Here is a 51449-nt window from a genome sequence, read left to right on the forward strand (position 1 = left end):
ACACAGGTCACCTGTTCAGTCTTCTCTCCTATGTTGTGATGTATTGTATTTCTATTTAAATGATGGTTATTATTTCCAAATTTGCATGTATACACATATATTTGCATATGCAAATGTTATGCAAATTGGTATCTTCATTTATCCTCTTTTTTGGTGATGCAGTTCCTCTTTTTTGGCAATATGTAAGTGACCACCCTACCAAAAGGCCTACAAGGTCCCCTCCAACTCTGTAATTCTCTATGGAACATAAGAAGCTGCCTATACCTGATCAGGTTATGTGTCCATCTAGCCTGGTATTGTCTGTTCTAGGGGTAAGCAACCTGGTGCCTTCCAGATGTTTTCAACTACAACTTTGATCAGGCCCAGCCAGTATGTCCAATAGTAAGGATTCCTCTCTGTTGTCCTTCCACCATTTTTATTCAGGCAGGGCTTTGACATGTAAAGCTTTGATTGGTCTGGTGTTGAAAGGGGGTTAACTGGTTTATTTATATTCTCTGTTTATTTTATCTGTTACATTTATATCCCACCTTTCCCCCAAGGAGCCCAAGCCCATAATCTTCCCCTTCCTCTCTATTTTATCCTCACAACAACCCTGTGAGGTAGGTTAGGCTAACAATCAGTGACAGTGAGCTTCATGGCCGAGTGGGGACTAAAATCTAGGTCTCCTGAATCCAAATCCAACACCCTAACCACTACACCACACTGGCTGGTTGCTGCCTATTTCTTTCATTGTTGTGTTTTTAATTATGTTCTTATTTAATTTAATTTGTTTTTAAGTGCAGTCTTAACCAAGATATTGTTCTTATCTGTATTTTCTTGTTATAAGAAAATTGGTGAAGCGGCAGGTATAAATGAATTAAATAAGGAATTATGGGGGATGTAGTCCAAAACATCTGGAGGGCAAAACAGTGCCCCTGTTGTGATTGGCAGTGGTACTCTGGGGCCTCACGCAGGGATCTTTCCCATTACTAGCTACCCAAGCATTTAAACTGGAGGCGCCAGGGACTGAACCTGGTTTTTCTGCATGCTCTACCCCTGAGCTATCGTCCCACCCCAAAGTGGGACTTTATCAGACAAGTGTACACAGTATCAAGGGCAAGGTTGGGCACCTGCCAAAGGCCCACACCCCAGCTGGAGCCCCCTGACAAGATTCCCCTGGAGTTGCTCCTCCTCTTCATCCTTGTAACTTGCTTTTTCATTTACCTCATTCACCTTTTGCTCTAGACCAGGCAATGGTGGTGGTAGCACAAAGGAGGAGCAGTAGATATCACTGCCTACTTGCTCACTGGCTCTCTGTCTTGCAAGCAAGGAAGTAGCAGCAGTGATGAGAAAGAGAATGGATGTCTTGCCCTCCTTGGAGGAGTCCTCTTTAGAGGACGATCTAGAGCCTCTGGAGCCAGATGTCCCCAAGGACCAATCCACTGCAGGGGATGCTGGGGCTGACCAAGAAGGTCTTGGACCCTCAGGAGACAGAGCTTCAGATCTTCCCTTGAAAGGTGGAAAGCTCTGCTACTAAGCCAGAGGGGGATGTCAAGCCACCAGTCCCCAACAGCACTAGGGCCTGAAGGTACAGGCTAAGACCATGGCCAGGATGTTCATGCTTGCAGGAAAAGACTCCTCAAGAGTAAAGATATCCTCACGAGCAAGGCCCCTCCTTTTGCCAGAAGGCCTGTGGTGAACCACAGTTGAGCCCTGGGTGGGGCTCTGGGAGCTAAGCTACATAAGCCCTCCGTTCCAGTCTAGCCACTGATGGAATAACATTTTACTTCAGCTTTTGGTGCCCTGAGCCTTTTTTTCCTCTGACCTTGCTCCTTGACTGAAACATTGGGTTACTGAACTTTGGACCCCTGCTTGACTCTGTTTCATGGACTGCATTTGTATCTGACTACTTACCTGTGTTTGGACCTTGCCTACGCCTCAAACCTGTCTCTTGGAACTCTCCCTCCTGCCTGGTAATACTGTGCCTTTGACCATTGCCTATTTATTGATTACTCCTGCCTTGATCTGCTCTCTTGCTGGACTGGCACCTCTGTGCATAACTATTTGCCTGTTTATTGCCTTGTCACTGGATTTGCCTCTCAATGCCTTAACCTTGAGACTGACCCAGCAACTGCAGGACGATTTTTTTCCAGCATCACTGCATAGCCAGAGGGCCTCACACAGAAGTCTCCTCCTGAGGAATCAAGTGGCTCAGCTCCTCCTACCAATACCAGATGTCTGGAGGGGGCTATACTACTTCTTAACAAAATGCCATGTTAAGCAGTACTCTGGGCCTTTGAGTTTGGGCAATCTTCTTTATTACTAGAGGACCACCATGTTTGGATGGGGAAGGAAGGGAGTCTTCCAGTCCCTTCCCAAACCCACCACACAACACATATGTTCCAAGCAGAGAAGCTGGCCTCATTCTGCTGCTACGATGGCAAAGTCTGTTGGCGGTAGCTGAACCATAAGGTGTCAGGGGCAACAAGCAGGTATTGTTTCTTACTGGCTACATTTTAACTGCCAAATGGATTCATTCAGGCCCCCGCAAGCACTGGGGTATGTTCAGTAACTAGTAACCACCATCCTTCCAAGGTAATTAAGTAAGCAATGAGCTATGCAAAATCCCAGAGAGAAAGTCATCCAGTCCACTTGCCACAATACTGTGCCCATAACACTAGCCATCTGGCTTGCATGTGCTTGACATACTGAGTCAGACGGCCCAGTGCTTGGGAAAAACCCTCTGTCTGAGAGGGCTCCCAAGAGAGGTCCCTTTGTTGTTGCTGTGCCACTTCTTTGTTATTAACAACAGCAATGTTCCGGAATTATCCAAATACTTTGGAACCACAGGAATTGCTAGAGCAGCAAACTCCCTTTTGATTTTCCCCACAACGACTTATGTGTTTCTCTGTACAGAGGCCAATGTTGCAGAGTGACTCTGTTCTGCTCCTCATTTTGCTGCATAATTTTCTAAGCTGACTTAAGGCCATGGTCCTTTTTCTCACTCACTTGAAATAGCTATTCAGCCCTCCCACATACGTCGCTTAGGTTGTGCATAGATCAGCATTCCCCAACCTGTTGCTCTCTAGATGTGTTGGAATGCAACTCCCATCTTTCCCAGCCAGCATTGCTGGGGATGATGGGAGTTGCAGTTAGACACAGCTGGAGAGCAACAGGTCGGGGAAGACTGGTACAGATACGATTTCAGAGGGCTGTGTTCCAGTGGTGGGTGGGGCTGAAGGCAAGAGGGCATGGCCAAAAAGGGGTGGGCCAAAAATACCCACATAATATCGGGTTCATCATATGGAGGCAGAAATCTGCATCAGTACTGGGGCTTTCTCCGTCTAGTTTCATTTTAGGATTAGATCAGGCTCCTTTATACAGTTGTTTCTATCTCGTTATATTCTGTTCGTTACCTTTTCACGGGGTGGCTACTTTTCTGTGAAAAGCCATTACACTCACTGGGGCCATCGCAACATTTCCTCCCTGGTTCCTTCCCCTTTCCCTCCCCTCGCAGATTACTGGTGGTTTGGTTGTGATTGACACGCAATGCGGGTGGACAGCAACCTCCACCGAACTGCCCAAACCCCGCCCGCGCAGACACTGGTTTCCCGACAAACTGCTGGAATGCTGGCATGCCAGCATGCTGGCCATTCTGTGTTGTGGAGTCAGCGCAGTAGTGTAGTGGCAAATTCAGAAGTGCAGGGTCCCTTCGTGACCGTCACTGCCACGCCCCTTCTAAGATTGTACAAGCTTGTAAGATATACAGCCTTCAACTGGGATCCAAAAACAATGCAGCTGAGAGTAAGGCAGTGGTATTTCAATTGGATGTCTGAGGGGAAAAAAAGCAGGGGTGTAAACCTTTTTCACCCACCCACCCACTGACTCACTCAAACACAAACATTTTTCAACAGCAGGGTTGTATACTCTCACCCTACCTATTCAACCTGTACGCAGAACACATCATGAGATGTGCTGGGCTTGATGAAGCCAAGGCTGGAGTTAAAATCGCTGGAAGAAACATTAACCATCTCAGATATGCAGATGATACCACTTTGATGGCTGAAAGCGAGGAGGAGCTGAGGAACCTCATGACGAAGGTGAAAGAAGAAAGTGCAAAAGCTGGGTTGCAGTTAAACCTCAAAAAAACCAAGATTATGGCAACCAGCTTGATTGAGAACTGGCAAATAGAGGGAGAAAACGTGGAGGCAGTGACAGACTTTGTCTTTCTAGGCGCAAAGATTACTGCAGATGCTGACTGCAGCCAGGAAATCAGAAGACGTTTATTTCTTGGGAGGACAGCAATGACAAATCTTGATAAAATAGTGAAGAGCAGAGACATCACACTGACAACCAAGGTCCGCATAGTTAAAGCAATGGTATTCCCCGTAGTAACCTATGGCTGCGAGAGCTGGACCATAAGGAAGGCTGAGCGAAGGAAGATAGATGCTTTTGAACTGTGGTGTTGGAGGAAAATTCTGAGAGTGCCTTGGACTGCAAGAAGATCCAACCAGTCCATACTCCAGGAAATAAAGCCAGACTGCTCACTTGAGGGAATGATCTTAAAGGCAAAACTGAAGTACTTTGGCCACATAATGAGAAGGCAGGATACCCTGGAGAAGATGCTGATGCTAGGGAAAGTGGAAGGCAAAAGGAAGAGGGGCCGACCAAGGGCAAGATGAATGGATGATATTCTGGAGGTGACGGACTCGACTTTGGGGGAGCTGGAGGTGGTGACGGCCGACAGGAAGCTCTGGCGTGGGCTGGTCCATGAAGTCACGAAGAGTCGGAAGCGACTGAATGAAGAAACAACAACAACACAATGCAAGTTCAACCTCTCAAGTCAGCCTTCGTGGACAGATCCCTTCTAATTTAAACAGCCCCCTTGCACACTCCCTTAGCACCCCAACATTACCCATTAACCTTTCCTAAGCTCCTTCATTATATCTCTCCCATCCTGCAACAGAAATGTCCACACACCCAGCTGGATTGAACCACACATACATATATACACACCTCCTTTCTCCTCTCCCCCCAACTGATTTTTTTCTGTTTCCCTTCCCTCCACCAGGGTTTGTTTGCCCAGAAGCATGCCAACCTTGTACCAAAAAGTGTAACTGACAGAGCAGTTTGCATTTGGCAATTCTGCTCACTGTAGAAATTAATGTTCAAGAATTAACAGTGCAATCCAATGGGTCTTTACTGCGAATTAAATTTACAGATTCAGCAGTATGCGAACCGAGAACTACCAGAAGTACAAGCTGGGTTTAGAAGAGGCAGAGGAACTAGAGATCAAATCGCCAACATTCGCTGCATCATGGAGAAAGCAAGAGAATTCCAGAAAAATGTCTATTTCTGCTTCGTTGACTACGCTAAAGCCTTTGATTGTGTGGATCACAACAAACTGTGGCAAATTCTTAAAGTGATGGGAGTACCAGACCACCTTACCTGTCTCCGGAGAAACCTGTACGAGGGTCAAGAAGCAACAGTAAGAACCAGACATGGAACAACTGATTGGTTCAAAATTGGGAAAGGAGTATGACAAGGCTGCATATTGTCACCCTGCTTATTTAACTTATATGCAGAGTACATCATGAGAAATGCCGGGTTGGATGAATCAGAGGTCGGAATTAAGATTGCCGGGAGAATTATCAACAACCTCCGATATGCAGACGATACCACCCTAATGGCAGAAAGCGAAGAGGATCTCAAGATCCTCTTGTTGAGGGTGAAAGAGGAGAGTGCAAAAGCTGGTTTGAAACGCAACATTAAAAAAACGAAGATCATGGCATCTGGCCCCATCACTTCCTGGCATATAGAAGGGGAAGAAATGGAAGCAGTGACAGATTTTACTTTCTTGGGCTCCAAGATCACCGCAGACGGTGACTGTAGCCATGAAATTAAAAGACGCTTGCTCCTTGGGAGGAAAGCTATGGCAAACCTAGACAGCATAGTAAGAAGCAGAGACATCACCTTGCCGACAAAGGTCCGTCTAATCAAAGCTATGGTTTTCCCAGTAGTAATGTATGGCTGTGAGAGCTGGACTATAAGGAAGGCTGAGCGCCGAAGAATTGATGCTTTCGAACTGTGGTGCTGGAGAAGACTCTTACGAGTCCCCTGGACTGCAAGGAGGTCAAATCAGTCCATCCTAAAGGAAATCAACCCTGACTGCTCATTGGAAGGACAGATACTGAAGCTGAAGCTCAAATATTTTGGCCACCTAATGCGAAGAGAAAACTCTCTGGAAAAGACCCTGATGCTGGGAAAGACTGAAGGCAAAAGGAGAAGGGGACGGCAGAGGATGAGATGGCTAGATAGCATCACGGATGCAATGAATATGAACTTGAGCACGCTCCGGGAGAGAGCGCAGGACAGGAAGGCCTGGCGTACTATGGTCCATGGGGTCACGAAGAGTTGGACACGACTGAACGACTGAACAACAACAACAACAAATTTACAGAGATCTTGGGAAGGCAGCTAAGGCTGCAGTCCTATGCACACTTACCTGGGAGAAAGCCCAATTGGCAACTGAACATAGTGGGACTGACTTCTGAGTAAACATGCATAGGATTATGTGATAAATCCTAAAAACTGGCACAAACCAGCCAACTGCCCCACCCCATAAGTAAATAATGGTGGCAGCACCCTCCCCCCTCCTGCTGCCGTGGCCAGCAGCAGCAGCCCTGAATGGGTGGCCAGTGTTGCAGGAGACAAGGGCAGGGCCGGGTGCACAGGCACGCAGCAGAGCTGAGGAGAAGCGGGGGGAGAGGAGGCTGCAGAGCTCCCTCAGGCTCCCTCTCTCACTTGCTCGCTCCCTTTGTCTGGCCAGCAGCCAAGGGACAGGTGCCCACACTCCCTCTGCTCCCTCCTCCTTCCCTAGCAGACTGCGACCCCGGCTGGGGGCTGGCTTCAAAAAAAGTGCCAGAGCGACACCCCGGCGCGACCCGCCACCACTACACTGCTGAGTAAGCAGCTGAAGTCGGGAGCAAACGTTGATGTTTTGCATTTAGTCATGGCATTGCAGCAAGCCAGCATGGCAGCAAGCCGGCAGGTCGGTATACCGACACGCCCACCACTCCAACATCACTGCCGTTGTCATCATGATTGCACCCCCAACAATCCCAAACAAAGTGGGTTTTTCACCCTATGGGAGAAGTACACGGGCAGGCCATGGCGCTCCTGTTGCGTAGACTGAAAAAAATACTGCATTTTTTCTGTTTTGGGATAACATGGGAAGGGCAGGGGGAAATGGCAGGAAAATCACTGGAGGATTATGACGTCATGTAATGGACCTGCAAATTTCCGTGAGTAGGCAATCATGAATGTGCAATAAATTGCAGGTGTAGAGTTGCCCTATAGCTTAGAGCTTTTGCTGCGAGTAATGAAGCCTTGGGAGAGGCATTCAGCCTTTTAGAATGGGGGGAAAATGCAGAAAAGTAGGGGAAACCACCAAATGATCAAAGGTTGGGAGAAAGGAGGGTGGCCATCTGGGGAACCCTGGAGAGCCGGAAAGGGGCCCCAGGAAGGCTGGATTTGGCCTCTGGGGCTGAGGTTCCCCACCCTTGCACTAGTCTCTAATTTCACCCAACAAAGGTTGTTGTGGCTTGGCCTGTATTAATCATAATGACACTATGATGGGTGGTGTCTGTGTGTGTGTCTGTGTGGAGAGAGAGCTTGTATGTCACAAGGAGCCCTGGGAAGTGATTCCGGTCAGTGAGGGCCAGGCTACTCAAGGGACGGAGTAGAAGGCAGGCTCTCCTCTCACTGCAACAAGAATGCCACGCAGAACAGAGGAGCAAATGGCAGCCATTCATTCATTTACAGCCACCCACTTATATGGGAGAAAGATAAAGGACGTGTGGGCAGGGACATGAATGGGATGGGGTCTACACCTTCCCGCTACCCTTCATAGGCTCACTGACCCCAGGCATAGAGAATCAAGCCTGCTCCACTCTGCATAGCCTCATCCTGTCATGCTTTAGTCATGCTGCAATATTTTGGAATTGTTTTACATACTCGGAGTTGTGTCTCGCTCTTCTTCCAAGTCATCAAGGGCCCCAAAAGACATTTCTTTAAATGTGTGTCTAGCCGCTAGATCTCCCTTTGGCTTTACTCTAGAGTAGGTATGGAGGCCCCAATCTGGATCAGGACCCTAGAGTGAGAAGTTGGGTGGCTTGAAGATCTGGAATGGGCCTCTGCATCTACTCTAGAGTAAAAATGAAAAAAGAGAGACATAGCTGCTAGACACATATGTAAAGTAATGTCTGTTCGGGCTCTCAGGGTGGCAACCTGGGGAAGCTGCCAGCACCCTAGAGTTGCAGGAGAGGCCATTGTGAATGCTTTCCTGGCCCCTCTTTATTTCCTCTACCGTTTAACTCTGGCTTTCTGAACAGCACTAGGTGGCCATTTGAATTTCCCACAGTGCCTCAGAGTGACACTACATCAGGGGTATTGAGAAAAATAAAAATGGCGGCTGGACGCAGCCACCTGGCACTACTCTAGCATTGCTGCTCCAGCCCACCCACCTCCCATTGCTGCCACCAGATAAGCCCTGCCAAAAGAAAAGGAGGGCTCTTTGCCCACTGGTGCCCTTCAAACCTGGAACAAGCCCTGATCAATGGCTATTCATTTTTTTAAAATGTTTTTAAAATGTTTTTAAAATGTTTTAAAAATATTATTTTTAAAGTGTTATAATAAACAATAAACAGGTAAATACATTAGACCAGGGGTCCCCAACCCCTGGGCTGCAGACCGGTCCTGGTCTATGGCCTGTTAGGAACCAGGCCGTAGGGATGTGCGAAACCCCCTTCCCTTGGGTCCGTGGGGGGGGAGGCGATCCATCCCTCTCCCCCGGAATCCTCGCCAGCCCTGGCCGGCTCCGCTCCGTGGCAAGTCCGCAGAGCTGCCGGCCAGCTCCAGCTGCTGGGATGCAAATGGTGTCCACATAGCGGACGTCATTTGTGTCCCTGTTCTTCAAGTAATAGGCTACGTAAATCTTTACATTGCCTATTACTGCAAAGAACAGGGACGCAAATGGCATCCGCATTTGCATCCCAGTGGCTGGAAGTCCGCCAGCAAAACCATCCCGCCCCCCCGGTCCGTGGAAAAATGGTCTTCCATGAAACCAGTCCCTGGTGCCAAAAAGGTTGGGGACCGCTGCATTAGACACCAATAATTTTAACATAATGCATTTGATTATGGGTCTTATATTGAATGATCCAACAGGGAGGAACATTTTGTCCAGTTCAAGTTGTGTATTGCGTTCCAAGCTATTTCAGCCTAAAAGGATTTCTCCAACTTAACCATGGGAAGCTGGTGGGTGCAGTGAAGCTATATTCATATTTGCTGATTCAATAAACAGCTGCCAAATCTTATAAAAATTATCTGACATTGCTTGACCACTTTGGAACTTGAGGTGTTTTGTGATTTTTTTTTTCATAAGAGCGAGGTCCCATATCTTTTGCTTCCATCCGATAATAGACGGATCAATGTTGGACTCACTTTTTCACTATTTCTAGCCTGGCCACAGTCCAAATAAGGCTAACAGTTCTTTATGTTTAGATTTTGCAGTTGCCCCAAGGTGTAATGGTAGCTACAGAGAGCTCTAGGCTTTGCTGAGTCACATCAGTAGCACAATTGAATATTTGTTCCCCAAACCTCTGTATGGGTGGGGAGGCAATCCCCTCACATGTGTTTATGAGCATTTCTACACCAGGCTAAAATCCTGCACCCTTACCAGGGCTTTTGCTTCCAGATTCCTTGCGGGATTAAGATAGGCCCCTTTTCACATGCTTTCATCCGTTTTGTTTTGTTTTTTCTTTCTGGGCAAGTTCTATATGTTTCATCTTATAGCCACTAGATGGCACTGCAATATAGGACACCTCCAGAAGACTCAGATACGGGGAGAGGGGGAGCAAAGGGGAGGGGGGAAAGGAAGTGGGCAAAAGTGGGAGTTGTGATCCTGCATTTAAAACGTAAGCAGAAAGCCCCATTTTAAATGCAGGATTTTAGACTGGTGTAGAGATGCCTTGAGCCTTCCATTATCTTTCATTGATCTCGTTCCTCTTCTCGCTGCTTTTCCTCTTTTCACAGCATGAACTCAAGTGGAACACAACTGGTAATTTGATAGCTCATTATCTGCGACCTATTTAAAAACGGAACAAAGGGCATTTAGTGCAGGTGACGCCCTGGAGGGTCATGGCGTCATGTAAAGAGCCCGCAAACTTCCATGAAGGAGCCATCACAGGATAAAAGCTCCGTGTGAGCTGCTTATAAGGCAGCTCATTATATCCAAGTATACCAAGAAGTCACATGATCCTGTTGCTGTTGGAATTCTTTGCAAGATTGCTTCTCAACAGCAAAAGCTCTATGACTAATTCACCAGCTTCTACCAGCAGCATTTATATATTCCATAATGATAGTGTGTAGGTGTAACATTGTGCATGGGGTAGGGGGAGGAAACATAAAGTATGATTTGCTTTAAAAAATAAATAAATCTCCAGATGTTTCCAAAATTACTAATTTGAGATGCGGGGGGGGGGGATCCTATTTAAGGCATATATTTCTGCTCTTCTTTTTCAGCCTAAAAGTCTCCTTCCTGCCAAGCTTAGATTGCCTCTAAATAAAACATGGGAATTTAACTTGAGCCTTAATTCCAAATAGGGCTTTCAGATTAGAATCTGAATGAAGATTTCCGTCCCCATCCCCCCCCCCCTTGTACTCTTAGCACCACTCCACCCACTTCTGGCTGCAGGCCTAAGTCTTATTTTGTGGGCGGCTTCTCTGTATTTCCTGGTTGGATTTAGGCCACCCAGGTCCTAACCCAGAGATCCTGCCTTCCGTTTAAATTCCTTGATATGGGGGGAGCATTTGAAGTTGCTGTGTTCTTCACCCTATTCCTCCATCCCAGGTTTTTAGGAGTCACCCTAAAAAAATTAAATAAATCAGTGTGTTCGTGTGCACACTCACATTGTCATTTTTGTTTAAACACCAAACAGTGAAAAAAATTAAAATTACCATTCTAGAACACTGAAGTTTGTGTCTGTCCTACACACGAGTTTTAAGACATTTGGAATTTGTATTACTGCAAACACTGAGGATGGAGAAATGACAGCAACGTTTGGTCCATGCCAAGCCGTAAAAAGGGCATGCCCAATTCTTCTCACAGTCAACAGCAAGAACAAATGTTTTCCTCGCTACTCCAAGCTGAGACAGGGAGCAGTTGCACCTGCTACTCTACCTAGCTATAGCTCCAGACTAGTCTTCGAATAAGGGACAATGGCGTCGAAAATCCCCACATTTATACCATGCTTCAGATCACCGAGGCTGCAATCTTATGCACATTTACCGAACAGTAAACTCCACTGAATTCAGTCGCATTTAATTACTATATTTTGGTTGGCCTAATAAATAGATCTCAGCAAAAAAAGGTTCCCAGAGCAGTTTACACGCAAGCAGTAAAACAAGACAGTCCCTGCTTGCCGGCTTACAGTCTATAAAGATTTCCAGAGGGGTAGCTGTGTTAGTCTGCTGCAGCAAATTTAAAAAGATACGAGATGCAAGGAAAAAGGGATGGGGCGCAAAGAGGCTGATGGAATGGCCCTGCTACTCCTCTTGTCTCCAGCTTGACAGAACGCCTTCTGGTGGTGAGAGTTGAGGGAGGAGGAGCCTTTATGGAGCTTTACTTCTAACTAAATAAAATAGCTTAAAAATTCCATTACAAATACCCAGGCATAATGAGGGTGCAATCCTATTCATGTTCAGGCAGAAAAAACTCTTACAACTCCCAGCGTTCCCCAGTCAGCTATGTTGGGGAATGCTGGCTGGCTGGCTGGCTGAGGTATGTTGGGAGCTGGAGGTCTTCTTTCTGTCTAAACGTGCATAGGACTGTGCCCTAAAACAACTAAAACAACAATACAGGCCGTAACCGAAACAACTGGTGCATAAAAAGCCCATCGTATGCCTTAAATTTCTGGGAGTAAAGTCGTGGCGTGGTGCCAAAAAAATGACAATGGAAAAATAACACAGGAAAATAAACATAAAAATAAGATGTAGCAATCAGCTTCAGTTTCCAAAGGCTTAATTATTTTCCAAAATACTTATTTTTACCTGACTGCAGAAAGCTAGCAAAGAGGAGGCAGTACAAGCCTCCCTTGTACGGGAGTTCCATAGCATCTGGAATGTGCAGAGAAGCCCTGTTCCAGCTGGAGGCCAACCTAGCCTCCCTGTAAGATGGAATTTGGATTGCATGTATATTGCATGCACCAAATAAGTGGGATTGATCCGTAAGAAAAACTCTGTGCTGGTGTTCTAGGGTTGCCATTTTTTATGGTGACAACTTCCAGGGAGATAGTGGTGTTAGTGTGCTGGAGCAAAAACCACAGAGAATCTTGTAGTACCGTAAAGACTAATAAATTTATTATGGCATAAGCCTTCATGGATAACAACCCACTTCATCAGATACATTAATCCTGGGTTGGTAGGTAGATATATACCTCAGGGTGTAGAAGAAGATATAAACAGTAATGTTTCTGTGACAATTCAGTTAAATGGCTGTTCACAACAGCAGTAATTGGTCATAACTGTCAACATTGTCATTCTAGCACTGTTAAATTCATTGACACCTGCAATGAGACAAGAAACCATTGTCCTTATTCATGTCCATTGTTTATTGAGAATGATCACTTAATTGGATTGTCACAGACTATTTTTTGCATCTTTTTATGGAAGGACTCTTTGGTGTCTTTTAGAGCTATGTGACAGGCTGGAATTAGCAAGTGAAGCTTCTCTCCTTACTGCATTTCCATGCAAGAAAAAGCTTCACTGGTTGATTTCGGTTTTATAGCCCAATCCTACACAGATGTAAGTTCCACTGAGTTCAATGGAACTTAATAAGAGTATATTGAAACTAATGGAACATGAGTTCTGAGTAAACATGATTAGGATCAGTCTGCATAGAATCCCACTTTGTGTGTTCAGAGCACATAGATTGGCCCTGCAGTCCTCACAACAGCCCTGTAAAGGAGGACATCATCATCCCCATAGTACAGCAAGGGGGCTGGCAAATATGTATTTTTTTATACTGCTGCCTAGTGAGTTCAAGAACTGTGGTGCTGGAGAAGACTCTGACGAGTCCCCTGGACTGCAAGGAGGTCAGATCAGTCAATCCTAAAGGAAATCAACCCTGAGTGCTCATTGGAAGGACAGATACTGAAGCTGAAGCTCAAATATTTTGGCCACCTACTGTGAAGAGAAAACTCTCTGGAAAAGACCCGGATGCTGGGAAAGACTGAAGGCAAAAGGAGAAGGGGACGGAAGAGGATGAGATGGCTAGATAGCATCACCGATGCAATGAATATGAACTTGAGCACGCTCCGGGAGGGAGCGCAGGACAGGAAGGCCTGGCATGCTATGGTCCATGGGGTCACGAAGAGTCGGACACGACTGAACAACAACAACAAAAGTGAGATCAAGGCTAAAGGCACAATCCTATGCATGTTTAGACAGAAAGGAGGCCTACAAATCCCAGCATGCCCCAGCCAGCCTGGGCATCCATTATTTGGCTGGGGCGTGCTGGGAGTTGTAGGACTTTTTTTCTGTCTAGACGAGCATAGGATTGCACCCTTAATTGTTTTTATTACACAGAGGTGAATCAAATTCCAAATAAGTAATAAATAAATGGCTCAGATGAAAGTAATAAATAAATGATTCAGATGAAAGTCCAACTACATTCAATGGGATGTACTCCCTGGTATGTACTTTTCAGGCTCCTGCCTTTCATACCCTAATAATGTCTAGATGGGTAGCCGTGTTAGTCTATTGCAGAAAAAACAACAGGAGTCTTGCATGTGATGAAGTGAACTATAATCCACAAAAATTTATGCCAGAATAAAAGTGTTAGCCCTTAAGGTGCCACAAGACTCTGTTGTTTATCCCAGTTATGGTTACTCAGAAGTAATCCCATGAAGTTCAATAGGCCAGATCCCCAAGATAGGGCTGCAGTCCTCAACATCCCATTTAACTCACTGGGTCTGCTTACTTGGAAGTAAACCCGATTATGATAATTCTAACTGGAAGTGTGTTACAACTGCAGCCATACATCTCAAGCCTCAGCATGCTTCGTTGGAATGATTATCCTAACAAGATGCATAACTAATTCCCAAGCAAGCTTGGGAACATGGGTGGGAGGGTGCTGTTGCACTTATGCCCTGCTTGTGGGTTCCTGGTCAGCAGCTGCTTGGCCACTGTGTGAACAGAATGCTGGACTAGACAGACCCTTGGTCTGATCCAGCAGGGCTCTTCTGATGTTCTTATGGAGTTTAACAGGTCAAAGAAAGAGACATTTTAAGGAAGGACTTTTTCACACAGTGCATAAACTATGGAATTCACTTCCATAGATGTAGTGATGGCCACCAATTTGGATGGCTTTAAAATGGGGTTGGACAAATTCCTGGAGGAAAAGGCTATCAATGGCCACTGGTCTTGATGGCTATATGCTACCTCCAGTATCAGAGGCAGTATGCCTTTGTACACTAGTTGCTGGGGAACATGGGTGGGAAGGTGCTGTTGCGCTCATGCCCTGCTTGTGGGTAGGTTCCTGGTCGACAGCTGGTTGGCCACTGTGTGAACAGAATGCTGGACTAGATGGAGCCTTGGTCTAATCCAGCAGGGCTCTTCTTACGTGCCTATGTTTTAAACAGCGGAGGCTAGTGGCTCTGATTCTGGTGGGGCTGTAATCCATTCTGGGTTTCAGTCAGAACCAGCCAGAACTCTAAAGGAGCTATCCAAGGTGTGGATCCCAATTTGAAGATTGTTGTTGTTGTTCAGTCGTTCAGTCGTGTCCGACTCTTCGTGACCCCATGGACCATAGCACGCCAGGCCTTCCTGTCCTGCGCTCTCTCCCGGAGCGTGCTCAAGTCCATATTCATTGCATCGGTGATGCTATCTAGCCATCTCATCCTCTGTTGTCCCCTTCTCCTTTTGCCTTCAGTCTTTCCCAGCATCAGGGTCTTTTCCAGAGTTTTTTCTTTGTATTAGGTGGCCAAAATATTTCAGCTTCAGTATCTGTCCTTCCAATGAGCACTCAGGGTTGATTTCCTTTAGGATTGACTGATTTGACCTCCTTGCAGTCCAGGGGAGTTTCAAACCAGCTTTTGCACTCTCCTCTTTCACCCTCAGCAAGAGGCTCTTTAGATCCTCTTCACTTTCTGCCATTAGGGTGGTATCGTCTGCATATCGGAGGTTGTTGATAATTCTCCCGGCAATCTTAATTCCGACCTGTGATTCATCCAACCCGGCGTTTCTCATGATGTACTCTGCATATAAGTTAAATAAGCAGGGTGACAATATGCAGCCTTGTCGTAGTCTTTTCCCAATTTTGAACCACTCAGTTGTTCCATGTCTGGTTCTTACTGTTGCTTCTTGACCCTCGTACAGGTTTCTCAGGAGACAGGTAAGGTGGTCTGGTACTCCCATCACTTTAAGAATTTGCCACAGTTTGTTGTGATCTACACAATCAAAGGCTTTAGCGTAGTCAGTGAAGCAGAAATAGACGTTTTTCTGGAATTCTCTTGCTTTCTCCATGATGCAGCGAATGTTGGCGATTTGATCTCTAGTTCCTCTGCCTCTTCGAAACCCAGCTTGTACTTCCGGTAGTTCTCGGTTCACATACTGCTGAAGCCTAGCTTGTAGGATTTTGAGCATAACCTTGCTGGCATGTGAAATGAGCGCAATTGTACGGTAGTTTGAACACTCTTTGGCATTGCCCTTCTTTGGAACTGGAATGTAAACTGACCTTTTCCAGTCTTGTGGCCACTGTTGAGTGTTCCAAATTTGTTGGCATATGGAGTGCAGCACTTTCACAGCATCATCTTTTAGGATTTTAAATAGCTCAGCTGGAATACTGTCATCTCTGCTAGCTTTGTTGTTAGTAATGCTTCCTAAGGCCCACTTGATTTCACTGCCTAGGATGTCCGGCTCAAGTTCAGTGACCACACTATCATGGCTATCAGAGACATTCAGATCTTTCCTGTATAGTTCTTGTGTGTATTCTTTCCACCTCTTCTTAATCTCATCTGCTTCTGTTAGGTCCCTGCCTTCTTTGTCCTTTATCATGCCCGTCCTTGCACAAAACGTTCCCTTGAGATCTCCGATTTTCTTGAAGAGATCTCTAGTCTTTCCCATTCTGTTGTCTTCCTCGATTTCTTTGCATTGTTCATTTCCACGGGGTTTTCTTGGCAAGAATTTGAGGATAGCATTCAGCATCTTGGATAACTCCTTTAGAGTTCTGGGTGGTTCTGACTGAAACCCAGAATGGAACATCAGGGCTTGCTCCAGTTGGACTCCCCCCGCCCTCACAGGGCTGACATCCATGGCCCTGTGGGGAAGAAGAAGGAGCGAGGAAGCAGGCAAAGGGAACATCATCTCTTTTGGGAGATGAGAGGGGGGGACAGGGCCATCCCACCAGCCCCGCTGACAGTCTACTTCATTCTTTTTTCTCCCCTCCCCATCGCCTTTTCCTTGTGTGCCGTGTCTTTTTTAGTTTGTAAGCCTGCAGGCAGGGACTATCTTCTTTGTTCATTGATTGTAAGCCGCTCCGGGTCCCTTTTTAGGCTGAGGAGCGGGATAAAAATACAACAAACAAACAAACAAACTCATGTACTACCCCACCGAAAGTGGAGCCACCAGCCTCCACTGGTTCTAAGCCTGCACAGGCCCGCAGCAGGAGATTGGTGCCAGGCAGAGGCAGGCACAGGAGCCCCAATTCCCGGAAACGCTCGCCCCCTAACGTCCGCCCTAGCGAGGCTCTACCATCGCTCTTAATCTATGCCACTGGCCCTGCGCACGCGCGCGTGCGCGTCCGCTTCGCTTTTGCAGCGGTGCGGCGCTCGTCGCCCGCTTTGCGACAGCGCGGGGAGCGTGCGCTTCACGGCGGCGTGGCTAAGCGTCGCCGGGGCTGCCCGCGGCCGGCGATTCCCCTTGGGCGCCGCGCTTTACGGCCGCGGCATGAGGGGCGGGGAAAGATGTCTGAGCGGCGGCGAGGGGGAGGCGGAGGAAGAGGCGACGCGGCGGCGGGAGCGGAGATGCCGGCGAAGAAGCAGAAGCTGAGCAGCGACGAGAACAGCAACCCCGGGGACCTGTCTGGGGACGAGAACGTGAGAGGCCCGCCGCGAAGGAGGAGGCGCGGCGCCCCCGCGCCCCCTCCCCGGCTGATACTGGGACGGGACGGGACGGGGGTCTCAGGCCCGGGGCCTAGCGCGTCGCCTAGCAACCGGGGCGGGGCGGCGCTGCGCTGCGCGGCCTCCCCCCGCCCTCCCCCTGGGGACATCCTGGGGGGCGCGGGGAGGCGCCTGCGCGGCACCAGGGTTGCAGCACCTTGCCTTGACAGTGGGCCTAGTCCTCACTGAGGAGGGGGCCGATCTGTGTCCGAGCTGTGCTGCTTCAGCCCACAGGTGTGTGTGTGTGGGGGGGGGGGATGCCCACCTTTTGGAATGCATGTCCTTAAAAAGGGAGGGGGGAGGTAAGCCCCTGCATGTAGAAAGCCAGCACGTCAGGGGGAAGGTTATATAGGAAACTGCCTCCTACGGAGTGAAACCCGTGGCCCGCTTAGCCCAGCGTTGTCAGCGCCGACGAGCAGAGGCTCTCCGGGATTTCAGGCAGGAGTTTTTCCAGCCCTGCCGGGAGATGCTGGGAATTGGGCTTGGGATCTTCTGCATGCAAAGCAAGTGCTCTTTCGCTGACCTATGGCCCCTCTTAGGTTAGATTAGGACCCTTCTTCCTGGGATCCAGGTTTCTAGGTTAGCCATCTGCACACATCACACCCTTGCGCATAGAAAGCGAGCATGTTTGGGGAAGGGTTAGGCTAGAACCTTCTTCCCCAGTACGTTCGAGGTACCAAGTCTGGTTTCTGTATGTAGAGAGCCAGCACGTTAGGGAGTAGGCTAGGGTAGAAGCCTTCTCATCACCATGCCAGCTTTCTGTGTGCTTGAATGTTGACTTGGTGTGGGGAAGATGGCTAGGCTAAAAACGCCATCCTTGGCATCCTAGGTTTCTATCCTAGCCACCTTCTCCATACCAAAAAGTAAGTGAATTTCTGCAGAAAGAAAACAAGCAATTCTGAAAGAAGACCGGAGATTTTCTGCTAGCTATCTTCTGTATACCTAAAGAAATGAAAATTATCCACAGAGAAAACTAGCAGGGAGAACCTTCCTGAGCTGCTTGTTTTCAGTGTGCAAATAAATTTTTGTATGGCGGAGCTTTCAATTATGGGAATCCCCACCTGCACTCTGAAATGGTCATCCCCGCGGTCTTGCCATCCCAGTGAGCTAAGCCATGGGGACAGCAATCCTATGGCCCCTAGACAGCGTCTGGAGGGCCATAGGATAATTTGGATTACTGGATCCGAGGTCAGAGACAATGCTCCAACCTCGGACCCTGGAGTCCAAGCTCCCCCTTGCAGCCGGCACAGAGAGAACCATGCTCTCTTCCTCTCCGAGGTCGCAAAGGTGACCTCGGAGGGAAGATAATGGGGGTGTCCCCATGGGTGGGGACGGGAGGGGACTGGGGAGGCCGGCTTACAAGGAATCCTCCAGCTTCCCCAGCCTCCTTTCCTCCCCCTCCCCAATGTCTCAGCTAGATGGGCAAAAAAGCCCATCTAGCAAAAATGTAGGGTGGGAGGAGCACATAGGCGAAGATCACTCTGTGCTTCTCCTGCTCTGCATAGGATGCCTGTCAGCCTCCAAGTTCAGAGGCTGATGGGGATCCTGATAGGATTGCGCCCTAAGTCAAGCCATTGATCCATAGCTGTGTACTCCCACTAGCAGTAGCTCTCCAAAGGGTTCAGGCTAGAGGTTTGTCCCCAGTAGTGCTATCTGAGACTGCTAAACTGGAGATGCCAGGGGTTGAAACTGAGTTCTTCCGTATACAAAGTTAGTGTTCTACCACTGAGGTACCCTCCCTGACGCAGGGGTCCCCAGCCTTTTTGGACCTGTGGGCACATTTGGGAATTTGAGAAATGGGGATGGGGAAGGGAGAGAAAAAGCAAAGGAAGGGATTGGAGAGAAATATCAAGGTTATATGTAATTGCTAATAAGTTCTATTTCCATGTATTGGCATTTCATATGTATTCATTGCTAATGATACATCCATGTACATATATTTAAAAATGTTTTTTTTTTTAAATAAAAAAAGCTTTGTGGGTGCCTGCAGGTGCCATTGGAGGGTGCTGTATTAGGGAAGCCTGCTCTCACTTTCTAAGACTCGTAGAAGGAATTCTTTCTTAATGGGGGGAAGGTTGAGCTAATAATAACTACTACTCCTAGGAAAATGCTTGTTCTTGGGGTGGATGATGGGTGTACAGGAGGATGGCACTTGTTGTACACCCCACCCCACACCCCACAATGTTTGGGTCAGGCCACCCAGTGTAGGGGGTGGTAAGCAGGTTTTGGCTCCACTACAACAATGTGCCCAAGTGCAGTGGTTTACTTTTTCCTGATAGGAGTGGATAACAGCCATTCGCATAAATGGGAGAAAGTATAGTGGTACACCAAGGACACCACAGCCCCCAGCCAGCATGGCCAAGGGTCAGGAATGCTGGCAGCTGTAATTCAAAACATCTGGAGGGCACCAGGTTGGGGGAGGCTGTTTAGAATATGCCATTGTTGAAAACTGGCTTTTTATTTTTAAATTTACAGTGCCATCCATGTACACGGTGCTTTACAGAATAATAAAAGCAAACAGAAAGGCAGATCTTTCACTAGCAGGGCTTGCTTACCCCTCCAAAATATATAGGGAGGGAATATTTTATAAGACTTATTAACTGATTTTACTGAGAAAAGAGGAAACATTTTAAAAATATCTAGCAACCAAGTGTTTACTTTGCTTTTTATGTCATATTGGGGGGATAATGGTTAGAGGAGTCTGATCAATTCCACACTCCTGGGGTGACACACAGGAGTGTTGTAACTGTCTACTCCATTTGGGGGTTGCAGGTGTAGTTGGGTGCCTGACATCTGCAGTTTTCTGGGGGATGGGTGGTTGGGTGGATGGATTCTTAACTCCCCTAGCTTTTAACTTTTGAGGATTAGAAGGGAGATGCAAAAAGTAGTCTGTGACCATTAAATTACATGACCATTTCCAACCGCAGTAGTTGGTGTTTTACCAGTGACCCCAATCTACATTCTGCCCACTCAAATCTTACCCAAATCCACCAGACTCTTTTTAATGCACGGTAGGGCTTGATGATCTTACCTGTCTCCTGTGAAACCTGTATGAGGGACAAGAAGCAGTAGTAAGAACCGGACGTGGAACAACCGATTGGTTCAAAATTGGGAAAGGAGTACGACAAGGCTGCATATTGTCACCCTGCTTATTTAACTTATATGCAGAGTACATCATGAGAAATGCCGGGTTGGATGAATCAGAGGTCGGAATTAAGATTGCTGGGAGAATTATCAACAACCTCCGATATGCAGACGATACCACCCTAATGGCAGAAAGCGAAGAGGATCTCAAGAGCCTCTTGTTGAGGGTGAAAGAGGAGAGTGCAAAAGCTGGTTTGAAACTCAACATTAAAAAAACGAAGATCATGGCATCTGGCCCCATCGCTTCCTGGCATATAGGAGGGGAAGAAATGGAAGCAGTGACAGATTTTATTTTCTTGGGCTCCAAGATCACCGCAGATGGTGACTGTAGCCATGAAATTAAAAGACACTTGCTCCTTGGGAGGAAAGCTATGGCAAACCTAGACAGCATAGTAAGAAGCAGAGACATCACCTTGCCGACAAAGGTCCGTCTAATCAAAGCTATGGTTTTCCCAGTAGCAACGAATGGCTGTGAGAGCTGGACTATAAGGAAGGCTGAGCGCCAAAGAATTGATGCCTTTGAACTGTGGTGCTGGAGAAGACTCTGACAAGTCCTCTGGACTGCAAGGAGGTCAAATCAGTCAATCCTAAAGGAAATCAACCCTGAGTGCTCATTGGAAGGATAGATACTGAAGCTTAAATATTTTGGCCACCTAATGCGAAGAGAAAACTCTCTGGAAAAGACCCTGATGCTGGGAAAGACTGAAGGCCAAAGGAGAAGGGGACGGCAGAGGATGAGATGGCTAGATAGCATCACGGATGCAATGAATATGAATTTGAGCACAATCCGGGAGAGAGAGCAGGACAGGAAGGCCTGGCGTGCTATGGTCCATGGGGTCACGAAGAGTTGGACATGACTTAACGACTGAACAACAACAAGGGCTTGATGAACTTAACATCTCTTCATCATAAGATATCCTATATTCTTTTCTTTCAAAAAAAAGTGTAAAAAAAATATTCCCACCGGGGTCTTCCACCCCACCGGGGACAACTGAGCCTTTTTTTGAACTCCTTACTTTGAATTAAATTTCACCTCTTCATTTCATTAGCTTTCCCTCATTTCCGCCTGCAGCCATAGCCAGTTCTTATGCCTGGTAATTTGAGATCAACCCAGTAGGAGAAATCAGCTTCACAGTAGAATGAGTAGTTATCTATTCTCAAGAGCTTTATGCAGCCAGGTACTTGGGAATGCCCTCTTAAAAAGAACATCTTTCTTCTACTGGAATTTTTTTTTATAGGCACTCAAATCTTGTCTGGTTGGTGGTTCCTGGGAAATAAACATTTTTCCTATACTTCTTTATAGAAGTGTAACATTGAACTGTTCACTGAGGATATACCACCCTGGGAATATGATTGAAGGGTGGTATAAAAATAGAGTAAATATAGATGTTGGAAGGCACTTCCAGAGTGCCACCAGATGGCATTCTTGTTTTGTACCTTTTCACATTTGTCGCTCAGGGACATTTCACAGAGGAGAAATCCTGTCTCTGTAATTCATTACCTCCTGAAAGTGCATGCACTAAAACTGCACTATTGCAGCTGCGCACCCACTAATGTAAAGTGCAGCATGCTGAAAAATTGTGTGTTGGAGGGAGGGGAAACCTTAAAATATGGTCATAAGAGCTATTTTATACAAATAAAAAACAAGAATGCCCTCTGGTTGCACTCTGGGAAGTGCCTTCCATCACCTGTATTAAGGGAGGGGAAACCTTAAAATATCGTCATAAAATAGCTCTTTTAGTTCCACTAGAATAACTTAACAATATTTCTGGGTGAACTGGAGATCTACAGCAAAAAGAAGAAGCCCTTGTAGTATTTTATTTGAATTCGTGGTGTAGCATACTGGCCGTCTCTTAGCTATGAATTGCGACATCCCACATTTGAATGTTGTGGGGGAACTGTTCCTTAGTTGTAAAGCATGTACTTTGCAGAGAGGAGGTCCCACGTTCAATCCCAGAGTTTCCTAGAAAGTCTGGGGGAAAGTCATGTTTGAGATCTTGCAGCAGGAGCTGCTGGTCAGGATAAACAATGCTGGGTATGTGGAGCAAGAGTCTGAATCAATATAAGGCAGATTCATGTACTCATATTCCCTTTTAAAGTTACTTTGTGTTGCTGTACTTGTGATAATTTGAACCTATTTATGCATGGAACCTGTTTCCTTTCATAAAAGCTCCACAAGTAATAAATGGGAACCACGGCTGATGGATCATAGGGTATGGTGAGGGCTGCTTTAACCTCCTTGCACAATTCTCGGTAACACCATGTAGCCGGAAATCGGGGAATGCGCCTAGAGTTGCTTAATTCCAGAGGGGAATCTCTGTTAGTCTCTCACCCCAAAAGCAAGAGTGTACAGATACCTCTTAAAAACTCCCAAATTTATTGTGGCATAACCTTTTGTGGGCTGGAGCCTACTTTGTCAACTTGTTGGGTTTATGTGCACTTAGCTACAGAGAAAAAGAGAAAATTCTACATGACAAGGCCAAGAAATGTAGGTGATAGAAATGGGGAGAGCCACATTTCTATGCAGAGCGCAAAGGAATGCAAGATCCCATCAGAAAAGATGGGACCCACTTCCAAGTATTGGCTACTGATATGCAAGAAAGATAGTATGCGTGGCTGAAAGTGGGACAAGTTGTTTCCCTAGTAAGGGAGCCACTCTTGGTGATTGGATCTTGTATTAATTTGTGCTCTGTGTAGAAATGGGTGGTATTCAATTAGTGGCTCTCCATCAATGGAAAGGGGAGAGGGCAGTTTTCTCCCCATGTGCCCCCCCCCAGTATCTATTCTGGAGGGTTGGGGGACTCTGAAATGGTGCAGGGGAGGTGGAATCGCAGGAAATGCCCCCTGTGACGCCTTACCCAGTGGAAGTGAGAGGCCTAACCCGGGAACTACCAGCCTGCTGCCCCCACTCCAGGTATTTCTTTTCCTTTACTCTGTACCTTCAAGTATACCAGAGCAACTATGTTGCTGTTTTATAAACTGCCAGCTCCAGTTCATGTGAGTATTGATCTCCACTAAGCCACACTGGGTAAATGACAATGTTTTAATTTTGTTATAAAGTAACATTAACAGTTCATGTTCCTCCAAAGCCAAGTGAAATAATCAAATCAGCACACACAAAGATATTGAACTCGTTTTCCCTCAGCTTCCAGCCCAACTCATCCCATCAACTTCCAACTGTCTCCCACTCCCCTTCAGGTATCAAAACCCTCTCAGAACCCCATGGACCAATCCCAGTCCAGGAATAAAGCTCAGTTAGCATAGATTTCCACCATCAGTACAGCTGACCCCAGGAATAAATATTGCCTGAACTAACTTTAATAAAAACAACAGTTCCCCATTTCACCACACAGCCCTCCCTCTTCCGCTGATAGTTGTCTTCCATCAGCGGAGGGACATAGATTGGATACTACCCATGACTTTTACATCTTTTTCTTTTGCCTTTAGGAGACTTCTCCATGAATCTTATGTATGGGACTCTACCCCAAGGAAGCTCATGCTACACTGAGAGAGCAATCCTATGGCCCTTAGACAGCTTCTGGTGTGTGTGTGGGGCATAGGATAGTTTGGATTCCTGGACAGCGCTCCACACTCAGACCCAGGAGTCCAAGCTCCCCTCCCCTTTGCAGTCAGAGTGCAGAGAACTGCACCAACTGCCTCTCTGAGCTCACAAAGGCAACCTCAGAGAGGACAGAAAGGGGGTGGTTCTGGGGGAGGGGACTGGGGAAATGGCGAGATGAGCTATCTTCCCCATCTTCCTTTCCTCCCAGCCTTCCCCATCTTCCTTTCCTCCCATTCTGCAGAACCCTAGATGGTCAGGTAAAAACACCTGTCTAGCAAAAGTGTCGAGTGGGAAAACTGTGGAGGTGATGATCACCTCCGTGCTTCTCCTGCTCTGAGTAGGATGCCCATCAGCCTCTGAGTTCAGGGGCTGATGGGGATCCAGACAGGATTGTGCCCTAAATGTGTTAGTCTTTGCCACAAGGCTCTTAGTTGTTCTTCTATATAGAAGGCAGGATTATCAGATGGGAACTTGAGACTAGAATTCTAAATTGTCTGGTCTATTTTTGTTGAATATTCTCAGTTGTCATCATGAGCCCTCTGTTTCTGAACAAGTTTTCCTTGCCATTCTGGAGTAGGTGGTGGATGTTTCTGTATGCTAGCAAGTTAGTTTTCTGCCGCTGCTGTATGTCTGGTGTTAATCTGTGGTTTTGAAAATCAACCTGTTTTTATGTTTTCAGGATGATGCTGTTAGCATAGAGAGTGGTACTAACACTGAACGCCCTGACACCCCTACAAACACCCCTAATGCTCCAGGAAGGAAAAGCTGGGGCAAAGGAAAATGGAAGTCGAAGAAATGCAAATATTCCTTCAAATGTGTAAACAGCCTCAAGGTATTCACCAATTTAGATATGGGGTCTGCTTTTGTGTAAAAAGAAAAGTATATTACAGTAAGAAACTGTGTATTGCTGACATAATTGAAAATAATAATAGCTTTCTGTTCTTAAGCTGCGATCCTAAGAACTATTTTACTGGATCAAACCAAGGCCCATTTAGTCTGTTCTGAGGAGCAGCCAGCGAAATGGCTTGCATTTTGGAGTGTGCTGCCTCTGAACATGGAGGCTGGAACATAAGGAGCTGCCTTATACTGAGTCAGACCATTGGTCCATCTATCTTAGTATTGTCTGCACTGATTGGCGGCGGCTTTCTGAGGTTTCAGGCAGGAGTCTACCAGTCCTACCTAGAGATGCCGGGGATTGAACCTGGGACCTTGTGCATGCAAAGCAGGCGCTCTGCCACTGAATGTACCTGTCATAGCAAATAGCTGTGGATAGGCATATCTTCCATGAATTTGTCCAATGTTTTTCATTTTTTTATAAAGGTAGTGGCTGTGTCCACATCCTGAGCTAGGTGAGTCCTGCTTTTAGGAGAAAAGTAATTGGGAGCAGATTTAAAGACATTTCAGTATATTATCTCAGTACAGTAATTCCCTTTGTGGGGCAGTTGGTAAGAGAGCTCGTGCATACATCCCGCAAGCGCTAAACTTAAACATGACCACTTTTGGTGGTGGTTTTCAGGGAAGTGTTCTTTTTAGACACAAAACACTGTTTTGTCATAATTCAGTCTTAAACGCTCATTTTAAATGCTGTTGCATGTTTGTGTGGGAGGCATGTGCAGGTGAAGATTGAACAACAGGAAAGCAGTTATATTTTAACAACTCACAGGAAATTGAAGGGTGGTGTTCTTTTTTTGGATGGCTAAGATAAGCAGCTTGAAGTCTAACACAAGACTGTAAAGAAGTAAAGGCCCTTTCTGGAGGTGTTTGAAAAGATAATGCCAAAACCTTAACATGGAGAAAAGGCATTTAGTGCAAATAGATTCTGAAAGGGTTTCTAGGCTCAGTTATCTTGTTCAATGTGTCTTATAGGATTGCCTGCTATTCCTTCTCTGTTCTTCTCTTTGCCCCCCCACCCCATGCCAAGTGCTACATGTGGATTATACACTGGGAAAGCACACTATACTTTTTGCCAGGTACTATACATGCAGAGCTCCTGTTCCAGTTTTAATAAATATAAGCTGGGCTGTATGTACTTTTTAAAAAAATGCTGATTTCTGTACCAGAAAGGGATTGGTTCTACAGTTGTAATAAATTGCATGACATAAGCAAATAAATGCACATTTAGATGACTTTTGTGAATGCTAGACACCAAAAGGGTCAAGGAGCCACATAGATGCCATTCCCTTGATCACTCAGCCTCAGTCTTCTTTTGGAAACTTGGCAGGTGCTGCACATGAAGTTTTGAGTTTATGCAGCTAGAAATGTAAATGAAGACTGTGACTCTAAAGATTGTGTACCAGCTGCCAAATCCCCCTTCCCCTGTTGTACAGTCAAATGCTAGGAATACACACTCTGAACCATTGGTGAAATCCCACTGAACAACTTGTATGTCAAAATATTTATGCATATTTTGGTCATACAGGATAGTGGAGATATGTGCTTTTTCAAAAGCTCCAGACCAAGTCCTACTGTAGGTTTCTTGGGAGCATGGATATAGGAGGGCTTAATATTGAGTATGTGTACTTGAGGAGAATGGTAGTGGTGTATCTGTTGTTTTCCACTCATGTCAGAAGCAGCTTAAGTTGACTGAGATTTGGATATGAGCATAGGAAGCTGCTTTATGCTGAATGAGAACATACAGTCAGGGCCAGAAATATTGGAACAAGGATGACTGTTTTGGCAGTTGGCCTCTGTACACCACCACATTGAAGTTTCAAGGAAACACACCCAGATGGGAGTGAAGTCAGGACTTTCAGCTGTGATTGAAGGGGTTTAACAAAAGTGGGGCACTAACCATTCAGGAAGAACAGCCAGTGGCATACCCCCCCCCCATCATTACTTATGAAACTTATTTGTTTCATAAGTAATGAAACAAATGGCTGACAAGCAGCTGCATGGCCAGGTGTGGCCTGTTTCCTGGGTACCCCATGACCAATCAAGCAGATAAAAGGCCTGGAGGTGGTTCTGAGTGTTACATTTACATTTGGTAGCTGTTCACTGGAACTCCCAACATGAGGTCCAAAGAGGTGTCTATGCGAGTGAAGAAGGCCATCATTGAGCTGAGGAAACAAAATAAACCCATCAGAGAGATAGCAAAAACAGTGGGAGTGGCCAACATAACAGTTCGGAACATCTTGAAAAAGAAGGAATCAACTGGCAAGCTCAGCAACAGCAAAAGGCCTGGAAGACCACGGAAGACAACTCAAGTGGATGACTACAGAATTCTGCTCATGGTGAAGAGGAACCCTTTCACAACATCTAGCCAGGTCAAGAACGCTCTTGCGTAGGTAGACATGCCATTGTCAACATCCACAGTCAAGAGATGGCTTTATGGATGTAAAAACAGAGGCTTCACAACAAGGTGCAAACCACTGGTAATGCTCAAGAACAGACAGGCCGGATTAGCCATTGCCAGCAAACACCTAAAAAAGCCTGCCCAGTTCTGGAATAAGATTCTTTGGACTGATGAGACCAAGATTAACTTGTACCAGAATGATGGGAAGAGAAAAGTATGGAGAAGGAAAGGAACAGCTCATGATCCAAAGCATACCACATCATCTGTCAAACATGGTGGAGGCAGTGTTATGGCATGGGCATGTATGGCCGCCAATGGAACCGGGTCACTGCTGTTTATTGATGACCTGACTGCTGATAAAAGCGGCAGGATGAATTCTGAAGTGTATAGGGCTATAATTCCTGCTCAGATTCAACCGAATGCTTCCAAACTGATAGGACGCCGCTTCATATTGCAGATGGATAATGACCCAAAACATACAGCAAAAGCTACCCCAGAGTTTCTCCAGGCAAAGAAGTGGGATGTTCTTCAATGGCCAAGTCAGTCACCTGATCTCAGCCCAATAGAGCCTGCTTTTCACTTACTGAAGACAAGACTGAAGGCAGAAAGACCCACAAACAAGCAGCAACTGGAGGCAGCTGCAGTAAAGGCCTGGCAAAGCATCTCGAGGGAGGAAACTCAGCATTTGGTCATGTCCATGGGTTCCAGACTTCAGGCATTCACTGACTACAAAGGATTTTCCTCCAGGTATTAAAGGTGACCCTTAAGTTTGAAATGATGTTGGTTTGTTCCATTACTTATGAGCCAGCAATGATGGGTGTGTGTGTATGACACTGGCTGTCCTTCCTGAATGGTTAGTGCCCCACTTCTGTCAAGCCCCTTGAATTACAGCTGAAAGTCCTGACTTCGCTCCCATCTGGGTGTGTTTCCTTGAAACTTCAATGTGGTGGTGTACAAAGGCCAACTGCCAAAACAGTTATCGTTGTTCCGATATTTCTGGCCCTGACTGTATATCCCTCTATTATTTTTTTCTAGCCCAGTAGTGTGTATTCTGTGGAGTGGCTCTCCTCAGTCTCAGGTAGAGGCTTTTTTCTTTTTCCAGCCCTGCTACATGAGATTGTTTTAGCTGGCAATGTTGGGAATTTATGCTTGGGACCTTTATGCATGCAAAGCATATGACTACCCCAAAGTTTTTGCCTTTTTCCAAATGTAAATACCATTACAAGAGTAACTTATTTATTTTGACTAGGGCTGGTTATCAGTATGTCCATCATTTCCCTGAAACCTGACATGACATTTGGCATACTGGAAATGTCAAGCATATACAGTTGTTTTCCTCAGCCCCCACCACTCAACTTCCTAGCCTTCTGATTCATAAATTGGAATTGGACTAAGACTTACAGCATTGGATTAGGAGGTGCTTTGGGTTAGCTTTTTTTTCTTTCTGTTGCTGTTGCTATTTTCTACTTGATGCAACTGGTTGTTTAACCGTATTTTCTATGCCTACCCTAATTCTTGACCAAAATTTCAGTTGGTAACCCACTCCAGTATTCTTGCCAAGGAAACCCCATGGAACGTATCACAAGGCTAAAAGATATGACGCCGGAAGATGAGACCCTCAGGTCGGAAGGTGTCCAATATACCACTGGGGAAGAGCAGAGGGTATTTCCAAGTAGCGCCAGAAAGAACAAAGCGGCTGGGCCAAAGCCGAAAGGACACTCAGCTGTGGATGTGTCTGGTGGTGAAAAGAAAATCCGATGCTGTAAAGAACAATATTGTTTAGGAACCTGGAATGTCAGATCAATGAATCAAGGTAAGCTGGAGGTGGTCAAACATGAGATGGCAAGATTGAACATCGACATCTTGGGAATCAGCGAACTAAAATGGACAGGCATGGGCGAATTTAATTCAGGTGACCATCATATCTACTACTGTGGGCAAGAATCCCTTAGAAGAAATGGAGTAGCACTCATAGTCAAGAAAAGGGTGGGAAAAGCAGTACTGGGGTACAATCTTAAAAATGATAGAATGATCTCAGTACGAATCCAAGGCAAACCATTCAACATCACAGTAATTCAAGTCTATGCCCCAACCACTGAGGCCGAAGAAGCTGAGGTTGATCGGTTCTATGAAGACCTACAACACCTTCTAGAACTAACACCAAAAAAAGATGTCCTCTTCATCATAGGGGATTGGAAAGCTAAAGTAGGAAGTCAGGAAATCACCGGGATAACAGGCAGGCATGGCCTTGGTGTACAAAATGAAGCAGGACAAAGGCTAATAGAGTTTTGCCAAGAGAACACGCTGATCATAGCAAACACTTTTTTCCAACAGCACAAGAGGCGACTCTACACATGGACATCACCAGATGGTCAATATCGAAATCAGATTGATTATGTTCTTTGCAGCCAAAGATGGAGAAGCTCTATACAGTCAGTAAAAACAAGACCTGGAGCTGACTGTGGCTCAGATCATGAGCTTCTTGTTGCAAAATTTCAGCTTAAATTGAAGAACGTCAGGAAAACCACTAAACCATTCAGGTATGACCTAAATCATATCCCTTATGAATATACAGTGGAGGTGAGGAATAGATTTAAGAGATTAGACCTGATAGACAGAGTGCCTGAGGAACTATGGACAGAGGTCCGTAACATTGTTCAGGAGGCAGCAACGAAATCTGTCCCAAAGAAAAAGAAATGCAAGAAAGCCAAGTGGCTGTCTGATGAGGCTTTACAAGTGGCTGAGGAAAGAAGGGAAGCGAAAAGCAAGGGAGATAGGGGAAGATATATCCAACTGAATGCAGAGTTCCAGAGAATAGCAAGGAGAAACAAGAAGGCCTTCTTAAATGAACAATGCAAAGAAATCGAGGAAAACAACAGAATGGGAAAGACTAGAGATCTCTTCAAGAAAATTGGAGATCTCAAGGGAACGTTTTGTGCAAAGACAGGCATGATAAAGGACAAAGAAGGCAGGGACCTAACAGAAGCAGATGAGATTAAGAAGAGGTGGAAAGAATACACAGAAGAACTATACAGGAAAGATCTGAATATCCCTGATAGTCATGATAGTGCGGTCACTGAACGTGAGCCGGACATCCTTGAGAGTGAAATCAAGTGGGCCTTAGGAAGCATTAGTAACAACAAAGCTAGTGGAGATGACAATATTCCAGCTGAGCTATTTAAAATCCTAAAAGATGATGCTGTTAAAGTGCTGCATTCAATATGCTAACAAATCTGGAACACTCAACAGTGGCCACAAGACTGGAAAACGTCAGTTTACATGCCAGTTCCAAAGAAGGGCAATGCCAAAGAGTGTTCAAACTACCGCACAATTGCGCTCCTTTCACATGCCAGCAAGGTGATGCTCAAAATCCTACAAGCTAGGCTTCAGCAGTATGCGAACCGAGAACTACCGGAAGTACAAGCTGGGTTTAGAAGAGGCAGAGGAACTAGAGATCAAATCGCCAACATTCGCTGCATCATGGAGAAAGCAAGAGAATTCCAGAAAAACGTCGTATTTCTGCTTCATTGACTACGCTAAAGCCTTTGATTGTGTGGATCACAACAAACTGTGGCAAATTCTTAAAGTGATGGGAGTACCAGACCACCTTACCTGTCTCCTGAGAAACCTGTACGAGGGTCAAGAAGCAAGAACCAGACATGGAACAACCGAGTGGTTCAAAATTGGGAAAGGAGTACGACAAGACATATTGTCACCCTGCTTATTTAACTTATATGCAGAGTACATCATGAGAAACACCGGGTTGGATGAATCAGAGGTCGGAATTAAGATTGCTGGGAGAATTATCAACAACCTCCGATATGCAGACGATACCACCCTAATGGCAGAAAGTGAAGAGGATCTCAAGAGCCTCTTGTTGAGGGTGAAAGAGGAGAGTGCAAAAGCTGGTTTGAAACTCAACATTAAAAAAACGAAGATCATGGCATCTGGCCCTATCACTTCCTGGCATATAGAAGGGGAAGAAATGGAAGCAGTGACAGATTTTACTTTCTTGGGCTCCAAGATCACTGCAGACGGTGACTGTAGCCATGAAATTAAAAGACGCTTGCTCCTTGGGAGGAAAGCTATGGCAAACCTAGACAGCATAGTAAGAAGCAGAGACATCACCTTGCCGACAAAGGTCCGTCTAATCAAAGCTATGGTTTTCCCAGTAGTAATGTATGGCTGTGAGAGCTGGACTCTAAGGAAGGCTGAGCGCCGAAGAATTGATGCTTTCGAACTGTGGTGCTGGAGAAGACTCTTACAAGTCCCCTGGACTGCAAGGAGGTCAAATCAGTCCATCCTAAAGGAAATCAACCCTGACTGCTCATTGGAAGGACAGATACTGAAGCTGAAGCTCCAATATTTTGGCCACCTAATGCGAAGAGAAAACTCTCTGGAAAAGACCCTGATGCTGGGAAAGACTGAAGGCAAAAGGAGAAGGGGACGGCAGAGGATGAGATGGCTAGATAGCATCACCGATGCAATGAGTATGAACTTGAGCACACTCCGGGAGAGAGCGCAGGACAGGAAGGCCTGGCGTGCTATGGTCCATGGGGTCATGAAGAGTCGGACACGACTGAACGACTGAACAACAACAACAACAAGCACCATCTGAGTCTTCTGAGCATCATTTTTGCAAATACATTATGAATTTCAATTCTAACAACTGAATTGTCTAGATAGGGAACCCAATAGTAGGGTTGTCTCTCGGTTAATAATACGTAAGTCTCTAAGGTTTCGGGAACAGGACACTTCTCACGTTATGCTAGTGCAGACAAATAGCCTTGTCTTCATGTGGAATCGCATGTCATTGGTGACATAGGCATGCTGCCAAGAATGGCTTCCCCATACCACACAGGAGTACATTTACCTGTGGGATAGGAACATAGGAAGCTGTCTTATTCTGAGTCAGGCTATGGGTCCATCTAGCCCAGTATCGTTGATGCTGGCTGGCAGTGGCTCTCCGGGGTCTCAGTTGGGATTCCTTCTTAGCCCTGCCTGGAGATAGCGGGGATCAGACATGGGACCTTCTGCATGTAAAGCATGCGCTCAGCCACAGACCTGTGATCCCTCCCCATGTAGCACAGTTCTGCACCCATTGGCCGTTGCTGAGAGGGGCTGGAAAATGTGCTGCATGATGATATCGTAACACACTCTTCCAAAATGTCAGTGGCGAGAGAGAGAAGTCAACATTGTTGTTGTTCAGTTGTTCAGTCATGTCCGACTCTTCGTGACCCCATGGACCATAGCACGCCAGGCCCTCCTGTCCTCCGCTCTCTCCCGGAGTGTGCTCAAGTTCATATTCATTGCACCGGTAGCCATCTCATCCTCTGCGTCCCCTTCTCCTTTTGCCTTCGATCTTTCCCAGCATCAGGGTCTTTTCCAGGGAGTTTTCTCTTCACATTAGGCAGCCAAAATATTTGAGCTTCAGCTTCAGGATCTGTCCTTCCAATGAACAGTCAAGGTTGATGTCAAAATGAAGGGTTGATGTCAAAATGAAGTCAACGTGGGGATGCTCTTTTCAATAATATCCCCATATTGGCCATAACATGTAGTTTTGTTCTGGGAAAAAATCCTCAATCACGTGTAATAAACATATTAAGCAGTTTCAGCAAGAACATAAATGCACTCAACATTGGATAATTTTTGTGATTTGAATCTCAATTATGCCTTTTTGCTTTTCAGGAAGATCATAGTCAGCCATTGTTTGGTGTACAGTTTAATTGGCACAGCAAGGAAGGCGATCCCCTGGTGTTTGCCACTGTTGGCAGCAACAGAGTGAGTGGCATGTTAAAATTAATCTTACATTTCATTCTTTATCTGCTTTCTGGGATCTTGTTTTCTTTCCCTGATGTTACAAATGTTGGGATATAACTTGGGATTTTCCAAAAGGTATACAGCTCTTTTGATTCTGAATGCTGAATCCTGCAATTTGTGATGTGGTGGGATAGCATAGTACAAAGCTAGTCGTTGTTGCTGGCTCTAATCCTAGATTAGTGTATACATAAGGTGGGGAGGAGCACATGCAGCCAGAGATGTGTTTGAGAGTTTTTACTGAAGCTTATCACTCAATTGAACATTCAGGGTGGCTTTGAATGGAAAACCACTTTGCCTATTCCGCTAGGTGTAGCAAACATCTGGAATATTTCTCTGGCTACTTTTAAAAATACCCCTTGCCTAACAGCATATTCAAATGGCTTGCAAGTGAACTTTTTAAGCTGCTTGTGCTATGTGACTCATTTTAGCTCACTACCTGTCAGCAAAAATGTGCACGTACCATATTTGGACTTCATTCCTGCAGTAAATGAGCAGGGAAAGGAAGCACATGAACCGAAAGCCCACTCCCTATCTCCCCCATGGGCAAGTCTGCTCCTGAATAGGAGCACAGTAGTAAAGCCAGATTAACAGAGCATAAGACTTGAGCAGGCCTGGGGACAGTTTAAGCAAATTACTGCTGTGATAATATACTAGGAATTCTCATAGATGAAGCCAATTTTATGTCCCCACTCCCCTCCGTAGGAGTGAGAGTTAACTTGAGCAGTGTGGTGAATTTCATACATTGTGTGGAAAAGTTTAGCTATGGGAATTGGGAGCATTAATCTCTTGTGTTTTGTCCACCTCCAGGTTACGTTATATGAATGCCATTCCCAAGGAGAAATACGGTTATTGCAGTCCTACGTGGATGCCGATGTATCCTTTACTTACTATGTTTCTAGGATGGGTTTCAGAGAGGCTTCATAGCTCTCCCAATTTAATGAGGCTGTGGTGGAAGAGGCTTTTATCAAGACTTAACTTCACAAAGTAACCGAAACTAAACGATGCCCTTCTATTTTGGATCTTAGAGCTCACTGCACAGTGGCCCTTTCCAGGCCCAGTGGTTTGTCAGTTTTCTTTCTCCACTGACTGATCTCCTTCATCCCCTTCTTCTCACTCCCACATAAATGCAGCAGGGAGCAGCTCTTGGCTTTCTGCTTGCCCCTCAGTGAACCCTGACCACCTGGTTCCAAAGGGATTAGTGGCACAGCAGTTGTTTCCAGCCATGAGTTCGTAGGGTGGCCCTGAGCAAATCATGCTCTTTCACCCCATCCATAAGAATGGCCCATCTTATAATATGATGAAGAGTCTTGCTTTAGCTTTTGTGCATACTATCCACTTCTTTAGATGCATCTCATAATGTTTACTCCAAGGCTCTTTATATGCTTCAAGAAGAGCTGACAAATAATGAATTGTAGCAACACCCTTATTTAAAAATCTTCACAAACCATCCTTATTTATTTATTAACAGTTCTATACTGCCCAACAGCCAAAGCTCTCTGGGCGGTTCAGAAAAATTTAAATCACAAGTACAGCATAAAAACAATAATCTCTGTCTCAATCACATGTGTACAAGTTGCAGTTGTTTAATCTCCAAAATGCCTGCTGAGATAATTCTACCAGTCAGTGGATGAGAGTGAATACCTTATCAGGACTGTAAAAATAAAAAGTGGGCTAAATATTAAAATTTATATTTGTGATTGATTTTATATGAGATCTTAACCACTTTGGAACTTCTCCCCTCTATTGTCATTTCCTTCTCTAACTTTAACATGCCTTTATTTTATCTTGCCCCCTTAATTATTTCTTTGGTACTTCACTTTGTAATAACTTTAAAGCAGAAAGAGCTGGGCCACAAACCCATCTGGAGGAGCTGTGCCCACAGCTGGGTCTCTCCTGTTACTTGCTCTGGATAAGCAGAGTTCTTGCAAGCTGGCTCTGCCACTCTGTAAGAGGCAGTGGCACTCCTGTGTGCAAGTGGAGCTTTTTATCTCACCCCTGCTGCCTAGAAGGTAAAGTGCTATGTTTAGGCCATCTTGCCTACCCACCCTATGTGCTTCAAAGACAAGAAAGTGGAGGTATGAAATATAAACACGAGGGTATTAGAAAGGATTGAGGTTAGGGAAAAATGAGTTTATAGGAGGGTTGGAAGAAATCACTATCCCCTGTCATTGTGGCCTTGATTCCTCTGACTAGAACACTGAGAAAGCCTCTTTGCTAATCTCTGGTTTTGCACCTGAGTTGTATCTTTTTACCAGCACAGTGACTCCCATTGCCTCCAGGTTTTACCCATTCCCTTGACCATTGAAGATCACATGTGAGCCCCCCTGCTTTCCCTGGTCTCTCCCTGGAGCAGCTTCCCCAAGCCTGGTGTTTTCCAGAAGTTTTGGATCAACTTCCCCCAGCCCTAACCAGCTGTCAGGAGCGCCCTAGCGGCCTCTTTCAGTAGATTCCAATAGCCAACTCAAGACACAGACGAATGGATTCTTTTCAAGGCTTTAATCCTTTTACAACTTAATGACTCTTTCAGATGCTAATCACCAGCGACTAAGCAAGGAACAGCAGAGAAGCCTCTACTCCGAGTAGGCAGTTGATCCCCGTTTGAAGGAGAGTCACTTGAAGACCCTGAACTTATGGGCTAGGGAGAGATCCTCCCTCTTTCCCTTGGGTCCACGGGAGGCGGCCGTTGCTTGCGTGCCAAACGGGTGCTATACCTCCTTTCCGCGCCCTCCATCGCTCGTCGCTCCCTGCGTCTGCGTCAAGCGTCTAGGAAGCCCCGTTCCCACACTTTCTCACTGCTAGGATCACTATCTATCTCAGGAATGCCGGCAGGAGGAATCTCTGCCAGCTGCTGTGCCTGTGAGGGATGAGCTGGCTCCTCTCTCACGGATTGCTGATCCTCCTCAGAATCAGAACTGCTCTGGGGTTCTATCGGCTCAGTTTCCACCCTGACACCAGCATAGTAAATGGTCAGGAATCATGGTAGTTATAGTCAAGCTCTAGTATTTTCATGGCTGGTTGCCCTTTAACTATCCTTTGTCTTGTCTTTATTTTGGGTGCCAAATGCAAAATTACTCATGAAAATAATGTAAGGAACAAACTACACTCTCACTAAAAACAGCTACAGGTTTCTTGCAAGCCAGGAATGAATTTTCCAAACCAACACATTTTATGTAATATTTCAGTATTTGATGGGCAATGGGAAATTCCACCGTGGCATGTATAGTCCTTAATAGCACATTTCAGGCAGATGAAAACTTCTATACTTGTGCATGGACCTATGATAGCAATACAAGCCATCCCCTTCTGGCTGTGGCTGGATCAAGGGGCATTATTAGGATAATTAATCCCATTACAATGCAGTGCATAAAGGTGAGTTGATACAGGAAGAAAAATACTGTGCTTAAAAATGGCTGTAGCATTTTGATGCAAAATATAGAGAGACGTGGAAGGAATAACCTGATTTCTGAATTCTGTTGTAGCACTATGTGGGCCATGGCAATGCAATCAATGAATTGAAATTTCATCCCAGAGATCCAAATCTTCTCTTGTCAGTAAGCAAAGGTATGATTAATTGATTCCTTTTAAATGTTTAAGTATGATCTATTAGAGGGCTAGTTCTGTAATAACAGGAGGGGAGGGGGAAGGGCAGCACCAAAAATGTCCCCCAAATGTATGAAAGAGAAAACTCAATCTGGTGCCAGTTAGAGAATGTATTACAAAAAGTACTCTACCCAGCATGTTTCAACAAAACAGCTTTCAAGTACATGTAACAGCATTTTCTCATATTCTGTCCTCCCTACTCTTGTCTGATACTCCCTTTGTTTCACCACTGTCCAGCTCATCTTAGACATAACACTAAAGTTATCAGCTAAACCATAGTTTAGTGTTACTGGAATCAGCCTGGGCAAACCTTGGGCTCATGAACTCCCCCTTCCCTTCTCCTCCTCAGGCACAGCCATCTGGAGGAGCTTGGAAGCATCTTCTGTTTTTATGCTAACCACAGTTTGACATTACTTCCAGTAAGGACAAACGGTGGTTAAACTGTAGTTAAATCTTGGATTATAAGCGCCATGCATGGTATATATAGTATATATTTACAATTGTCTCTGGAAGACATTTTTGCTTTTTTAGTTTGTAGGAAACATGACTCCTGTTGTGAATAAAACAGATGGAAAGGTATAAAAAACATAATTCTGAAGAGAAACATTTCCCCCCCATTGTATTTTGTAGATAAATTGCAGTTACATTGCAGTTTCCTTGCAATCAGGCTGAAAGGGATTTAAATTAATTATAGCCTTCTGATTAGATTATATTTGACCAAGTGTCTGTTTAATGTAGTCATCTCATTGCTGACTAGCCATGGGTCTGGAATCCAACTCTCCAGGGTCTCGGGTAGAGATGTTTCCCAGTTCTACTGTATGGCCTATCCACTGCCAAGGATAAATACTCTTTCAAGGGTTCTGTTGTTGGGCTCCAGCCTCTCTCAGCCTATGTCCAAAAGAGAGGACATATTGGTTTACATTCCATATCTTGAGGGCCATCCTGTGATGGCAGGAGAGTTTGTAGAAATGTATGCTTAGATCAGAACACAGAATAGTAACAAAGTCAAATGTGGACTTCTCAAAGAACAAGAGGGAGTTTGATCTAACATCCAGTGGGTTAGAGCAAAGCGTTGCTAAATGTAATTTTTCATTGTTCCTTTCTGGATAACTGATACATTTCAAGATAACAGAGAGCTGTAAGAGAGAGACTGATGGTAGACAAACCTTCATAGGTTAATATGAAGCTATTTTCTTGGCTGCAAAGTTCCCAAATGTTGCTGCCATCCACAATGTACTTTGTGTATACGTTTTAGGGTGAAACACAAAGTTAATCATAATGTGTACTTTCTGGTAGATTATTAACATTAATTGTGAGATGCATATGGATGACACAATCTAACATGTCTATCTTTGTTTAACTAGATCATGCACTGAGATTGTGGAACATTCAGACAGACACTTTGGTTGCAATATTTGGAGGAGTAGAAGGGCACAGAGATGAAGTTTTAAGTGCTGTAAGTAGAAAACAGTTGGAACAGTTTGGAGAACTTCTGTTGCTCTCCACCCCCGTCAGTTCCCTCCCCAGCGCCTTCACTCCCTTCTTTGCCAAATTCAAAATTGCTTTTGCATGGAATCATAGAAGCAAGAGAAGCTCTGCAAAGCTTAATACACGTATCTATGCTTAATAATGTAACTTATTTGACTGTGTAATTTGGGGCTTTCAGTGTTGTCTTGGCCATTGTTTTGATTTCTATTTAATGTTGGATGAAAAACCTAAAGCTACTACATCATGTCTGTGTACAGGATTATGACCTGCTTGGTGAGAAAATCATGTCTTGTGGCATGGATCACTCCCTGAAACTCTGGCGGATCAATTCAAAGAGAATGATAAATGCCATCAAGGAGTCTTACGAGTATAATCCCAATAAAACCAACAGGTAAGGGCAGTCCTGATCCCAATGTGATGTTTCCCCCCACCCAGATACCTTCTTAGCTCTTTACTAAAAGATATATCACCATCATCTAAAACCAGCAAGTGGTTGGATCTAGAAATGAGATGGTCCCTAAATTGGTCTGAAACTTCTTTTTCACCACAGGTATAGACATTTGGCAGCACAATCCTATACATGTCAACTCAGAAGTACGTACTATTGAGTTCAGTGGGGCTTAGACTCCATTAAGTAGGTATAGGATTGCAGCATAAACGTCAGTATTCCACTTTCCCCATTTATACAGGACACATTTTACAATATTTAACAATGGATTTATTCTTATTTATTATTTGGATCTGTTTTATGGATTTATTTATAATTTGTTGATTTGTATGATACAATGTAAGTATGAGAGCTTTTTTACTGGTAATATGGTGCCATAATACCCTGAAGTTAGGGGTTTGGGGAGGGGAGGAAGGAGCACGCATCTTGTTTCTGAATTGACAAACCATAGATTGTCACATCTGAACTGGACCAATGACCTGCTGGGAAATTTTACATTGTTTAGCCTCTGTATGTTGTTGGCCACCATTGCATCCCCAAGTCGTTGTGCTGTGTGTCATTCCCTCCCCCCCACCCTTTGCTGATTGGATGTGTCAATTCTCTCCTCTGCAGGCCATTTGTTTCTCAAAAAATTCACTTTCCTGACTTCTCTACAAGAGACATACATAGGAATTATGTTGACTGTGTGCGATGGCTAGGAGATCTGATACTTTCCAAGGTACGATGCTTTCAGTTTTAAAAACAGTTTCGATTACATGGTTATGTTTTGATTACTATGAGAAGAATGTAAAGCTATTTAATTGATAGGGTAGGAAAATTTGGCAATTCAGTGGAATGACATCTTAAATATATTATTATTCTTTTATCCATGCATCATGTCACTTGCTTCTCCCCACAATAAAATACAACTGATTATCTGTGTTGAATGGTCCATATCCTACAAATACGAGTTGCAGTCAGGATATGCGGGAATGTTTTGTGGACTATATTGACACTTCTTTTCTTCTCTCCACAGTCCTGCGAAAATGCCATTGTATGCTGGAAACCTGGCAAAATGGAAGATGACATAGATAAAATTAAGCCCAGTGAGTCTAATGTGACTATTTTAGGGCGATTTGATTACAGTCAGTGCGATATTTGGTATATGAGGTTTTCAATGGATTTCTGGCAAAAGGTAAGGGCGAAGATGGGGGGATACAAGATAAGATTGGGCAAGAGTGTATAAAACAGTTCAGTGCATGAGTAGATTTCATAGTGGCAATGAGCCATCTTGGAGTACGTGGATGTTAATCAGGATTTAGTGGATGTTCTGTATGTGTGTACACACACTGAATGGAAAAATTGGGGTGAGTGCATCGAGTGAGAGAATCAGGTGTAGCATGTGAAGATACAGGAGCAGGAGAGAAGCGGAGGCTTAAGGGACTCAATGAGCTTCGTGTCCCTACAGATTGCCCAGTGAGGACTGGTGCTCTACAGTGTTCATTACTGTGGGTGCATTCGTATGGTTGTGGTGGGAGATTATCCAATCATCTACTGCATGTCATGGGTTGTAGGGTGGGTATGAAGCCCCCCCTCATGCCGGGTTCAGACAACCTGTGCTGCAGCTGGAGGGATGTTTTTACGTATTTTATTGCTGTAAGCCGCCTTGGGAGGGCTTCTTCCATGAAAGTCAGCAAAGGAATATTTTAAATAAATAAATAAATAAATAATGCGAATGGTGGTCATGCATGTGGCACGTGCGGGGGGAAAGCCATGATGGCTTCTTCCCCACTTCAATTGTCCGAACCCAGTTTGCGTGTTCTACTTAGTCTGTGAGAGTATCTGAGAGTGAGGAGCTGACCTGACACTGCTACTCATATTCTACAGTAAAGCATCCAACTTGTATGCTTTAAATAACTTAAACAAATTGCATGATTTTGCATAAGCTCATTCAGTTTACATGCTCTGTCTTAAACCTGACTGGAATTTAGGTTATTTTTGGCTAAGAGACGAGGGATTACAGGGGTCTGGATAAGAGGGGGCCGTAGAAGTAGAATGGACCCCATCTGCTTTGTACCAGATAGTTTGTGTTCAAATTCTGCAATAAAGAGTGCTAGAAGGTGGGATTTTAAAACAGAAAACATAAGGGTCTTTGAAGTTCAGTTTCTGCATGTGATTTCACAGAAGACCATTCTTGATAATGGAAGGATTTTGATGGTACACAGTGATGTTGCTTGGACATAATGCTAAACCGTTGTTTGGAACAAGGGTAGGGAACTGTATTTGGCCCAAGGACTGAATTGCCACCTGGGGAATCACCCAAAGGCTGCATTCCAGTAGTGGGCACGGCCAACAGAGCCCAAAGTAGGCACCATTCACATGTGCCAGTCACACACCAGCGTGAGTAGGGGGTGACATTTTCACTTGCATCATGGTGTGCGGTGGAGATGTTTAAACCTCCCTGTCCAGCTTGCTTGCTTGCTTTCTCTTCCTTCCTTCCTTCCTTCCTTCCTTCCTTCCTTCCTTCCTTTATTTATTACACTTATATCCCACATTTCTTCCATCATGGAACTCAAGGTGGCTACATGTGGTTCCCAAGTAGTCTCCCCTACAAGCACTGACCAGACCCAAACCTGCTTAGCTTCAGCAAAGTGGTGGCCTCATGTGCCTTCACTCTATGACCTGGGACCTATGCCCAGCTTGCCATAATGGGGATGAAAATTCCTGTTCAGCGCTGAAAAAGCTCTTGTCTGTGGTCAGCTGCTGACTGGAGATAAGAGCTTTTCCTTTCCTGGGGAGAGAGGGCAAGACTTGGGAAAGAATTGGGTGGGTTGGCTGTGGAACCCCCGTACACTGGATGTTCCCCTTGCTTGGTTTAGAGTTACAGGCACAAGCCTCAGGCTTGTGTATTCCTCTCATCCTCTGCCCTGGCCACAAGAAAGAGATAAGAGGTTTTCTGTGGCTCATCATTCTGTCTGAACCCAAAGCTGCGCTTAATCCTAACTATTGTTGATAGGGAAACAAGCCAGGATCATAAACCATGGTTTGAATTAGACCTGGTTCCCTAAACCTTAATTGAGACTAATCACAGTTTGTCTGGGTTCGGACATAAGTAATTGCAGTTAGTCAAAGCTTCTATATTTACCAGGAGCTTTAAAATCTGCTAGTGATTTTGGAAACATCTCTGGATATAAAATAAATAAACTTAAAACAGAGATTATTAGTTTAATTGTTGCTCAAGAAATTAAAGATTCCCTGAGTTTAGAGTGCAGAATGAAAAGGACAGATAAACCAGTGAGATACTTCGCCGTTTGAATATCTGCAGACTTGCATGACCTTTTTGATCTCAACTATGTGATCTTGATGAAATCTATTAATACAGATCTTTAAAAATGGTCAAAGTTGGGCATTTTTTGGTTAGGGTGCATAGCTGCAATAAAAATGAATACTCCTAGAATTTTGTTTATTTTTGAGAATGTTTTAATATTTCTAGGCCAATTCTGCAAAAATGACAAAATGTGATAATCGATTTTTATCTGGGAAAGTAAAAAGGCAAGAGTAGCTGTTGAAACATTAGAAAAACCCTATAAAGAAGGTGTCCTAATTTAAAGAGTCCTAATTTAATAAAGTACTATAATGCTACCAGTTGAAAAGTTATTGCTCAGTGTACAAAAGGATGTGGCTTGGTTTATTATAGAACAGTATTGTAGTAAAGTTCCATTACCGATTTTCCCATGGGTATAGCAGGAGAAAGTTGACTGATACAGGTACAACATCCAAATTGTTGTATTGAGGCTCTAATGGCAATTTGGCATAATCTTAAAAATATTCTATCACCCAATATATTCCTTATATCAACCTTTATCTTTAATGATAGTATTAAGATTGGGGGAGAAATAACAGCATGGAGAAAAAATGAAAGGAGTGGTGAGGTTTTTAGACATAATTAGTAATGGTAAGTGCAGACCATGTCATTATATTTTTCCTGATGGATCCATTCCATTTTAGTTCCAGTATCATCAAATTAATCAAAACAGACCATTATGCGAAATGTCTGAAACTCTGGATTCAGACTATCATGGGGGGGGGGGGGGAAGAAGCCATCATGGGTTCTCTCCGGACCCCCAGCATTCCACATGTGCACCTGTTGTGCAGTGTGTCCACCCTACAACACATGGGGGTTGTAGGGTGGGTATGACATCACCTCCACCATGCTCCAGGTTCTCATGACACACCAACCCATGCTGCAGCATGGATAATCATGTAAACAACAGGCGTACACCCAGGGGCGGGGGGAGAAGCCACAATGGGTTCTTTTCCCCCTGCAATTGTCTGAACACCCCCTCTAACGCCTTTTGAGAATTTGGTGTACCATAACAAGTCCTTAAAAGGAATATTGTCCAAGAAAGGCATATTATCGTTGACTTTAGATAAACAGAAAGGGAACGTAGGAAAAACTGCTAGGACACCCAATTGCAGGTCAAGGTTCAGTGTAAATGGATATGCTTTCTAAAGCGATTTGGTCAAAATCCGCATTTTCACAGAAATAAATTAGCTCTTTCCATGGTACATGCAGTGCTGTATTCCTCCACTTTTGCAGAGTAAACAGGAACTGAAGCTGCATTAGTTGGGGTGGGCTGGGCGAGTAGAAATGAATGTCATCAATTGCGTAGGTGCGAGGCAGCCAGTGAGGGCAGGTTTGCTCCCCCCCCTTCCTCCGTCGCATGTTCAATGAAGTGCAGTGGAGGACTTGCTTATAAGTACATGTTCATGACAGACCCCACATACACATTCATGAGGCAGGCAGCTGCCCGCTGCCCACAGACGGAGCAGAATGAGCAGGAGTGCAAGAGACACTGAGAGAAGAGAGCGCGGAGCTGGAGAGGAGGGAGAGCAACTAGCACGTTGTCTTTGATGTATATTACCTGCCCAATCAATAGGCTCCCCTCCCCCCCACGGGCTCAATGAAGTACTTCTGAGTACACGTTCATGAAAAGTATCTGCCCTGGCATCTGCCCTTTCTTAGCTATGCGGCTTCGAATCAACAGGCGTCCACCATTTCTTAGCTGTGCTCCTTCATAGCTGCGCAGTCTCAAAACAGGAGGGCTGGCTTCCTTCCCCACTTCCACACTTGGTCAATATTTAAAGTGAGAGGCAGCAACTGAGCCCACATTCGCAACAGCACAGTTTCAAAGCAGCAGGGCTGCTCCTGTACTCCGCAAAGTGGAATTGAAGGCAATGAGTTACCTCTGGGTAGACATGTTTACCCCTCTGCTCCCCCCCATGCAGCTTTCCCTTCTGCCAGTCAGCACCGCTTCCACCAGCAGCGCCGAAGCCAGCTGAGGTCACATGGACTCCCAAACAGCGCTGAAGTTGCTGTGATGGGAAAATCCAACACAAAATGAGTTTGAAAACAAAACAGATTTAGGGCAAGAAATGCCAAGCTAGCTACGGAGAGCGGCATGTGTCATCTGACATAATCGACTTGGGGGTGGAGTAGAACTAGAGTAAAAGCCCCATGTTGATAGGCCCAAGTATGGCAACCCCTCCACCCCTCTGGGCCTTGCTTCATCACCCTGCATTAATATAAAAGAGAACCATTACAAAATCATGTATCAATGCTAGTTGACTCCCCACATGTTGAATAAAATTTATGTTGATACCAACAATGTATGCTGGAGCTGTGGATCTCAGAAAGCTGATTTTAAGCATATGTGGTAAAGTTGCAAGTTTCTGGCAGGATGCATGTAATACAATTTCATGAATGGTACATGTGTCTATACCCTTAGATCCCCCGATAATTCTGTTAGGGCTCAATCCTAGATATGTTGGGTGGGGCATGCTGGGAGTTGTAGGACTGTTTTCTGTCTAACTGGTTCGGCAGCTACGGTCTCTCCTGGACAGGGATAGCTTGACCACGGTGGTACAGGCATTAGTAACCTCAAGACTGGATTACTGCAATGTGCTTTGTGTGGGGCTGCCCTTAAGGCTGGTCTGGAAGCTGGAGCTAGTGCAGAATGCAGCAGCTCGGCTGTTGTCGGGAGCTGCCCCTTTTCAGCGTGTAACTCCTTTCCTGAGGGAACTGCACTGGCTGTCTATTCGCTACCGGGCCAGGTTTAAGGTATTAGTTGTTGTTGTTCAGTCGTTCAGTCGTGTCCGACTCTTCGTGACCCCATGGACCATAGCACGCCAGGCCTTCCTGTCCTGCGCTCTCTCCCGGAGCGTGCTCAAGTTCATATTCATTGCATCCGTGATGCTATCTAGCCATCTCATCCTCTGCCATCCCCTTCTCCTTTTGCCTTCAGTCTTTCCCAGCATCAGGGTCTTTTCCAGGGAGTTTTCTCTTCGCATTAGGTGGCCAAAATATTGGAGCTTCAGTATCTGTCCTTCCAATGAGCAGTCAGGGTTGATTTCCTTTAGGATGGACTGATTTGACCTCCTTGCAGTCCAGGGGACTCGTAAGAGTCTTCTCCAGCACCACAGTTCAAAAGCATCAATTCTTTGGCGCTCAGCCTTCCTTATAGTCCAGCTCTCACAGCCATACATTACTACTGGGAAAACCATCGCTTTGATTACACGGACCTTTGTTGGCAAGGTGATGTCTCTGCTTCTTACTATGCTGTCTAGGTTTGCCATAGCTTTCCTCCCAAGGAGCAAGCATCTTTTAATTTCATGGCTACAGTCACCATCTGCGGTGATCTTGGAGCCCAAGAAAGTAAAATCTGTCACTGCTTCCATTTCTTACCCTTCTATATGCCAGGAAGTGATAGGGCCAGATGACATGATCTTAGTTTTTTTAATGTTGAGTTTCAAACCAGCTTTTGCACTCTCCTCTTTCACCCTCAACAAGAGGCTCTTGAGATCCTTTTCACTTTCTGCCATTAGGGATCGGAGGTTGTTGATCATTCTCCCGGCAATCTTAATTCCGACCTCTGATTCATCCAACCCGGCATTTCTCATGATGTACTCTGCATATAAGTTAAATAAGCAGGGTGACAATATGCAGCCTTGTCGTACTCCTTTCCCAATTTTGAACCAATTGGTTGTTCCATGTCTGGTTCTTACTGTTGCTTCTTGACCCTCGTACAGGTTTCTCAGGAGACAGGTAAGGTGATCTGGTACTCCCATCACTTTAAGAATTTGCCACAGTTTGTTGTGATCCACACAATCAAAGGCTTTAGCGTAGTCAATGAAGCAGAAATAGACGTTTTTCTGGAATTCTCTTGCTTTCTCCATGATGCAGCGAATGTTGGCGATTTGATCTCTAGTTCCTCTGCCTCTTCTAAACCCAGCTTGTACTTCCGGTAGTTCTCGGTTCGCATACTGCTGAAGCCTAGCTTGTAGGATTTTGAGCATCACCTTGCTGGCATGTGAAAGGAGCGCAATTGTGCGGTAGTTTGAACACTCTTTGGCGTTGCCCTTCTTTGGAATTGGAATGTAAACTGACCTTTTCCAGTCTTGTGGCCACTGTTGAGTGTTCCAGATTTGTTGGCATATTGAATGCAGCACTTTAACAGCATCATCTTTTAGGATTTTAAATAGCTCAGCTGGAATATTGTCATCTCCGCTAGCTTTGTTGTTACTAATGCTTCCTAAGGCCCACTTGACTTCACTCTCTAGGATGTCCGGCTCAAGTTCAGTGACCGCACTATCATGGCTATCAGGGACATTCAGATCTTTCCTGTATAGTTCTTCTGTGTATTCTTGCCACCTCTTCTTAATCTCATCTGCTTCTGTTAGGTCCCTGCCTTCTTTGTCCTTTATCATGCCCGTCTTTGCACAAAACGTACCCTTGAGATCTCCAATTTTCTTGAAGAGATCTCTAGTCTTTCCCATTCTGTTGTTTTCCTCGATTTCTTTGCATTGTTCATTTAAGAAGGCCTTCTTGTCTCTCCTTGCTATTCTCTGGAACTCTGCATTCAGTTGGGTATATCTTCCCCTTTCTCCCTAGCTTTTCGCTTCCCTTCTTTCGTGAGCTACTTGTAAAGCCTCATCAGACAGCCACTTGGCTTTCTTGCATTTCTTTTTCTTTGGGACGGATTTCGTTGCTGCCTCCTGAACAATGTTACGGACCTCCGTCCATAGTTCCTCAGGCACTCTGTCTATCAGGTCTAATCCCTGAAATCTATTCCTCACCTCCACTGTATATTCATAAGGGATATGATTTAGGTCATACCTGAACGGTTTAGTGGTTTTCCTGACGTTCTTCAATTTAAGCCGAAATTTTGCAAGAAGCAGCTCATGATCTGAGCCACAGTCAGCTCCAGGCCTTGTTTTTACTGACTGTATGGAGCTTCTCCATCTTTGGCTGCAAAGGACATAATCAATCTGATTTCGATATTGACCATCTGGTGACATCCATGTGTAGAGTCGCCTCTTGTGCTGTTGGAAAAGAGTGTTTGCTATGATCAGCATGTTCTCTTGGCAAAACTCTATTAGCTTTTGTCCTGCTTCATTTTGTACACCAAGGCCATGCCTGCCTGTTATCCCGGTGATTTCTTGACTTCCTACTTTAGCATTCCAATCCCCTATGATGAAGAGGACATCTTTTTTTGGTGTTAGTTCTAGAAGGTGTTGTAGGTCTTCATAGAACCGATCAACCTCAGCTTCTTCGGCCTCAGTGGTTGGGGCATAGACTTGAATTACTGTGATGTTGAATGGTTTGCCTTGGATTCGTACTGAGATCATTCTATCATTTTTAAGATTGTACCCCAGTCCTGCTTTTCCCACCCTTTTGTTGACTATGAGTGCTACTCCATTTCTTCTAAGGGATTCTTGCCCACAATAGTAGATATGATGGTCACCTGAATTAAATTCGCCCATGCCTGTCCATTTTAGTTCGCTGATTCCCAAGATGTCGATGTTCAATCTTGCCATCTCATGTTTGACCACCTCCAGCTTACCTTGATTCATTGATCTGACATTCCAGGTTCCTAAACAATAGTGTTCTTTACAGCATCGGATTTTCTTTTCACCGCCAGACACATCCACAGCTGAGTGTCCTTTCGGGTTTGGCCCAGCCGCTTCACTCTTTCTGGCGCTACTTGGAAATACCCTCTGCTCTTCCCCAGTAGCATATTGGACACCTTCCGACCTGAGGGTCTCATCTTCCGGCGTCATCTCTTTTAGCCTTGTGATACGTTCCATGGGGTTTTCTTGGCAAGAATACTGGAGTGGGTTGCCATTTCCTTCTCCAGTGGACCACATTTTGTCAGAACTCTCTGCCATGACCTGTCCGTCTTGGGTGGCCCTGCACGGCATAGCTTATGGCTTCCCTGAGTTACGCATTAGTACTAGTGTACAAAGCCTTAAACAACTTGGGACCAGGATACCTGAGAGAGCGCCTCCTTCCCTACCAACCTGCCCGATCACTGAGGTCATCAGAGGGCATGTTCCTGGTGGTTCCACATGGACCCATGGCCCGGTTGGAGTCCACCAGGAGAAGAGCCTTCAGTGTGGTGCCCCCCTTCCTGTGGAATTCCCTGCCTTTAGAGGTCAGGCAGGCATCAACATTGTGTTCTTTCCGGCACCTCCTGAAGACATTGTTCTTTCAAGAGGCCTTCCTTGCATGACCAGCCATGGGTTGTTGAATTCCACTTCATTGGGATTTGTCTTTTTGAAAATGTTTTAACTTTTTTAACTCTTTTAACCATTGTTTTATTCTTATGTTGTTCACCGCTCCGAAATCTTCTGATGAGGAGCGGTATATAAATATTGTAAATAAATAAATAATAAATAAATATGCATAGGATTGCACACTTAGAATATTTAGAGCAGTTTGCTTTAGATCAAAGAGAGTTAATTTGGAACATTAACCCTGCAAGAATTTTGGTAGATCAAAAGTGAAGAAGCAACTCAGTTCCTTCACTTACAGAATGGTTAATGAAAGTATGGAAAATTGCAGAACAGAATTTATAAGACTGAGAGACAGCAAACAAAAAATGGGGAAATGTAATATTAGCTAATCTGTTTCATTTCTTTTATGAAATTAAGGTACAATGTTGATATTGATAAGTACAAGAGCTTTTCCATGCTCTTGTAGTTATCAATACATGTCAATACCATGCTCTTGTAGTTGTGTCGTATTTTTATGATAGTTATGTAGATTTATTTTATTGTCTTGTGTGTGTGTGTGAGTCATATGTTAATATTTTTCTTACTGGCTGCATACAGTTCATGTTATGTTCAATATTAGATTTATAATGTACAATTTATATAAATACATTAAATTTTTAAAAAATATCATACAGAAGCTTCCTTGCAACCAGAGGTGGAGTGGGAAGGTCAAAAACCCAAAGCTCATTCACATAACATTAAACCATACTTTACCATTATGTCCGCTAAAGACCATTACCTCCAAAACTGAAGTGTGTAGTGTCTCATTTTGACCCTTTGATTCCTGTGATTATTAAAATGTAGAATATAGTGTGAATGAATTACTTGGTATAGGGATTAGAAGCCCCAAAGGTCCAACTTCCTTTACATGAGTTGTCTGTCTAGGGAAAGGTTTAGTCTTGAATCTGAGAAAACAAAAGGAAATAGTGATTATCGCAATACCTCTGTGCTGTGAACATGTGAAGTGTGATATTAAACAATCACTTTCAGCTCCCCTGAACCTTCCTGTGTTGTTTGGCTGCATGTATCTTCTCTTCTTTTCCAGATGCTGGCATTGGGCAATCAAGTTGGGAAACTCTATGTCTGGGACTTGGAAATAGAAGATCCTCATAAGGCTAAGTGAGTATTTGTGAATCCCTGACTTTGTTTTGCAGTTCTTGCTTGTAAGCACTATGGAGCAGACAGGGCTGCACCTTAATTTACCATAACATGTTATAATAAGGAAGCATAACACATACAGTTCACAAGTATTTTTGAACCCTTATGTTTGGATTACAACCTGCTGCCTTTAGTTCTTGTACTGTAGGGAGTGAACACTGTAAGAGGGGTGGGCTGGAGAAAAAATCCCAACAACTTAATTTGTGTATTGCACATTAACGTAAGGAGAATATACACACATTTCTGACAGATAAAAGTCACCACTAGGTGATTCTTCCTCTTAGTCACCTGTGACTAGGCTTTGGGCCATTATAGTAGGCAGAGTTCTTCTCTAAAGTGGTAAACCTCTGTCAGGACCATACCACTTCATCAGACACATAGGGGATTGCATGATGGAATGGCCTTCCATGCAAAAACACGTTTCTTGAATGTGGCCAACAAGCATATCAAGAAGAAGCCCAAGCTATATTTTCCCCTCATATGCTACTTTTCCATGTGGAGGGTTCAGAGAAGGGCAACAATCAGGGGAGTGGACACAAAGCCCTATCAGGAGAGACTGAAAGAACTGGGCATGTTTAGCCTTGAGAAGAGATGACTGAGGGGAGATATGATAGCACTGTTCAAGTACTTGAAAGGTTGTCACATTGAGGAAGGCCAGGATCTCTTCTCAATCATCCCAGAGTGCAGGACACAGAACAATGGGCTCAAGCTACAGAAAGCCAGATTCCGGCTGAACATCAGGAAAACCTTCCTGTTAGAGCAATATGACAATGGAACCCATTCCCAAGGGAGGTGGTAGGTTCTCCTACACTGGAGGCATTCAAGATGAGGCTGGACAGCCATCTGTCAGGGATGCTCTGACTTGGATTCCTGCACTGAGCAGGGGTTGGATTCGATGGTATTATAGGCCCCTTCCAACCCTACTATTCTATGATTTTATGAGTTGGGGTGGGGTACAGGGGAGCATTCAGTCATATAAGCCCCCTTCAGTCGAAGTGGAACAGCCCAAAAACAATTTTGTAGCTTCAATTAAATCTAGACCTTAGTATAGTTTGGGGGTGAGGAGAATAACTTTAATGCAAGGGAGTTTGAAAGGTAGGGTGGCGGGGGAGATGAACCTTGGACTGTCTTCGATGTTGCCCACTCTTGCTTAGTAATACTGTTATTTACATGAGGGTGAATGAAGAGAAATATGACTGTAACACTTAATCTCTTTTAATAGGTGTACAACTCTTACGCATCCAAAGTGTGCTGCTGCAATTCGACAAACCAGCTTTAGCAGAGACAGTAGTATCCTTATAGCCGTGTGTGACGATGCCAGTATCTGGCGCTGGGACAGGCTCCGATAAGTTACTTCTAGATAAGAATTATGATATTGCTTTTTGTGTCAAGATAATTAGCTAACCTGCTAGTACTGTAACTGCTTTCAGAGTAATCTCCCTCGCTCCTGTGATCATTTGAAATTAGCAATGTTTACATTCTGGTTTGGGTAGTATTGTCCTGTTCAGAAACTGCTGCTTTTTAATAAAAATATTTTTGTAAGTTTGGCTTATTGTCCATTTTAATTCAGTGTTCGTAGTCTATGATGTTTCTCTGGTGTGTGTTTGTGTGTGTGTGTGTGTGTGTGTACTTGCTACTTGCAGTAGCTTTGTGTTGTGAACTCTGTACATATGTGTTAAAACTGCACGCAGAGGTCTGTGTATGTGTTTGTGCATGTGTGCGCACCAATTCTGCTGGATGCAGAAAACAAAACGTTACTGGATGCAAGAGGCTACTTCCAGAGAATGTTGGCTTTGATTTTCAAAGTATCTGGTCCTTATTGCTATGAAGACATGCTCAAAAGCCGTGTGGCAATGCCCATCTGAACGTGGAGTCAGAGAGGGTGACTGAACAAGATTTGGGTTCCAGTTTCACATCCATGTATAACTCTTTGCCCTTCCCTACCAAAAGCAGGCTAAATTATGCAAAATGCAATAATGAAACTTGCATAATTTATATAGGTTACAGCATTCATCTTTCTTGCTGCAGAGTTTGAATTCTTGGGTGCAGACTTTTTTTTTACATGCATAAAACAGCCCCTTATTTCAAAGAGTATATTGATCTGGCTAGAATTTACGCAACACCACCCCAAAGACCTATACTAGGTTA

At 44.8% G+C, this 51449-nt stretch overlaps 1 protein-coding gene across 3 annotated transcripts; it reads left to right on the forward strand.

The window, feature by feature from the left end:
- Positions 1-16972: 16972 nt before the first annotated feature.
- On the forward strand, positions 16973-50864 carry EED (embryonic ectoderm development). Of its 3 annotated transcripts, none has more exons than XM_084842521.1 (12): positions 16973-17132; positions 24581-24733; positions 32882-32974; positions 33821-33886; positions 36257-36382; positions 36493-36574; positions 37978-38069; positions 38359-38492; positions 39162-39267; positions 39565-39634; positions 49189-49262; positions 50524-50864. In XM_084842521.1, the coding sequence occupies exons 1-11, from the start codon at positions 17001-17003 to the stop codon at positions 49254-49256; spliced, it is 1122 nt and encodes a 373-aa protein (XP_084698647.1). In that variant the 5' UTR covers positions 16973-17000; the 3' UTR covers positions 49257-49262; positions 50524-50864. The 3 variants fall into 3 exon arrangements, with proteins under 3 accessions (XP_084698647.1, XP_084698645.1, XP_084698646.1); XM_084842519.1 differs by having other exon boundaries at positions 39565-39723; positions 50524-50849; XM_084842520.1 differs by lacking the exon at positions 16973-17132 and adding an exon at positions 22331-23336 and having other exon boundaries at positions 39565-39723; positions 50524-50843.
- The last annotated feature ends 585 nt before the right edge of the window (positions 50865-51449 follow it).

This window comes from Heloderma suspectum, chromosome 3 (assembly GCF_057233095.1).
Source record: "Heloderma suspectum isolate Gila_16-S chromosome 3, 16-S_ref, whole genome shotgun sequence".
NCBI classification, from domain to species: Eukaryota; Metazoa; Chordata; class Lepidosauria; order Squamata; family Helodermatidae; genus Heloderma; species Heloderma suspectum.

Excerpts from the sequence above, each read along its gene's own strand:
- EED (XM_084842519.1), top strand. The coding sequence starts at position 17,001 with ATGTCTGAGCGGCGGCGAGGGGGAGGCGGAGGAAGAGGCGACGCGGCG. Across the intron at positions 36,383-36,492 it reads TTACAATGCAGTGCATAAAG|CACTATGTGGGCCATGGCAA; the intron begins GTGAGTTGATAC and ends ATTCTGTTGTAG. Across the intron at positions 39,724-49,188 it reads CAATGGATTTCTGGCAAAAG|ATGCTGGCATTGGGCAATCA; the intron begins GTAAGGGCGAAG and ends CTTCTTTTCCAG.